Raw genomic sequence first — 72089 nt, 5'->3', positions numbered from 1 at the left:
AAACAAATACATTTACCAGCATAAGAGCTACTTTATAATATGTTGCTGTGAGCCACTGAATTCCAATGTTAAAGAAATGGCTCCAAGGGATTATTATAGAGCAAAGTTTCACAGACTGTGGTTTGAGAACCACTGCTGGCTGTCTGGAAGTCCACGGAGAGCTAGTTGGTGATTTGGTGCTGGCTCTTCTCGTTTCCAGCTGTTTCTACAGATGTCCAGGCTTTCCATTGCAAGAAGGAGCCTGACCACCTATAAAAGCAGCTGGAGGCAGAGACAGCCTAACCTACTATGGGTTACTGCTAAATAACAAGAGGAGAGGAAATAGGAAAATCCTTCAGAGACTGGGTACCATTGGGACTTGAGCTGCCAGACAGCACTTGGAAAGGCGCGTCCAATGGAGCAGGAAAGGAAAGAACAAGGCAATATGTCTAAAGAAGCAGAGAGAGAAGGTAGGCAGTGGGCAGGATTGTGAGCCCTAAGCAATCAAAAATTGTGACTCAGGTCCCCCAAAATCATTAGATCAACTTAAAAATCATGAGATGTTCAAATAACAAATGTGGACTTCTACTTATTTCCTTCCTGGTGTTCAAGCCTTCAGGGCTCATGTTTTCTCTGCGGCCATGAGAGCTAGAAATGTGCTTTCTTTTTTTAAATGAAAGCTGAGATTGTTGTAGAATCAGAGGACTCCAGGAGCTGGGGCTCAAAGAAAAACATCACATCTCAAGAGACTCACAACAAAAATTGAGAGAGCTGGGGTCCCTGAGTACACCCAGAGAGGAAGAGAAGCAGACAGCAGGAAAGCACATCAAGAGACTGCGGAAAGAAAGGACCAGATGGCCCAGAAGCATGAGCAGGACAGCTGGGGGAAGGAGAGGAACAGAACAGGTGGGTGGGAAGAGATGAAATGAACAGCAAAAGTAGACAGTGTGTTTGATTTTTTTTTTCCAAAGATGAGACAACACTGCATTAAAGGCAGTTTAAACTGCATTACTAATGTTACTTTTTCACACAAGCAATTTCTGTAGTTGCCATAGGGATGTTATGCAATTGTGAATGGGAGGGGAGATTCTTACTAGGCAATCTTTCTTTTTTAAGGTGATGGGGAAGGATTAGAGCATAACTTCAATAAACTATAAAATTCAAATAAACAAAAGTCTGGATCAAAAGCAAAAGCTGGGGGTTCTAAGGAGAGGATAGTGGGCTTTCACAAGAAGAGGGGAAGACATCAAATGGTCGGAAGTGATACATGTCAGAGTTCATGGCAGCTGCCCCTGTATTCCCCCTCTGTGGTCCAGCAAGAGCACCCACTCTCAGGCTTTTACGGCTCCCCAGATGTCACCTCTCTTGGCCGGAGACACACATCTCTCTCCCTCTTGACCAGGGTATTTCCAGGCTGCCCAGTTCCCTGCCGGCACTGTGTTATTCCTAAGCCATACAGAGTGCCTAAGCAGGCCAGTGACTCTGCTGTGCTTTGCCTTCTAAGGCTATAAACAGCATAATTACTCACGGTTAAGTTATCACACACTCTTTGTAAGCAAGCACAGTTATCTTAAGGTAAAAGCATTACAAAGAAAATATATTAAAAACAATAAAAGAAGCTACACGCATGCTAAGGTTACCAGAGATCATCCCTGACTCTAACAAGAGTTCTGGCAGGTGAGCAGTCCTTCAAACTCCACCATCAGGTTTTTCTGAGGTCCCAAGTTCATAACCACCTTGGCTCAGAACAAGCACCAACATGAATCTGTCACATTTTTATCCAGTTTAGGCCTCTGCTCTTGTCTCCATGTAAGAAGTGATCAATCAGCTGACAATGGATGCCTCCTCTGGGTGCCGCTTCAAAAAGATGGCTGCAGAGGTGAGAAGTTGCCTTCTTTTCCTTCCAGGTATTTCCCAGGAATCCCACTTAACTTTGTCCAGCACATTGTGTCAGAGTCCTTGGAAGCTCATAACACTTTCCAAGGTTTACATTGGCTACGTCTCCTAGAGAAGTTACTTACAGTCTCACAATAATACATACATATTTGCATTTTTAAAGCAATGGCCTCCTAAATTACAGAAACTGAATTCAATAAAGTTTAACTGAATTGAAGAAGATTTGTCCAGGAAATTGCCATATCTGTCACAATACTAAGAAGGAGAATAATGGTAGCAGAGAGGTGTCTAACAACTACTCACTTCCCCTTGGAAATTCGGGGGAAATCTATATGCAGACTAGATGGAGAAACAATTTCAAATGCATACCCTATTCTTCTTTCTCCTTGACACAATCTGTTTTGCTGTGCTGCCTCTTTGCTATTAATTGGTGCTATACGTGTGTCAGACGCTGGGTTGCAGAGGTGGCTGCATTTTAGGGATGATTGAAATTGTCCCTTCGTCTCTTTTCTGTTTCAGTTTGTAAAGTACTCAGGTGCTGTATATATAATCAGCCTTACCTAATTGCAATTACTATTATCTCGCCAAATCTTCCTGATTCTCTTATGTTATCTTGTTACTCCTACCCCCATTCTCTGCTCCACTATTAGTAGGTCATAGTAGTGTCAACCCCAAGAACCACCCTTGTTGCTTTTGGGCTATACATGGAAAGACAATTAAGAGTGGAATATTTTGTCTATTTCTAACTGATTCCCTCAGTTGACGCGATGCAAAGATATCTCTTCAATCCAACACACGATCGTTTGATTTGTTTGGAAAACCATTCCTTTGAAAGCTACCTGAAGGACTCTCCCTTTTGCCTCTGCTACACTCCCACATTCCAGAGGGGCCTCAGATATAGCCTCCAGCCTGGAGTCATGGTAGCAGATGCTTCAGCCAAACATAAAAAGGAGCTGTGACTTCTGTGTTACAGTGTGTGCGATGGGGCTGCCTCTGGGCTAGCTTCACACACTGAATGTTCTAACAGCTGCCCGGACAGCATAATGATGAGGCAGATTCTAGTGTTGCACTGAATACTTTCTGACAAGGGAAGTGCTATACTTCAACTAGCCAGACAGCAACACGCCTGTAAGCCACAGCAGAGAGCGAATTACAGACACACAAATTCCAGGCATGACTAAGCTGCCTCACAAACCCCATTGCTCTGAGAGCTGAAACAATTAGTATGCTGTTGATTCATCAGCTTAAAGCCACTGAGGTGGAAAATGGCAGCTGGAGTGTCAAGTACAAGGCACTATTGCACCACCATTCAGAGAAAGACAAAATCTTGGGCTCTTGTCTGAGTCTGTGGCAATGCTTTCCTGCCCACATGGAACGGAGGAGCTCTCCACTTCCTTGACTTGGGCTTCAGTTAAGGTGACCAGATAAAAGTGTGGAAAATTGGGACATGGGTTGGGGGTAATAAGGGCCTATATAAGAAAAAGCCCCAAATATCGGGACTGTCCCTATAACATCGGGACTTCTGGTCACCCTAGCTTCAGTGGAGCCTCTGGTGGCCACCCTTGGAGGAAGCTTTCCTTTGTATATGCCCACCAAAAGCCACACTCCTTATGCAACGCAGTGATTAAGGGGCTGGAGGGATTGCTTTATAAGAAAGGATTCTAAGCATTTAATGTGCATTGTCTGTAGCTGGCAGGCTTGTAATACACACCTGATGAAATAGTGGTGATCTATGCTGATCCAATTATTTATAATCATGGCAACCCATTCAGCACCTCCAGTCTAGCAGCTCAGGGTGATATAGTAGCTTCTCCCCGTCTTTGGTTGCTTTTGACATACCACATAACTCTGCCTGTTCAAGTGTGCTTGAGCAGCATAAGCAAAGCACTCCGCTCTGACAGTGATGAGTGCTATAGAAATGCTTGTAGGTAAACCCTGTGTTATGCAGAAAGCCAGACTAGATGATCACAGTGGTCCTTTCTGGCTCAAAGGCTATGAACTTCTTTAAATAACTGCTATTTCTATACCAGGTATAGTCAGGATAACATCATGGCTCAGTGACACGAGCTAGGCTGGGAAAATTGAATGAGGCCATTTTCTGTATAGAGAACGGAGTTTCTGGGAATTCATCCTCCTTTCTTGGAAGTTCTTAGTCTTAAAGCTTTATAATGTTTGCTCTTCCTGGGTATAATGTGAGTTGTTAGTGACCATCTCTATCAGGCTACAAGAAGTTTCCAAATTAGGTGCCTTAATCATTTATGCCGGTTTAAACATACGAATATCTCTACAATATATTAGCGGGTCTGCTCACTCCTACCTGGAATGAAGCAAAGGAAAACTAGGCTATTAGAAAAAAATTCCTACTGGTGAGACATATGAGGCTGTTACAGACTCCCAAGGAAAGTGATGGGAGACCCATTATTCAAATCACCTAAAATAGGACAAAACACTAGAAAATATACTGTGGGGAATAGGACTGGTTGAAATTTTTTCATTGAGGCTGTTTTACAACAGAAAGTTGGATTTTTGATTTAATGAAATATTTTGTGAAAAGTGTCTGCTCTCTATAAAACTTTTGGGTTTTTGCCAAAATAGGTCTGCTGAAAACTGACAGATTTTGGCCAAAGATTAAACGTCTTTCAGCTTTTGAGTTTTCAGGGGAAAACCCAAAAATTTGCATGGACAATTTCAACGAAAATGAAAGCCCTTTTTTTCTTTTTTCTTTTTTCGTTAAAGCTCCAAAGGGGGTAAAAATCAGACCAGTGAACAATAATGCATTGGCAGATGGGGGGCAATATGACCCAGTAAGTCTTATTTCTGTGATCCTATGATGCACCTCTCACTGGTACATACAGCCAAAGCACACGATGCTCTTCTAGGTCTTGGCCTAGAGTTGGAGAATTCTGGACATTAAGTTCTTAAGGTTTCATACAGATGGGATACTGCAGGGTTTCTCAAACAGGGGTCGCCGCTTGTGTAGAGAAAAGCCCTGGCAGACTGGGCCGGTGTGTTTCCCTGCCCGGTCTGCAGGTCCCACCGATCGTGGCTCCCACTGGCCGCGGATCGCTGCTCCAGGCCAATGGGAGCTGCTGGAAGCGGCCCGGGCTGAGGGACTTACTGGCCACCGCTTCCAGCAGCTCCCAATTGTCCTGGAGCAGCGATCCACAGCCAATGGGAGACACGATCAGCCGGACCTGCAGACGGGGCAGGTAAACACACTGGCCCAGCCCGCCAGGGGCTTTCCCTATACAAGCGGCCACCCCTGTTTAAGAAACCCTGGGATACTGACATTTCATACAAGAATCTGGTCCTGAATTTCATAGATTTGTCTACAGGATCCATCTCTATTGTATCTAAGCATAGCCAAATATGCAATCTGCTAGAACCAGATGGCATAATTTGTTCCATATCAGCCTCTGAGAAAAAGGCTATTTTTCTTATGTCACTCAGTGGGAAAAATGAAGCAGCAGGAACTGACTATTTAGATCCCTAAAGATATGGTGCTCCCCTTTCAAACATCTGCCAGGCATTTTAGTAACAGAGGTGCACATCATGCTTTCAGGCTGGTGGGGAGTCCATGCCCCTTTTTAATTCACTGTTAATGAACATTTGCATGAACTAGCTTGTATTTTCAGACAAACAAGGGTATTTATTATTTTGTGTCACTCTCAGTCGTCTGCTCAGGGAGCAGAAGAAAAGCAAGTGAGTTAGGTCATTATAATAGGGTGGCTTCCCCCTTAAGGGCTGGAGGGCTGTGGCCAGCCAACCCTGATTACTGAAGGAAGTGCTCCAGCCCAGCTGAGCCACATTAACAGACTGGATGGGACCTGATGGAGGACAGCTCATTCCCCTATAAAAGGCAGCAGGAGGTTACAAGATTAGGAAGCTGTAAGAATGTAAGAATGGCCATACTGGGTCAGACCAAAGGTCCATCTAGCCCAGTATCCTGTCTTCCAACAGTGGCCAATACCAGGTGCCCCAGAGGGAATGAACAGAACAGGTAATCATCAAGCGATCCATTCCTTGTTGCCCATTCCCAGCTTCTGGCAAACAGAGGCTAGGGACACCATCTTTGCCCATCCTGGCTAATAGCCATTGATGGACCTATCCTCCATGACTTGTCTTATCAAGTTCTTTTTTTAACCCTGTTATAGTCTTGGCCTTCACAACCTTCTCTGGCAGAGTTCCACAGATTTACTGTGTATTTTTTGAAGAACTACTTCCTGTGGTAGAGATTATGGGAAGGATCCTTCAGGGAAGATCCTGAGACCAAGGGGGTTCCCTAGGTAGGAGGACTGGGAGTAGCTTGCTAAAGTAGAAGGAAGTTGAACTGAAAAATGTTGCCATGGGAGTTTTGAAGTCAGAGCCTGAAGGCTAGGATACAGCTAGGTAAAGCTGAGAGATGGTGAACTGAGACCCTGCTGTAGGAAGGAGGCTGGGGCCCCCTGCCGAGGGAAGAGAGTGACACTGACCTGCAAATGGGGCCTGGATGGATGGTAAAGACTAAATAAATTGGATCCCCAAAGGGGAGTGTTTTAACTACCTTTTGGACTGTGGATGTGGTGTTTCTGGGCAACCAAGAGGGGAGACAAAGGCAGGGTGCTGCAGAGTGATCGCTGGTATAAAAGGGTGCTTGGGTGGCAACTGATTCTGTAGGTTGGTGAATGTATAAGTAGTTCTTCAAACAATCAACTACAGATACATTAGTTGGAAGAAAAAAAACAGGCCAGAATGAATCATTTGGCCAGCTCCAATCCCACATGAGAACTTGCACCCTAGATGCTAAATCAAATTCAGCGATAAAAAGGATGGCAAACTGAATTATGAGATGATTTGTGTCACTCCCTAAGTAGTCTGTACTGCATCAGGAGACTGTATGTAAACACTGCTGACTACTTGCTCTTGCATATTTGTCTTCTTGATGGCAGAGGGCCTGAACAAAGGAAAACCCATGGCAGAGAACAATACACAAAGGAAAGTATTGCATTGTTGTTTATGTTCTATCCATGAAGAGACTCAAGTAGAGTTAAAAAATATTGTTGAAATAGTTCAAATGCAAGAGGCTCAGGTGAAAGGCATGGTTTGTTGCTTCCTCTGAAGCAAAGAGGATGGAGCAGCTTTTCCTTGTGCAAGAAAATTGTTGGTTGTTTGTAGCATGAACACCTCTCAGGTGTTCCACCTTGCAAAGAACATTCCATGATATATGTTTGACTGTTCCGGAAGCCCATTTTCAGTGGGGTTTTTTTTCTTTTTCAGAAAGCAAAATCCCTTTGACATGTCAGACCATGATAAGAAGTCAGTTGACTTAGATAAAATGTTATCAACATTTTATCTGTATTTCTCCTGTAAAATCAGCTGTCAAGCTTTGATGTCGCACATTTTATTTTTAAAAAAATGTGATTTAGGAACTTGTCCCCTACAACAGAGAATTAGCATCTTGAGGGATATGGCACTATTTCATTGCCAGAAGAAACCATCTGGCTCCAAGGCATATTCCCAATCTAAACGCAGTCAGAGACTAGTCTGGCTGCAGCACTGAATATATATATGGAGAGGTGTTTGGCCAGATTCTGCTCAATTTACACCAATATACGGCTAGACTTACTCCCCTATGTCAGTGGAGTGACTCTGGCTTTATACCAGAATATTTTTAATCAAGTTGCCAGCAGTTGTCCCTCATTGCTAAGAGGGGCCCCTGCCATGAACATGAGAGCTCCAGCATGGGCTCTGAACAAAAGCAGTAGTCAAGATGAGCTTCACAAAAGTCTCTACTAACTTCCAAAGACTATTTGGAATCTCTGCCCCTAAAGCATGAGGCCCCAGCCTCTGGGATTTCTTGCCTTTTCTGAATGAAGTAAAGTTCAGCCCTTTAATCTGTACTGTATTTGGTTCACAGCCTGTCTTTGGAATTCCTTCCCTCTGTAAGGTTGAACTGAGAAAGTTCTTGGGGGGTGGGAGACCAGGAGAGGGAAATCAAACGCAGTTCCTGATCCCTACTCCCTGAAGGGAAAATGAAAAAGTCTTTACAAATTTCACTGTAAAACCATTTTGGTTAATGTTTCCGAGTCCTTGATGATCAGTGCCACACTTGGCTCCTCAGACATTTCTAGCTCTCCCCTGCTGATGGTTTGTTTCCTTTGCTATGCTCTAGAAAGGCTAATGGACTCCAGCTGTTTCCTTGTCCTGCTTGCTAAACCTTGCCCTTCCTCGTCTGAAGTTCTAGGGCTTCCTGACCTTATCATCCTCCTTGGGATGCAGACAGATGGTGCACCCAGTCACTGTACTGCAACTGAGAGGTGAATTTGGCCCATTGTTTCTTAACTCATGCTATTCCTTTTAAGAAGAAGGGACAGAAGGCTGGAATCAGAAAGTGCTGGGAGGTTGTATGACTGTTGGACTTGGACAGAGGGGAATAGTAACTGAGTTTGGGCAGCCAGGGAGGTACAGGGAAATCTGAAGAAAGTATGGAGGAAACATTAGCAGGAAGCAGGGTAAAGTGTTGGTGTGAAGAACAGTGTCAGGGAAGAAAGGGAGCACAGAGAAAGAATCAGACTCAAGAAACTACCTGAAAACCTGAGTGCCTTCTGGCGTAGGACAAGTTTGAAATGATGCCCGATAAAGTGTAAACAGGATAACTTCTTTTTCTCCAGTGAGCAAATTCTAATCTCTAAGGGCCCCAGGCTTCCCTTCACATGGTTTGCTGGGAAATCTTCCATCAGGGTGCTGGCTGGAGATTCTCTGGAATTGGAGCAAATCTCAGAGGGGCTGCCAGAGACACAGGGTCAGTCATTTGGAGGCTCTGTGCCATCTCTGGGAACTTCTGTCCATTTAGTCCTAGCTCCCAGGAAGTGTTGGCCCATTGAAGCCATGCTATCAGAGACTCATTAACTATAGTAACTGTTGCCAGACTCCTTCCCCACAAAGTGAGGGACTAGAGTGCAGCCAGCAGTAGTTAATATAGCCTCAGGCCATTTGCCCCTTCAGTTCTTGGTGGGGGACCAAGAAGCCAAGCTAGTTCCTTCACAGCTGATCTGGATCCTCATCAAGGGGCATCAGCGGTGCCTGGGGAGAGGAGAACATTCTGCAGTGACATAATTCCCCTTTCCACCAACACAAGCTCCTTCCACATGGATGCAGGGCAGGGGAAGCTTGGAGCCTTAAACAATATCTAGCCAGCTCTGCTGAAAGAGTGAACAGGCTCATGGAGTCACACACTCAAACTGAGGCTTTTATGTCATTCATTATGAGGTTCAAGGTCACAGTGACCAATATCAGAGGACTCTGGTGTCATCCATGCTTAGTCACATCTTGGTGCATATGATGTCTTGCTTAGGATACCGAGAACTGTGAGCCACTATGTTACCCCTTTCACCCTTAGCAAGTGAGAGCTTTGCAGTTGCTAAGCTATGTGTCATCTCCCTGACCCACTAGCTCATCCTCCTTGACAGCAGACTCTTCAGGATGCTGTCATACAAACTTTGCCTTCCAGGTGACAGTGAACCCAATTCACAACTTCCCCAGAGACATCCCTCTGCAGTGTCCAGTCCCTCTAACTCAGTGGTTCTCAACCTGCAGCCCGCAGGCCACTTGTGGCCCAGTCAGCGCAGAGCTATGGCCCATGTGACATCCTTGGGTCATACAGGTATTATTGGATGTGGCCCACATAACACATTGTGGGTCCCACGTGCAGCCCACAATAGTAAATAGGTTGAGAACCACTGCTTTAACTGGACATTCACAGACATTAAGTTCTCTGCCTTCAAAGAGACAAAATGCACACTAGCCTGTTAGTTTAGCTGAAGACTTACAAGTCACTGTAATACAAAGCACAGAGATGGTTTTGTAATAAAACAAGAATAAGTTTATTAACCAGAACAGAAGTTTATGTGATAATAAGAATAAAAGAAACAGGTAAGGTTACAAGTAAAACCAAACCAAACCCACTTTCTAGTGACTAAACCTTAATTTCAGCAAGTTATTTATTATCTTTGTCTGAGTAGGATCTCACCCAGTCAATTTCTAGCTATTCTTGCCTTCCAGGCAAAAAGGATCCATCTTTCATAGGCTCAGAGGGTGCTGAACCTGAAGTGCCCTCAGTGATATATAATCAAAAATTTTTTTGCTTGTCTTTATATTCCCCCAAAGTTCATTATTTGTCTCAAGAGCCAGGTTGGCTTCCTCGGGTACAGATTCCATCCCTCCTCATGATGATTAAATGCTCTTCTCCCCTGCTTGTTAGCTTGATGTCTTTGCTCACCTTATATTATTTAGTTGCTTCCCACTAAATGCCAAATGTCATGCCACCATCATTAGTGCATATGCACCCACTCTAACATGCTCTGACAACTCAAAGGAACAATTCTATGAAGATCTCGACAGACTGATCAAGGCCACACCTGTAACAGACAAACTACTCGTACTTGGAGATTTCAATGCCCAAGTTGGGGCTGACAACGAGAACTGGAAAGAAGTAACCGGGCCACATGGTGTAGGCAAAATGAACAGCAATGGACTACTCCTTTTGAGCCTTTGTTCTGAAAATGACCTGACCATTACCAACACTCTGTTCCAACAAGCGGATAAATACAAAACAACGTGGATGCACCCTAGGTCCAAACAGTGGCATCTGATAGATTATGCCGTTGTCAGAAGGCGAGACATCCGAGACGTACTGATTACCAGAGTGATGTGAGGCGCAGAGTGCTGGACAGACCACAGATTAGTCAGGACGTCTCCCCAACTTTATATCTCTCCCTCTCGGCACAAACACCCTAAGTGTGTGTGACCTGATTTCAACATAGCCAAACTGAAGGATGCTCAATGTTTCAACAACTTCCAGAAGAGTCTTGATGACAAACTGACATCCCACGGACAACTGATCAGTACTGCAACCGAAAAGTGGGACCAGTTCAAGCAGATGGTGACTGACACAGCAATAACATCTCTTGGACCAAAGAAAAGAACACATCAGGATTGGTTTGATGAGAATCAAGAAGAAATATGCTCAGCTCTGGAAGTAAAGAGAAAAGCCTTTATCGAATGGCAGAATGACCCCTCCTCAGTCTCCAGACGGGACCATTGCAAGTACCTTTAGAGCAGAACACAGAAAGGCCTCCATCAGATACAGGACGACTTGTGGGAGAGCAAAGCCAAAGAAATCGAGCACTATGCTGAGACCCATAACTCAAAGATGTTCTTCAGTGCTATTAAGACGGTCTAGGGACCTTCTAAACCAAGGACCACCCCACTGCTCTCATCAGACAACACGACGCTGATTAAAGATAAAGAAGGCATCAACGAAAGATGGCGAGAACACTTTAGCAACCATCTCAATAGACCATCAACCGTGAATAATAACATCCTCAATGAAATTCCACAACAACCTGCTCTGACAGATCTTGATTCTCCACCCACTATAGATGAGATTAAGAAAGCTGCTAGCCAGACGAGTTCAGGAAAAGCTCCTGGAAAAGATGGGATACCAGCAGAGAGAGACAAAGCAGCAGGTCCGCAGCACTAGCAGCGTTCCACAGCATGATCATCAGCATCTGGGAGGATGAAAACATACCACAGGACCTCCAAGACACTACTATTGTCTCTCTTTTCAAGAACAAAGGCAGCAAAGCAGAATGTGGAAATTATAGAGGCATATCCCTCCTCTCCGTTGGAGGGAAAATCATCTCCTGCATCATCTTGAACTGCCTAATAGCCAGTATTTCCGAGGCAAATCTACCTGAAAGTCAATGTGGTTTTCAACCTGGCCGGAGCACAGTCGACATGGTGTTTGCTGTCAGAAAAATACAAGAGAAATGCATTGAACAGAACATGCACCTGTATGCTGTCTTCATAGATCTGACAAAGGCATTTGATACCATTAACAGGGAAGCCCTTTGGACAATTCTAACACGACTTGGCTGCCCAAGAAAATTTGTCCAGATTATATGCCTTTTTCATGACAGCATGACAGGTGAAGTATTGTCTGATGGAGCCACATCTGCTCCCTTCAACATCACCAGTGGCGTGAAACAAGGATATGTTCTCGATCCTGTCTTATTTAACCTGTTCTTTGCATGCATCCTAAACCATGCAATGAAAGATCTGGATCGAGGTATATATTTGAAATACTGGCACGATGGTTCACTTTTTGACCTCCGTTGCCTGAATGCAAAGACTGAGACAGTGCAGAAACTCCTTCTTGAGGCACTCTTTGGCAATGACTGTGCTGTCATGGCTCACACTGAAAATGATCTTCAGCACATTGTCAACAAGTTTGCCGAAGCCTTGCAACTCTTCAGACTAGCTATCAGCCTCAGAAAGACAGAAGTTCTCCATCAACCTGTACCTGGATCAAATGCTTCTGTTCCGAGTATCTCCATTGATGGCACTCAGCTTAAAGTAGTGGAGAACTTTAAATACCTGGGTAGGGTCATATCCAGTGATGGATCACTGGATAATGAGATCAACGCACGAATATCCAAAGCAAGCCAGGCACTTGGCTATCTGCGTGTCAAAGTTTTAAACCACCACAACAGCCGGATGTCAACAAAACTGCTTGTGTACAGAGCTGCTGTTCTTTCATCTCTTTTGTACGAGTGTGAAACATAGACACTATATAGGCGTCACATCAAGCAGCTCGAAGCATTCCGCATGCGTTGCCTCCACAACATCATGAAGATCCACTGGCAAGATAAAGTGCCCAGTCTTGAGGTTCTTGAGAGAGCCCAGATGACAAGCATCGAAATGATGATCATGAAGTCACAGCTACGTTGGACCGGTCATGTCAGCCGCATGGATGCCAACAGAATCCCCCGCCAGCTTCTCTATGGTGAGCTCTCCCAGGGCATCCGGCATATAGGTCGTCCACGAAAACGTTACAAGGACACCATCAAAGTCAATCTGCAGTACAGCAGTGTCAAACCCAGGGACCTTGAGGACGCCGCCAGCGACAGAACACAGTGGGGTGCAACAGTCAGAAATACCTGCATCGCCTTTGAGGAAGACCACTGCCGGCATCTGCAAGAGGCACGTGAACAACGTCACAGAGCACCAGCAGCGCACAACCCACTGACTGCAAACTTCCCATACACCATCTGCAGCAAAATGTGCACCTCTAGAATTGGCTTGTATAGCCATCAGAGGGCACACCATGAGACCAACAATAGATGTTTTGCTCAGATTTGTCATCATCGGATCGATGGACTACCAAGAAGGATTTGGGTGATAGCAAATGTTAAAAATCGGGACGGAGGTGGGGGGTAATAGGTGCCTATATAAGAAAAAGCCCCCCAAACTGGGACTGTCCCTATAAAATCGGGACATCTGGTCACGCTACCTTATGTGTAAATATACTTACATTGTCCTCAGCCTGTGATCAAGCTGGTCAGACAAGAAGATACACATTCTTTTGTTTAGGGCAGGCTGGGCTTATGTGCTGTCCACCAAACACACTTTGAGAACAGATTTCCAGCGTGCACCTATAACTCTGTATACACCCTGCACATACACCACATAATTATTTTTTGGGACCAGTGTGTTACCTGTTTGCATATCATACTTTACATGACACCTTTTAGATACAGATTATGACAACAGCGTATTGAGGCAATGAGTGTGTCAGGCCTGATGTGAGTCACAGTAGGGTATGCCCTCTGCCAGTTGGTATTGAGGGGCTCTCAGGATCACAATGTGACTGGCAGAACACAGCCACGATGGTAGTCACATACTTTAACCATTGTGAATATTTCCTAGCCTGAAATAAAAGAGAATAGTGTATTAAGGATGTAACAGTGTTATTTCCCACCACAATGTTCCTCTTTGGAATTAATATCCCTGGGGTATGAACATTTCCAAGGATTGTTGACACTTCATATAAAGACTAGGAAAATTAATTCCAACAAATTCATAGATTCTAAGGCCAGAAGGGTCCGCTGTGATCATCTAGTCTGACCTCCTGAGTTATACAGGACACAGAACTTCCCAAAGTAATTCCTAGAGAATATCTCTTAGAAAAATATCCAATCTTAATTTAAAAATTGTCAGGGACAGAGAATCCACCCTGACTGCTGGTAAATTGTTCCAATGGTTAAATTAAAATGCATGCCTTATTTCCAGTCTCACTTTGTCTAGCTTCAACTTCCAGCCATTGGATCTTGTTATTTCTTTCTCTGTTAGATTAAAAAGCCCATTATTAATTATTTGTTTCCTGTGTAGGTAAGTATGGGCTGTAATCAGATCACCCCTTAACCTTCTCTTTATTAAGCTAAATAGATGGAGCTCCTTGGGCCTACCATTATACGGCTGGTTTTCTAATCCTTTAATCATTCTCATAGCTCTTCTCTGAACCCCCTCCAATTTATCAATGTCCTTTTTGAATTCTGGCCTCCAAAACTGGACACAGGAGTCCAACAGGGTTTGCAACAGTACCAAATACAGAGATAAAATAACCTTGTTATTCCTACTCAAGATTCCCCTGTTTATGCATCCCAGGATCACATTAGCTCTTTTGTCCACAGTGTCACACTGGGAGCTCATGTTCCACTGATTATCTACCATGACTTCCAATCTTTTCAGAGTCACTGCTTCCCAGGATAGACTCTCCTATAAGAACATAAGAACGGCCATACTGGGTCAGATCAAAGGTCCATCAAGCCTAGTATCCTGTCTTCTGACAGTGGCCAATGGCAGATGCCCTAAAGGGAATGAACAGAGTTATCATCAAGTGATCCATGCCCTGTCACCCAATCCCAGCTTCTGACAAACAGAAGCTAGGGACACTATTTCTGCCCATCCTGGCTAATAGCCAGGATGTAGCAGTGTTATGAATCTATCGAGCTCCCTTTTGAATCCCATTATAGTATTGGCCTTCACAACATGCTCTGGCAAGGAGTTCCAGAAGTTGACAGTGCATTGCATGAAAAAATGCTTTCTTGTGCTTGTTTTAAACCTGCTACCTATTAATTTCATTTGGTGGCCCCTTGTTCTTGTACTCTGAAAAGGAGTAAATAACATTTCCTTATTTACTTTCTCTATATCACTCATGATTTTATAGACCTCTATCATATCCCCCCCTTAGTCACCTCTTTTCCAAGCTGAAAAGTCCCAGTCTTATTAATTTCTCCTCATATGGAGCTGTTCTATACCCCTAATCATTTTTGTTGCTGTTTTCTGAACCTTTTCCAATTCCAATATATCTTTTATGAGATGGGGCGGCCTCCCACGTCTGCATGCATTATTCAAGGCGTACCATGGATTTATATAGAGGCAATATGATATTATTCTGTGTTATTATCTATCCCTTTCTTGATGATTCCCAACATTCTGTTCACTTTTTTGACTGCCGCTGCACATTGGGTGGATGATTTCAGAGAACTATCCACAATGACTCCAAGATCTCTTTCTTGAGTGGTAACAGCTAATTTAGACCCCACCATTGTATATGTATAGTTAGGATTATGTTTTCCAAAGTGCATTACTTTGCATTTATCAACATTAAATTTCATCTGCCATTTTGTTGCTTAGTCACCCAGGATGTGAGATCCTTTTGTAGCTCTTCGCAGTCTGCCTGGGACTTAACTATCTTGAGTAGTTTTGTATCATCTGCAAATGTTGCCACCTCACTGTTTACCCCTCTTTCCAGATCGTTTATGAATATGTTAAATAAGACTCGTCCCAATACAGATCTCTGGGGGACACCACTATTTACCTCTCTCCATTCTGAAAACTGACCATTTATTCCTACCCTTTGTTTCCTATCTTTTAACCAGTTACTAATCCATGAGAGAACATTCCCTCTTATCTCATGACTGCTATCATTTAACTATGAGCTGCATTCATATTTAGCTATATTAAAATGCATATTGTTTGCTTCTGCCCAGCTTATCAAACAATGCAGATCACACTGAATCAGTGACCTGTCTCCTTCATTATTTACCAATTCCCCAGTCTTTGTGTCATCTGTAAACTTTATCAGTGATGATTTTATGTTTTCTTCCAGGTCATTAATAAAAATATTAAATAGCATAGGATCAAGAATCTAACCCCACAGAACCCCTCTTGGAAACACCTACTCAATGACAATTCCCCATTTGCAGTTACATTTTGAGACCTATCAGTTAGCCAGTTTTAATCCATTCAATGCATGCCATGTTAATTTTAGATTGTTCTGTTTTTTAATCTAAATGTCATACAGTACCAAAACAAATTACAGAAGTCTATTACATCAACACTATTACCTTTATCAACCAAACCTGTAATCTCTTTTAAAAAATCAAGTTAATTTGACATGATCTATTTTCCATAAATCCATGTTGATTTGCAGTTCCTTTAGTTCTTTATTAAGTGAGTCCCATATCTGCTGCTTCATTATCCTGCCCAGGATCAAGGTCAGACTTACAGGTCTGTAATTACCCAGGTCATCCCATTTACCCTTTTTAAAAATTGGCACAACATTAACTGTCATCAAGTCTTCTGGAACTTCGTCAGTGTTCCAAGACTTATTGAAAATCAACATTAATGGTCCAGTGAGTTCCTCATCCAGCTCTTTTAAAACTCTGGAATGCGAGATCATCTAGGTCTGAGCTCCTGTATAACACAGGTCATAAAATTTCACCCAGATGCCCCTTTTTTCAGCCCAAAAACTTATATTTGACTAAAAGCATATCTTCAAGAAAGGCACTCAGTCTTGATTTCAAGACTTCAAATATGCAGAATACACCATGTCGCTCAGTAGTTTGATCCAATAGTTAATCACCCTCACCGTTAAACTTTAAAAAAAAAAAAAAGACAAATTTCTCACCAATTTTTGACCAGCTCTCTTTAGGGGATTATGCAGATTATGACCAACTGTTGGAGTCTGTGGAGAGTTGCACTATGATAGTAACTTACTTGACTTGCAAACATGATTGAGAATGAGAAACTTATTTAAATTTACAAAGAAAAAAAATGACTATAATACAATAGCAACACAGGTTTAGTTTCCGCTACAGAGAGATGTGTTTTCCCCAGTGAAAGCTAACAGAGTGCAGCTGGAATTATATTCTTCTCCACTCTGCATGGTATTTAAACAGCAAGCTCGTGTTTTGGATAATATCCCTTTAAACAGGAGATTAGAATATTAGAAATGGATTGTTACATGCCATATGGGAATGGGGCTGTTGGATAGAGCTAAGGAAAGTGTCATGTGATCAGGATGTGGGTGGTCATGCCTAGTGGTTGGAGCAGGAGTCAGGCCTAGTGGTTACAACAGGAATCAGCGCCCAGGTGAGAGTCAGAGGCCAAAGGTCACAGTCGGAGTCAGGAGCCAGAGGCCAGATGCCAAAGCCAAGGCTGCAGCCAAAGTCAGTGACCAGGATCTGAGCCAAAGGTCAAGTCTGGGGCCAGAGCAGGTGCTATCACAGCCCTGGGCAAGTGCTTTGAATGACTGCTGGGCTTAAGAGACAGTCTGCTCACTCTGCCAACCAATCAGGCATCATAGCCAAGCAGGCAGCCTACTTCAGGCCAGCTGCACTCATTAACCCTGCAGGAGAGCCAATCTCTCTGGGCAACCTAGATTCTTGACAGAGCAGTCTCAGAAAGGTTGTCTTCAAGAGGAGATCCCATGTGGAGACGGGGCAAACAGAGTCAGGGAAGATAAATTAACAGGAAGCTGGGTAAACATGTGAGAAGAACGGGGAAAGGGATGTGAACATGACTTGGAGAAAGAAAAAGGGATAGAACTGCAAAACTGGGGAGAAAATGAAAGTAGCCAAGAAAAAAGGTGAGAAACCTGCCTGAACTAGGGTGATCCTATTTCACTAAAGTGAAAATGGGACACTGGGTAAGCAGCGACACCAGGTGGCTTGTGCCAGCCCGAACCATGTGGTGTCACCACTCGCCTGAGCTCCACTGTGAGGGGCTGACAGTTCCAGGCCCCCCGGCTGACAACCCAAGCCACCTGGTGGTGTCACTCGCCCCTGAGCTGACATCATGACTCTTCTGGCAAAACTGGGCATTTGTCCCATTTGCTCTTGCCCGAATATTCCTCCGTGCCCCCCGTAGGGCAAGAGCAAGTAGGACAAATGCCCAGTTTTGCCAAAAAAGTTGTGAGATCCAGGACAGAGCTTAAAAAAAGGACTGTCCTGGCCAAAACAGGACATATGGTCCCCATAGTCTGAATGGAAATGAAACCTGCCTCCTGGTTACTGTCTCTCTGCACTGATGAAAGCCTTTGAAATGTTTGTATAATGCCTGGTCTGTCTTTTGCTTAAATTAAAGTGTCTCGGGCTCCTTTGGTAGCTGCTTAGGCTTCTCTCCCTCCAAAACTCACAGGGGAAACAGCACAATACAACCTGAAGTTGAAAGAAAGCAGAACTGCCAGCTTCTTCCATTCATGTGTGTCTGAAACCACTCAACCCTTCTATTCTCTCACATAGGAAACATCACAAGTTTCATCTCCTAAAGTCTTCCCTCCTTACATGTTTTCCCTCCCAAAGGAGAGAATGGAGTCAACAGATAAGTTTCTTATTTCTCCAGTTCACAAATGACTATCTGTAAGACCACAGTGAATCAATCCTGAGTAAGTTAAATGGTCTAAGGGTGATTATACTAATTCTGGTGATTTTAAGTGACATAGTGCATGGATTCCAGCTTACAGTGGCAACTATCTGAACAGGACTCCAGGTCATCCTAGGTGAGGGACATTTGCAAATCTCATAATTCTCTGCTTGTAAATACATATGATCAGGCTAAGGCAGGTATATAATAGGATATCAAGTGTTCCCCACTAAGCAAGATCAGTTTCAGCTTCTGAAAAACCCAAACATACTCTGTTTTATGAATATGATATCATCAGTTGGGCCGCTGTCCTTATGTGACCACGGGTTAGGGTGACCAGATGTCCTGATTTTTTAGAGACAGTCCCGATTTTTGGGTCTTTTTCTTATATAGGCTCCTATTACCCCCCTACCCCGACCCGATTTTTCACACTTGCTGTCTGGTCACCCTGTCACAGGTAAAGGTACAGCATCAAGCTCTGTGGAGGTAACCAACTGTGGCCCAAGCCCTGAAATGTTGTTCTACGGGGCCAGGGTTGTGTATTTTTTGTTGTTGAATTAGGACTCACCTCCATGAATACCCAGATAGAAGAGCCCTCATAAAGCAGTGCTCTAGCTTTGAAAATACACACCTGTGGTTCCATATACATAAAATATATACCACAGACGCCAAATGAAGCATACATAAAATATTCGAAGGAGAATCTTCAATTTAGGTGAGAGTCATTAATATATTAGAAGAAATGTTATACTGGTGTGAGCAGGTGCCGTTCTCAACCGACTCTACTAATCCAGTCCCTGCAGAATGTAATGTTTAAATTCATCCCTTTCCTGCAATTTAATTTTATTAACAAAGACTGATAGCAACAATAAGATAAAGATCAGTTCCAGCCTTCTACCCAGGCTGGACTGTCCCCAGGGTTGCTCCCTGTAATTGCTGAGCCCACACCTTAGAACATCTCTCTCCCAGAGTGCCATACTGAAATAGAGTAATGAGCCAAGAAGTCAAAATAACTTTTTAAATACCCTTTCCCAGTAGGATCAACACCCTGTTCAAAGGGCAGAGAGCTTCAAGCAAATACTGTTGCGTTACAATTGGTTTTATAATTCTGTAATTCTAATACTACTAACTTATATCTATAAACAAGGAGATTTCAGGAGGGATCTGTGTTCAAGAGGAATTTTTTTTAAAAATGAGTGATGGCCTTGCTAATCAGGTACACTTGAAAAGTAACCTGAAGAACTCTAAAGTTTGTGTTGAAATGGTTCTTGCTGACATGTATTCAAGGGTGGAGGGAGGAGATTTGAGTGGGAAGAGTAAGGAAAGTTATCTATTGTAGTACACGTTTTTAATAAATTTATTTCTGTTATAAGTAATGACATTATTTTTCTACATGGCTAAAAAAGTGTTTGTAGTAAAAGAATTATTTTTCAAGTAGTTATGCTGGTAGCCCTTAAACTTGACAATGGACTTAAATGCAAAATAATAGCAGCTAGATAGCTTTGGCATTGGAAGTGTTTCCTATAGTGAGAATATGGATGCACAAGGGAATGTGAAATGATCATTATTTTAATATTATTTGTATTATTGGAGTGCTTAGGAGTCCCGTTCATAGACAAGGACCCCATTCTGCTAGGTGCTGTACAAACACAGATCAAAAAGACAGTCCCTGCCCCCGAAGAACTTGCAATCTGTGTTTATAAGACAAGAAACAATAGATGGAGACAACAAACAGACCAACTGGGGAGTACAAAGAAACAATAAGACAATACTGGTCACTGTGATAGTATGGTCTCAGCACACCATTAGCCTAATCATTGTCAAAATGTTTGCAGGTTTCAGTTTTAAGGATTGATTAGAATGAGTTGGTTTTGAGGATGTTTCTGGGGAGCTCCTCCCAAGTGTCTGGGTCAGCACAGGAGGAAGCACAAAGGTGGTTGTTTAAAAATTTAACAACTGCATGATGGAGGCTGACATCATGGGCCAATCAGAGGTGGCAGTCAACTCTTTGATACTGAACGAGATGACAGGTAGAGTGGGAATAGGTCCTGAAGGGCCTTGAAAGTGAGAACAAGTAACCAGAGTCATGCAAAGGAGGGTTCATACAGTCCCTGTGGAACAAGGCCTGGACCCACAGAGGGCCCTGTTTTTATACTACTTGCTCTTTTCTTCAGTCATGGGTTGCTAGCCTTCTCTGTAACTGCTCCCTTCACTTGACCTCAATTGACCTAATCTGTATTCCTGAACTCTGGGTCATTATTTTCACTTGATATAAGTCTGAGTTTCATAGTGATATTATGACCTTTCACCTGATTTCTCTCAGAATTTTGGTTACACCTTCTGCTTACTACCACAGTCATTCCAAACCTAGTAATTCATTTTTTGGAGAATTCTTATAATCAACCATAATTTCCTCCATGAATACCTACAAACACAAGAGTGGTGTTCAAAAGCACAAGCTGCAGCAGGCCTATGAAAAAGAAGATCAGAAAAGTGGGCTTGGTCTGCAAAGTTTCTTGAAATGTGTGAAGTTTGGCCATGTACACGGCGAACAGTCTGACGATGGTTCTGCTACTTGCACTTCTGAGATGTCCTTAGCTAGTGAGGATGTTGAGTTGGGTTTGTCAGGCTTGTTGGGTGCTGGAGTCTGATTCCAACACAGAACTTGGCACTGAATTGTTGGTCCTGGAGTCTATGATTCTGGGACAGAAAGTTGCCTGTTGGTTGCTAATGCAATTGGTATGGTTGGGGGCACTGAAACTGGTTTGATTATTGAAAGTGTAGGGTGGAATTTTTGCCACATTTCGGGGGCAGGGGGTAGAAAATGGTCCTGTTGTTAATTTAGAACAAGGCTTTTCACCTAGCAAACACAAAGAAAGGCAAGTATTAAAGCATGGTTCTTTGTCAAAACTCCCAGTGGAGAGTTACTCCAGAAGTCATGGTAGAAGCACAGTTTGACTCATGCTTCCCTGTTCTGTTTCACTTATTTGTTTTTCCAGTCAAATTCCTCATCTTCCTCTGCAAGCCATAAAACTGGGTTTAGAAACTTTTTCCACTTTAGCACATGAGTATGCCAATGTGAACATTCAAAAGAACATGTGGAGGCAAACACTCGCTGCTGCAATGGTTCTTCACATATTGTTCTATTTTTTGGAATTGTTCAAAGATGGTAAATCCTGTTTTTGGCTTTCTGCTAGTTTTGGGGATGTATAGAGAAAGCATTGTAAGGTAAATGTGAACTTAAAGAATTAGAGTTAGTTACCTTAAGATTGTTTAATGAAATATGTGTAGTAAAGACAGCCCCTGACTAGAAAGTAAAAGGAAGGCCTTGAAAATAATAACTTATAAAGCCAAAAGAAATAAAGTAGAGAGAATATCTGGTTGAAAGAATAACTAAATGAGAAGGGAAATTTCTAAAAAGAAGGCCTCTGACCACTACAGATGACTACAGATTGTTTAAATTACAACAGAGAGAATATGTCTTAAAATAAGCCAACATGGCCCTTACCAAACCACGCATGAGTCTTAAAGTCTATGTGAAGCCAGGTGAGATGGAAAAACTAGGGGGAGCAAAAAGGGAGGAAAGGCTTTGGGAACAAAGGAGGTTGTAAATCTTATCTGAATTAAGAGATGGTTTTTAGCTAAAGTCAGTACTTGGCAATGACATCACTTGTTTGTTAAGGGGTATAAAAAAAGTAAACTCTTAAAGGGTTCATTGATAATACTTGTCTGACCATACTGTAAGTATCTTGATCAAATGCCTACAAATGTTCTGTTAATCTATTGGGTGTTGTAAATTGCTTATTATTTACGTTTTTAGGAATGTTTAGAGCAATTGAACAAATGCCATTTGGCCTTTGGATTTAATAAAATAATTTATATTAAATTAGTGTTTGGTGGTTTCCCATATCAATATTAATAATTTCAAAAATTAATAATTCCAACAAGCATATTAGCATTATATTAAAATGCCAAATCATGACAAGATGGTTAGCAAGGTTTGTTCCACTTCAAAATCAGGTTGAGTGTGTTCTTGATGCTTTAGACAAGATCAATGCTTCACACGGAAGTTGATAGCTTGCCAACAAACATTTCAGAGTTTTCATTCCTTGTTTTGGCTGAGACACGGTATACTCTCTGTCCAAAAGTTAACGTTGTGAGCAAAAAATTGCCGAGTCCAGACCGTGATATTAAAACATTTACTGCAGTTTACTTGGTGGCCTTTGAGATGCTTTATTGGAATTATGGTCCTCTGGGTTCATTTCATGTAAGAAAACTGCTACTTCACAGAATGAGATTCATAGATTCCAAAGCCAGAAGTGACCGTTGTGGTCATCTGACCTCCTGTACAACACAGGCCACAAAACTTCCCCGAAATGATTCCTACAGCATGTTAGTGAAACACCCCATTTTTACTCCTGAGAGAATTCTGTGCCAAAAAATAAAAATTCTGCACAGTATTTTAAAATTCCGCAAAATTCATTTGTCAATAAATAAATGTGGAGGTTTCAGCATGGCAGTGGGGCGCACGGGCCACTTGCTGCATGGAGGTGGGAGATCATCCTGCAGCCACCATCCCCTCCCCACAAGGATATGGACTCTGTAGTGAGGCTGTCCCAGAAACACCCCAGGGCCCAGCCCTCTGCGCCAGGTGCACCAGGTGTTGGCAGGTTCAGCCCAACAGGATCGAAGTGTGGAGGGGCTTAATGTGGGGGATCCAGGTGTGGGGTAAGAGGGTTTTGTGTAGGGCAATATGGGTGTGGGCAGCTCCATGGGGGATCCGGATACCCAGTGGCTCGTTGCAGGGTTCCAGGTGCAGGGGTAACAGGACTCTGCAGGGGAGTCCAGGTGAAGGTGGTTGGGGCTCAGCAGCAGGGGTCTGGGTGCTGGGGTGTGGGCCTTGGTGGAGTGGTGCCAATTGCAGCTGGTTGGGACTCAGTGGAGTGATGGGTCTGGGGGCAGGGGGAGAGCTCCTTGAAGTGGTCCAGGTTCAGGGGGGTGGGGCTCATCAGGGTGGGGGTTTGATGGGCCTGCTTAATGGGGCAGCCCCAGCTGCTGCTGCTGCTGCTGCTGCGGGGATGCCACATGCTGGGTTTCTGAGCCCCCTGCCCACCATCTCCTTCTCTTTCCTATCCCCTCACCCTTTCTCTCCCCATTGGGATCCTGTCCCATTCTCTTCCCCTTCCTCTCCCCACTGTCCCCTGCCTTTCTCTAAAAATCACAAAATATTCAGGTGGCTTCCAGTCTCAAGAGATCAGTCACTTATCCCAGGTCAATTTGTAACTTAGATCTCACACCAAAGACAACATGTGTAGACAATCCTGCAATAAACTGACTAAAGGTTTATTAACCAGGAAAAAGAAATGAGTTATTTACACATTCAAGCAAGCATATACATATAAATGAATTACTATCTATGGTTCCTACCGATGACAGAGATGTCGTAGTCAGTCATTTCAAAATATCTTTCAGGGCGGACCCTGGAGATCTCTGCCTTAGTTTAGTGTCTCTGGCCCTATGAGATAACCATTTCTTCTTACGAGCATCTTTATATCATCTTCTCCCCAAGTTTAACTGAGGGAAAGAGGGCTCCTGCATGCAACTTCTTCATGGGTGGATGCGGCAATCAACAAAGCTTTTTGTGATAGATGGCCCATTAAGTCTTGATAGTCCTTCTTGATGAGTGGGGGGAACCACTTTCCTGTCTGAGTTCACAAGTGCAGAGCAAGCACCTTTACTATTATAAAACAAACTTATGTTACCTTGCAGCATGGAATACAGACATTACAGGTGAAATTAACGCATGCAGTAACTTATAACTATTTTATAGACTCTAATCACTAACTGCGTTCTCTATTCCCTATTTTGAACAAAACTAATATACAGGTGAGCTGGTTTGGTTGCCAGCTATGATTTTATCATAGCTAACGCCTAAAGCCTTGGCCAGAGCTCACACTTGGTTTACCAGCATCACACTGTGATCAAGTCACCCCTTAACTGTCTCCCCAAGCTTTGTTAAGCTAAATACATTGACCTCCTTGAGTCTCTAATTATCCGGCACCTTTTCTAATCCTTTAATCATTCTCGTGATTCTTTGTCCTATTTTTCAACATCCTTTTTGAATTTTGGACACCAAAACTGGACATGGTATTCCAGCAGCTGTTGCACCAGTGCCAAATGCCAAGGTAAAATAACCTCTCTACTCCTACACAAGATTCCCATATTTATGCATCCACGGATTGCTTTAGACCTTTTGGCCACAGAGTTGTACCGAGAGCTCAGGTTCAGCTGATTACCTACCACAACCCCCAAATCTTTTTCAGAGTCACTGCTTCCTAGGATAGAGTTCACCATCCCGTAAGTATAGTCTACATTCTTTGTTTCCAGTGGTATACATTTGCATTTAGCCATATTAAGATGTACACTGTTTGCTTGCACTCAACTTACTAGGCAGGTCATTTTATAACAGTGACCTGATCTCTTCATTATTTACCACTACCCCAATATTTGTGTCATCTGAAAACTTTATCAGTGATGATTTTACATGTTCTTCCAGGTCATTAATAAAAATGCTACATAGTATAGAGCCAAGAACACATCCTTGCAGGACCCTACTAGAAACACACCTGTTTGATGATTCCCCATTTACAATTACATTTTGAGACCTACCAGTTAGCCGTCTTTAAATCCATTTAATATATGCCTGGTTAATTTTATATCTTACTAGGTTTTTTTTTTTAAATCAAAATGTCATGCAGTACCAAGTCAAATGCTGTACAGAAGTCTAAGTATATGGCATCAAATTTGTGATCTCATAAAAAAAGATATCAGGTTACTTTGAGCTATTTTCCATAAACTCACATTGACTGGCATTAATTATATTACCCTCCTTTTCATTAATCAAGTCTCATAGCAGCTGCTCTATTATTTTGCCCAGGATCAATGTCAGACTAACAGGCCTATAATTGCCCAGGTCATCCCATTTACCCTTTTTAAATATTGGCACAACATTATCTTTCTTCTAGTCTACTGGAACTTTTCTGGTGTTCCAAGACTTATTGAAAATCAAGATTAGTGGTCCAGTGAACTCCTCAGACACCTCTTTTAAAGTTGTTGGATGCACGTTATCCAAAGCTGCTGATTTTAAAATGTTTAACTTTAGTAGCTGCTATTTAGCATCCTCCTGCAACACTAGTGGAATTGAAAGAGTATTATGATATGGCTACATCTGTTTTTTCCCCAAATATAGAACAGAAATATTTATTAAACATTTCTGTCTATTCTGCATTATTATTGATAATTCTACCATTTCCATCTAGTAATGGACCAATACCATCGTCAGGATGCTTTTTGTTCCTAATATACTTTAAAAACTTTTTCGTATTGTCCTTAAATCTGTTAGCCATAGGTTTCTCATTGTAACCCTTTGCTTCCTTTATCAATTTTCTACAATTCAATGAATTATATTTAATTACTGTCAACTTCCCCTTTCTTCCATTTGTTGCATTTTTTTTTTATAGCTGCCTTCACTTCCTTCTAAACCGGATTGATTTTAAAAAAATGGCCTTCCTCAATTGTGGGATTGTGTTTTTGGGCAGCTAGTAAAGTTTTCTTAAACAATTACCATTCACATTTTTCTGATTAAATTCTTCCTCTCAGTTGGTTTGGCTGATAACTTGTTTTCAAACATTTAGCAATATCCATGCAGTTCAAAGAGAAATTATCTCAAAGGAGGAGAGTAATGCTATGTAAACTTGCAAAAGATGGAAGGTCATCCGATCTTGAAAAAGCTTGTGAATGCAAGGTTTTCAACTCTGTAATAGACACAATATTAACACAGTTGGAGAACAGGATTCATAAGTACGATAGAGTCAGAGGAAGATTTGCTTTTTTTCATGGGCAAGAAACTTAAAAGTATCAGGAGTGAAGATTAAACAAGCACACACAAAATTCACCAAGCAGCTATCCTGTGGATGTAAACTCTGGAGTATTGAGAACAAGATTGAGCTTTTCACCAGTTTTTGCAAGTGAATTGTTAAGGATGACTTGAAAATGAAGGCACCTGTTGATCTCCTTAGCTACATTCACAAAAGGTCTTTAGATGCAAGAAGCAACACTGTATAATTTTGTGGTCTTCCTGTAACTGTAGCTGCTAATGAAAGGAGAGTCAGCAAGCTAAAACTAAGCAAGAGCATCCATGGAGCAGAAAAAGGTTAAATGATCTGGCAGTTACTTCAATAGAACTCGGAAGCAAGGCAGATTGACTGGGATGAGTAATTAATGAGATTACTTCAGAGAAGGCTAGGAAGGTCCCTTCGTAAAAGTTTTTAGTGGTGATTGCATTTCTTGGGTTTTTTTGAGAGTGGGGGCAGATTTGGGTTCTGGGAACCCTTGCCTGGAGTCAAGCACTTAAGTTATTTTTTGCAAGAAATGCTGGAGAAGAAACCTCCTTTATAACTTTAGCCCTGTGGCTGAAGCACTCACCCAGAATACGGGAGACCCCAGTTCAATTCCTCACTTATACCTAATGAGAGAAGGGATTTGAACAAAGATCTCCTATCTCTTGGGATGGTGCACTAGCCACTAGGCTATTCAGATGTGGGACTCTCACCTGTTGAAGGTGTTTCACTCTTGATTGTGTGTTCAGTTCTCCAGCTCCGACTTGCATTGCATGGTTACTTTTAATGGCTGACAACCACTTGAATTGTTTGGACAAATGTGACAGACAAATAAACGGTACACCCACCAACACTTGTATGCCAACTGTCTATTATTGCATTAGAAACTATAATGAAAGCAAATGTAATAATAAACTTTACTTTTTTTCTTTTTTGCAGTATTCAATAATATACCTCTAAATAGGGTGGATTTACCAAGGCTCACATACTGGGAATGAACAAAAAAACACTGTTTGTGCTAAGAAAAACCTGAAGGGGTGCATATACTAGCCCAACAAAAGTGCAGGAAAACTGCTTGTTCTTTCCATCCATGCGGAAAGAACAATTGGTCCTCCTATGGTTCTATACTGAGTCAACATCCCAATGCGGGTCAAAGGCCCAGAATGAGGAAGAAAAAAAAAATAATGCAAGAATTTTTTTTATATGAGATTAATTTCCTATCATAGCCCTCATCCTGCAACCATTCATACACATTAGGCTTTGTCTACACTAGGACTTCTGTCAACAAAATGTTTGTCAGTCAGGAATGTCAAAAAAAAAAAAACACCCCTGACCAATGTAAGTTTCACTGAGAAAAGCACCAGTGTGGACAGTGCTATGTTGGCAGAAGACTTCTCCCACTGCTCATTGGGGGTGGTTAATAGAGCAGCTACACGGGAGTTGCCCTTTGGGAGGAATGCCACTGGAAAAATACCAGAATATTAACCAGGGCCTTTCATTTACTTTTGAGAGAGGACTGTGTGAGAGTTATCAGAGGGGTAGCCGTGTTAGTCTGGATCTGTAAAAGCAGCAAAGAATCCTGTGGCACCTTATAGACTAACAGACATTTTGGAGCATGAGCTTTCGTGGGTGAATACCCACTTCTTCAGATGTGTGAAAGTTGTGAAACTTGTCGGAGGGCTCAAGGAAAATGGCCACAACTATGTTTAGAATGAAAGTTGGTGCACAGCTTACGTGAACGGCTGAAAATACTGTTATGAGCTGGGTGAAGCCTTGTTATAGACTGAGTTAAAAACTTGTTCAAACTGACCTGTGAATGTGCTCTTCATTTAAGATAGTAAGCGAAGGTTAAGGGCCCATACCTCAAACATGTGGGCATGGGGGGGAGGGAAAGAGAACACACAGCCAGACACCAGTGACAGACAAGAACAGAGCAAGATGCAGAAGTAAACAGCAAGAAAGTCAAACAGTAACTGGTGAGTAGTGTGACACTGGGAAAAGCAAGACAAAGACAGCTTCGGAGTCTGTTGGCTAAAGAGGCTTGAGTCTGTATAAGCTACAAAACTGCTCCTTTTGTTCTTAGTTCCTCCTGTGTGTGAGAAGCAGGACTTTATAGTTCCTTGTAAATAAATACAGATGCATCTAAGTGAATATCAGACTTCATCAATTTCTGCTTTGAAGTGGAGCATCCCTGGGGTCCTGAAATTTTACTAGTCGCTCAGGTAAAAAAGGGGCAACACCGCTCTCCAAGTGTACACTTATTGTTGTTACTGTTGGATTGAGCACGGTTGAGCACAAAAGCAATCAAATGATACCCAGATCCCAATGCAGCATCTCAGCAGCCAGACCGCACGGGCAGAGACACAGCCTGGAAAGGCTTGTTATAGTTATTCCACATTTGAAATAGAAAGGGGCTGGGATACTCGCAGCTACTCCGGATGCCCCAGGTAGACGCACCACAGACACACACCCCGCCGGGCTCCCAGGACACACGAGTCCGAGCACAGACAGGCACCCAGCGCCGCGCTCTAAGGACACGCGGACGCCAGGCACAGGCAGCGCCCCCGGGCCGCTCTCCAGCCAGCCACGCACATGCTCAGGCGGTCGAACCTCTTCTGGGGCCGCTCCCCGCGCACGTGTTCGCAGCCGGCTCCGGAGCCCTTTCTCTGTGCCAGCCCCGATGCCTCCTCCCCTAGCAGCAGAGCCGCCGCCGCCGCCCGCGCGGCCGCCCTGACCTGACCCAGGCCGGGGGAGGAGGCGGAGAAAGGGAGCTCCAGCCCGCCCTCTCGCCGTCACAATAAGCGCTGGGCCTCCCCAACAATCAGCGCCTGCTCATGCTCAGGGGCCGGGGGAGGGGGGGGCCTTGCTCCTCTCCCAGTCCTGCCCCGGCACCGGCTCCACCATCCAATCGCTCGGCGGGGAGAGCGGGGCGGGGCTGCAGCTGCCTTCGCCGCCGCCTGCGGCTCTTTCTGGAGTGGGAAGCGATGGAACAAAAGAAGCGCTGAGCGCGGCGGCGGCAGCAGCGCCCAGGCCGCGCCCGGTGCCCCCTGCCCCGCCTCACTCGGTGTCCCCGGCAGCGGCATGGAGGGGACGCTGCCCCTCTAGGCTCCGCGGCGGCGGCAGTAGGACCCGGACCTAGCCGAGCCCCCCGCCCCCGGCCATGCCGAGCGGCAGTGCCGCCGCCGCCTGCCCCCAGGAGGAGCCCCCCGAGGCCCAGCGTCTGCCCCCGTCGCCGCTGCTGCTGCTCCAGCAGCCGGACACTCTGCTCCTGCGGGAGTGCCTGGCCGGGCTGGGCCTCCACGATCACGGCCTAGCGGGCAGCGGGGAGGCGGCCGCCCGGCAGCAGGCCCGGGAGCGGCTGGCGGGGCTGCCCCCGCTGCCTGATCCGGCGCGGGAGCCGGGGCCCGGCGGGGCGGAGGAGGTCGAGGACGAAGGGGACCTGGAGCTGGAGGAGGAGCTGCTGGCGGCGGAGGAGGAGGAGGAAGAGGACCGGGCCTCGCTGCTGCTCTCCTCGTCCTCCTCTTCCTCGCCCTCGCAGCTGCCGCCGGGGGGGCCGCCGCCGCTTCACCCGCTGCTGCCCGGGCTCGGCTCCGTGCTGCTCTCCCCCGCCGCCGCCTTCGATGCCCAGGAGCCGGCGGTGGCCGCGGTGCTGTACGGGGCGGACGATCCCCAGGGCATGATGGCGGCGATGCTGTCCCACGCCTACGGTGGCGGCCTAGGCGGGGGGCCGGCGGCGGCGGCAGCCCCGGCTCTGAACGGGGAGCAGGCGGCGCTGCTGCGGAGGAAGAGCGTCAACACCACCGAGTGTGTCCCGGTGCCCAGCTCCGAGCATGTGGCCGAGATCGTCGGCCGTCAGGGTGAGTCCCGCCCGGGCGAAGGGGAGTCGGGACCTGGGGCGAGTCGTGCCCGAGGAGAGAGGGACGGGGCCTGGGCGAGGCCAGCAGGAGATGCGGGGCTGAGGCCTTCCCGGTTGGTAGGATTGGGGGGCCGGGGAGGCCTTGAGCCTGGCAGGTGGGGCTCTGGCTCGGCAGGGGCAGGGAGGCCCCGGGGAGGTGCCTGGGACTGAGAAGTTGGGGCGGGCTCGGGCCGGCTCCCTGGGGTGGGGTGATCCCGGGGGAGCCCCCTGAGGGTGTTAGCCATGGGTAGAGGTGTGGCCAGCCTGGCAGGTGACCGTGGGAGGATGTTACAAGGGGGGCTGGGGACTCTGGGCCTCTGGGAGTGGACACCCTAGCGAGGTGAATGCCCATATGAGGATCTGTTAAGGGGTGGGGGGCATTCCACGGAAGGTGGCTGGCGACCAGCCCCTGAAGAGGAGACCTGTGTTGGTGTGAACCTGGGCCAGGGGACTTGGTTTGCCCAGAGGCGAAGCAGGGTGAGGGTTGAGGAGAATAGGCAATGGCATGCCAGATGGGTGAGCTGAGCTCTGCGGGGACTGGGCCACAATTCCTGCCAGGAGTTGGGTGAGATGAGCTCCCTGAGGGGTGAGCAGTAGATTAGTAGGGCAAGTTCTGCCAGGGTGATGGGCAGTAGTGCCTGGGGTGGGGAAACTTGCCGAATGCCAGAGCCACAACAATCTCTGGCTGAGGCAAGGTGGTGGTGAGTATTTATACTAAAAAGGGTAGGGCTCTGGGAAGATGAAATTTACCAGTCAAGTGGCCTGAAGCCTGGGTGCACCAATGGGGCAGGATGGCAGAACTGAGCTGGCACAGGACAGCTCTGGTAAAATGGGAAACTGGAGTCTGCTTAACAGACTGATGTTACTAACTAGACATGGAGGGGTATAGTATAGCTTATCTCCAGAGAAAGGGAATGCTGGACAACTGCTGGAGCATAAATCAGCACAAGCCACTGTAGGGAGGCAGAGGTACGGTTGTGAAGGGGTAGCACTGTAATCTCTTCTGGGCAGGCTGTTAGAATCAAAGACTGCTTGGTTAAACTTGATAAGGTTTTTTTCAGTTTTAGTAGCTGCAACTATTGAGGTTTGCATAATGGCATGAAAGAGCTGAATGAATGCCTCTCTTCATTCTCAGTCAGTGGAGTAAATTCTCCAACCAGTCCCTTAAACTGACTCTCCCAGTCTTTGATTTAGTTGGGAATTGGTCCTGCTTTGAGCAGGGGGGTGGACTAGATGACCTCCTGAGGTCCCTTCCAATCCTGATATTCTATGAGTCTATCTTTTTGTTTGGGGATACAATAACTGGGGCTCAGGATTGGTGGGAACAGGCCTTTGCATGTAATAAAATGTGAGACTGGAATGGCCTGGGAAGCCTGCATAAAGAGCTGAGTGCAAGAATAGTTCAGACTCATACATTTAGTGATGATTACTTGTTTGTGTGTGTGAAACTTTTGAAGCCATAAATTTCAATGTAATCTACTTGAGGTCAAATAGTTTGTTTTACTTTCAGTGTGGTGGTTTTTAAAAAAAAAAAAAATTTACAATTTGTGGTAAAATTGAGTTTGAAATTTACTAACTTTAGGCCAGTTTCTGCAAACACATGCATGTGAGTAGTCCCATTGGCTTCTTTGGGTATGTGAATGAAGATTGTCACTTGCCTGAATGTTTCCAGAATTGCAGGTTTAGTCCTTTATTATGACAAACTTCCATTCATGCTCATTCAGACAAGTAAGATGATGAGACTTCCACCTGAGCAAACTTAAGGGGGAATAAATGTGTATTATTTCCCTTGTTGCTATTTTTAACTGTCGCTTGTTTGACTAAGTGTTCTTGCCCTCACACTCCAGTTTTTGCTTCCTGTTGATCTTACTGCAAAGTCACATGTTTGTTTTTCAAATCATGCTTTCATGATAAGGTCATGCTTGTGATGTCATAGATTCAGTATTGTCACTTTCTTGTGGTATCAAGGTGGGAGAGAGAGATGGGGGTGTTTAAGATCATTTCATGCACAAGTGTTTCTGGTAAGAAAATTAAAAGCATTTTTCTTAACTTGTAAAGGGGGAGGGCCTAAATGATCAAACATGGTTGCCTAAAGTTAGGTGCCTAGACAAAACACTCTGTTCCCTTTCTCTTTTTGTATTACGTTGTTTACATTTTCTAGTTGAGTCAAATGGTGAGTTAAACTACACAGTCCATGGTGTTTCCTCAAAACAAAGTTAACTAAATAGTAAAAATAATTGATACGAAATAAGTGGAGCTAACAAGATGCATTCTAAACACAGTTCATTCACTTGGTGTACTTCCCCCATCCTTTGTCCGTTATCTGTTTGGACTGTAAGCTCCTCAGGTCAAGGATTTTCTCTTTATTTGTTTGTGAAAAGCCTATACACAAATATCTTTTTTATTTAATCATTTCTGTGGTATAGGCAGTTGAAGCATTCATTTAACAAACTTGAAAATCAAATGTTTACAGATGATTAGAGTAGGAATATGCCCCTGGATTCCCCATGCAACAAGGTTGACTACACAGATCTGAGACTTTCTTTAAAAGCGTGTCCATGAAAGCAACAGATAATTTCAGTATTCAGAAGTGAAAATGATTTTCCAGGAAATAAACACAAGTGACTAAAGACTTGGTCACATGTAATGGAAAACAGAATTGAAAAATGTTGTTTTCTGTATTTCTCTTCCTCTTTCAGAGAATCATAGAAATGAGATGTGAAAGACTCATTAGGTATCCAGTTTATTCTTCACCAGTTTAGAATTGTTCCTTATAGTATATTCTTCAGTACTTTTTCTTGTTTTAAATGACCCACACAATGGAGTTTGCATGAAAACAGGATCTTTGTTCCTGAAGTGTTCATCTGCTCTACCTCCTTTTATTCCTCAGCTGACATCATACTTTTTAGTTTGTGATAAAACACTTAGTTGCTGTGGTGAAGACCATGCCAAAAACAGAATGATGGCTTCAGAAGAGGACAAGTATTAGAAAAGAGAACTCAGGATTTTCATTACTATCTTTTGTTACCAAAAACACTGGCATAAAAGCATTGCTTTTCTTAAAGATGTATTGGCAACTCATTAAAGGAAGTCTGTACTTCCGATAACTAAACAAGCAGCTGGTATAAAAGTGGTATACTTATCAAAGGAATTTTCAGAGTTGTATTTAGAAATACCTGTTACTCTTCTAGTATCTCTGTTTATTGAATAGAACTTTTCTCATACGCAGACAGTCTACCCATGTATTGATGGAGCAGTGATCCCAAACTTGACTAATTCATGTACCACCTTCTTAAAAAAGTGTGTTGAGGTGAATGGATAGGACATCAAGCTCACACCCAACAGTTTGGGAACTGCTGCTTTTGATTTTGATGCTAAATTCTGCCTTCCTTGTGTCCATTCCAGTATTAGTAAGGACACTGCAACTGCACTGTTGAATGTGATTATCCCATCATATCTCCTGAATCTGGTTGCTTTCTGCTTTTGAACTAATGCAGCTTCTATAGCATTGCATGGGTCTCCTGTTTTTGTAATATTTTTGTTTAATAAAAAGAATATTTGTGTGCAGTGCTGATGCAATTTAAAGGTGACCCATGAATGCTCTTACAGTTGGATTTGTGTCCTTTTGTATTTTTTGTTGTTGCTCTATTATGTACAAAGAGAACCTGGAAGGTGTTCTCTTAATATGTGTTTCCTGATTGTTTAATCACGGAAATATCAGGAATGTCAAATCTGGTGTGGGTTTTCCTGGAGGATTCATTTAAAAGGAAGAGCTAGGGTGATTGGAACTTAACAAAATATTCTTTAGCCAAGCTGAATTTTTAATGGGGGGCGTGGGAATGGACTGCCAGTATTCCTCATATACCATAGCAAAGCAAAAAAGGTGTAAGCTGACTTCTATTTGCCAGTTATATTTAAACTTACAAAATACTTGTATTTATATATTAAAAATGCTAATTTATGTAATACTTTAAAATATTGATACAGCACTTACCCTTCTGGATTGCTATTTCCACAACCCTCCCACTTTCAGGACTTGTGCTGGGAACTGACAGATATCCTTAATGCCTAGATACTGGAGCAATTGGAGGCCATGTCTACATTACGAACAGTATAACAGCATCGGTATGGCTCCATAGCTATGCTACTGTAACTCGGTCGCGCTGATAAATAACTGCAGTGATGAGAAGGATTTTTTCACCACTGTAAGAACTCCACTTCCCTGAGCAACGGGAGTCAACTTCACTGATTTCAGAGTCGTAGCTGTGTTAGTCTGTATCAGCAAAAACAACAAGGAGGCCGTGTGGCACCTTAGAGACTAACAAATTTTTGGGGGCATAAGCTTTCATGGGCTGGAACCCACTTCATCAGATGCATGGAGTGAAAAATACTGGAGCAGGTATAAATACGTGAAAGGATGGAAGTTGCCTTACCAAGTGTGAGGTCTGTCTAGTGAGACAGTTCAATTAACAGCAGGATACCAAGGGAGGAGAAATAACTTATAAAACTTCAAAAGTTAATTGAAGCATTCTTCTGTCAACCTAGCTTGGTCTACACCAGGGGTTAGGTTGGCATAGAAGTGGCACTCAAGGGTGTGCATTCACACCCCTGAGTGCTGTAGCTATGTTGACCTAATTTTAAAGTGTAGTCCAAGCTGAAGGAGCTGTGTTGTGTAAACCTGCTGAATATATCCACACTAGTGAGGATGCATAGTGTGGACACCCTGCACTAGTGCAAAATACAGAGGTTCTGTTGATGCGTAAGTTGCAAATGTGCACTTCTCTGTGTAGATGATGCTTCATTGAGGGCTGCTGCTTCAGGCCCGGTTTATACTCAAAACAGGTCAAGATGGCTACTGCTCATGGGATGTGAAAAATCAACACTCCTGAGCACCACAGTTAAACCAATCTAATCCCTGTTCTGGATGCAGTCAGTGGTCCCAAACCTTTTTGTCTGGCAGGCGCCAGATGAAGGACTGTGGCGGTGGTCAAGCATCTGCCAAAATGCCGCCGAATTTCGGTGGCTTTTCAGTGGCGACGCCTCTCGATGACACCGCTTATTGGTGGCAAGCGGCATCATCGAGAGGCGTTGACGCCAAATTTCAGTGGCATTTCAGCGGATGCTCGATTGCTGGCCGGGATGCGGGCGCCATGGCCCTCCTGGGCACCACGTTGGGGACCCCTGATTTAAGTCGACCTAGCTACCATAACTCAGGGAGCTGGAGTTTGTACAGTGACAGAAAAACTCCTCCAGTTGTTCTAATTTGTATCTGCACTACTGGGTTATGGTAGCATAGCTTGGTGCCATACTATGTCTCTATAGTACCCGTAGTTTAGACGTGGCCTTAGTGACATAGTCGTATATGTTTCAGTCCTAGTCTTCCTACTGTGAGCATTCATGTCCCATTAGAAAACACATGGAGGAAGGTATAACCCATTTGTTCCAATGAATTCATGCATTTTTCCCAAAACAATACATTTTCTTTATAAATTCTGAAACCACTAAGTTTTCCACAATGTAGCGAGGCATTTTGAACACTGGCAGAAAGGAGGGGAAGATAGAGACCTGCTGGCTGGCATGATAAAGGATGGGTTAAATAACTTGCACAAGGTCACATAAGTCTGTAGCCAAACTCAGATAACTGTTGACTTGGGCTGCCCACTTGGGCCCCCAACATTGCTAATAGAAATGGGAATTTAAAAATCAATAACAGGACAAAAATGTGGTTGGCAGTGGTGGAAGGAGATTGGGTGAAGCCTTCCAGATGTTCCAGACATACAAGATTTTGAGGCGGAAAAATAAACCAAAGAAGTTTTGTCCACAGTAGACTTATTTACCTCCTAAAGCTTCCTACTGTTGCTACCATGGATAGCCTTCCCCTGATAGAAAGCTCTAGTGTAGGCAGTAAATAACACATATAACTGCTAGTGCTTTAAAAACAAACAAACAGTTGTCACTGTCATTTTACCTCCTGAAGTAGTTAACATATAATGTTTTTTTCACCTCTAGCCCTTCCCATCCATCTCACACCTGAAGTTTACAGATTTTTCCATTTATATCGCTTGTGGATTTTCATGTGTGAAATCTACATCTACAGAAGTCCAGACTAATGTACTTTCTAAACCACACTGGACTAACTGGACCTGGGGGAAGCTATTTCACAAGCTGCGTCAGCAAAGCTACCAGATCTTGAACGTTTCCCCACATGATACATATGGACTTAACAATCTGAGCAAGACCCTGACCCTAGTGTACCACTAGATGCAGTGCTCCAGCAGGATCAGCAAGGTGCCTCTTTTTAAAACCTATTTTGTAAGAATTGAGCTGAGAGGTCAAGGGCCGCTTCTCAGGTGCAATGAAAAAGATGATGATACGTGGGAGGACTCAAACCTTTTAAACTGACATTGGATTGTAAACTTATCAGCAACTTTTTTAAAAAAATCTTGTTGGGTCTTGGAAGCTTAAGGTGGTTTTTTTTTTTTGTTTTTAAAAACAAGGGTAAAAAGTCCAGGAAATTCATATTCTACTTCAAGTTTCAGATACTTCTTTAAAAGAAAGCTCTCCCCAGATATCCTCTGTCTGTCGAGGTATTTAACTATCCATATTTTTCCACACACACACTTTTCCTGAATTCATAATACATTACACCTGCATACTTTAAATCTCCTAGGTTGATGGTACAAACCATATGGTACTGCTGTTTCATATGAGACTATGTCCTAGGCAGCAAATTGCCAGGAAACTCTACTGCCCTCAAATGTAAGAGGGCAGTATCCCTTTTTTGGCATCGACGACTTGGAAGTTATGCATTATAAATGTTTGAATTGAAAACACATCAGTAATAGTAAAGGCTGTTGGGAGGGCAGCTGACAGTTTTGACAGTTGGGCCTTCTGACCTAAAGGGTTACCTGGGAGGTGTCTCCGTTTGCTTGCTTGGGCAATCAGGGTGCATATTGAGACTGCCTTCTTCCCACAGTTGGCCTCCAAAAACTGAACGACTTCATTAGGCAGTTCAGGCTCGCTTCCATTGTTTCCTACCCTTTCCCTCCAGACCGAATTAAGACTCTTGGCTTAAAGGTGACTACTTTCGTATAGTTATTGGAGTGAATCTCAGAAAATACCTCAGTTTTTATGTGGAAAATGACCTTTATAGATAGATATCAAGTTCTTTGGGGCAGGGACTGTCTTCGTTCTGTTGGTGTGAGGCGCTCTACAGTGGGGTCCTGGTCTGTGAGTAGGGCTCCTTGGTGCTACAGTAATACAAATAATAATAAAAGGTGTTGCTCTCTGGTTTTTCTGTTGAGCCAAAGGTGTTTTCAGAGTGTCTGGCACTGGTTGCCACTCATCTCTGGTATTAGCATATTTTTCTCATGAGACTTGCAGACTGTTGCAGTCTGCAGATTTATAACACATTGATATTTGAATGGGGCTTTGTACCTACCCAAATAACTTTTCAGAAGGGCTAGAGCAGGCCTGCACAACATGCAGCCCGTGGAGGCTCACTGTGCAGCCCGCGGCAGGGATTCAAAAGGCTCTGAGCTGCCCACAGCGGCGGAGAGCCCAGAGCCCTTTAAATCTCAAGCCGCGGCCGGGATTCATAGGGCTCTGGGCTGCCCGCAGCGGCGGGGAGCCCAGAGCCCTTTAAATCCCAGCCGCGGCCAGCATGCAAAGGGCTCTGAGCTGCCCGCAGCGGCGGGCTGCCCAGAGCCCTATGAATCCCAACCGTGGCTGGGAGCCCTTTAAATCCCAGCAGTGGCCGGGATTCATAGGGCAGCCCAGAGCTCTTTAAATCCCAGCCGCGGCTGGGAATCAAAGGGCACTGGGCTGCCCGCAGAGATTCCCAGCTGCGGCTGAGATTTAAAGGGCTCAGGGCTCCCCACAGCCACAGGCAGCCCAGAGCCCTTTGAATCCCGGCGGCGGCTGAGATTTAAAGGGCTCAGGGCTCCCAGTGGCTGCAGGCAGCCCAGAGCCATTTGAATCCCAGCCGCAGCTCCAGCGGATGGGCTGGGGCTGGGATTTAAAGGGCTCGGGCTCCCCTCAGCAGGAGCTCTGGGCCCTTTACATCCCTGCCCCAGTCCTGCAAAGCTCTGGGTTCCCCCAGCCGCTGGAGCCCCGGGCCCTTTAATTTGCCCCTGACAGCTCCCAGCCACCTCTTCAGCTGGGAGGCCCTGGTTGATTTAAAATCAAGTATCACCTCCCCACCTCCAGCCTTCCTTTTTGGCCCACAGCTGTTTTGGTGGGGCGGCACTGGGGAAGGAGGGTTTGTTTCTGCAGGGCTGGGCGGCGCTGGGGTGGGTATTTCCACGGGGCCGGGAGGTCCTGGGGGGGGTGTTTCCGCGGGGCCGGGGGGTTTCAGCCCTCAACTGTTTTCTTTGGAGTAATGTGGCCCTCGCCGCTTTACAAGTTGTGCAGGCCTGGGCTAGAGCATGGACTGCCCGAGGGCCATTTCTTCCAGAATAAAGCTTAAGTGTCACTGAATCAATCTTCCTCTGAGAGCTTAATCTAAAATCAGTAAGCTCTTACCTCAGGCTAATGGAGTAGATGGCCACTTCTCATGTGAGACACCTTTATAAAAACTTATTTCAAGTTAGCAAGGTTAGTTAGCAAGAAATTTCACTCTAAATATGGATGACATTGGAGCTCTGGTGATTATTCTTCAGTTTGTCTGCAAGCTGTCACCGTGTGTTGAAATATTCCATCCCCAACTACTGTATTTGTAACTGATGTTTCTTGGTGGAGGATCCCATCACCGGAGGCTGACCAGTTAGGGTAGGTGGAATGTGTGAGAGAGTAAGTTCCGTATAAGTGTTCAGGAGCTGAAAATTATAAAGTGAGCTGTAAAATCTCTGTTGCCACTGATCAATGTCTGCATTGTTAAAATGCTAACAAATAGACAGAACTACAGCTGTATATTACATCAACAAAAAAGGAGGTGCAACTCTGGCAGGAGACATGGGCAGTCATCAATCCCACAAAGCCAAAGTGTATCCACTGTTTCTCAGTCTGGAAGCAAAGAGAACACAGTATCAGTTCATAGGCTTCAGGAACATCACAGTTGATGGATTAAACAGATGGGTCCACTGTTCAAGAAGTAGGGCCGTGCATCCATAGCCCTCTTTGTGACGAGCCTCAGTGCATGTCCTTAGTTGATTGTCTATTTATTCCACCACTGGTCATGAAGTTAGACAGAGCCTGAGTTATACTGGTTGCTGAAACGTGGGCCAAATGTAGTTATTACACTCAATTTTTGTGTAGCCTCAGTATTTCTTACCATTATCTTCAGATCTGCTATCTTGCCTTCCATCCCAATCTGGAATTGCTTTGTCTTGCTGTTTGAATCATGGGACATTTAATTACGTTTGACCTGACGTCTTGTAAAAGTGCAGAAAATTCTGCTGCAGTTTAGAAAATAATCTTTGAAATCTTACTCTCAGAAATGGAAAAGGTTTTTTCTAAATAGCCTATATCTACATTCTACCTCCATATCCTGTACAGTAACTCCTCACTTAATGTTGTTACGTTGCTGATCAATTAGGGAACACACTCATTTAAAGTTGTGCATTGTTCCACTCTTACGTTGTTTGGCTGCCAGCTTTCTCCACAGCTGGCAGCCTCCCTACACGCGCCTGCCGGCAGACCCTGTGGATCAGCACCTTCTCATGTTATCAGGGAGGATGAGGCCCTGTTCTAGCAGTTGAGGTGTGAAAACCAAGGGAGGAGAAACTGGTTTTGTAATTGGCAAGCCATTCACAGTCTTTGTTTAATCCTGACCTGATGGTGTCAAATTTGCAGATGAACTGAAGCTCAGCAGTTTCTCTTTGAAGTCTGGTCCTGAAGTTTTTTTGCTGCAGGATGGCCACCTTAAGGTCTGTTATAGTGTGGCCAGGGAGATTGAAGTGTTCTCCTACAGGTTTTTGTATATTGCCATTCCTAATATCTGATTTGTGTCCGTTTATCCTTTTCCGTAGCGACTGTCCAGTTTGGCCGATGTACATAGCAGAGGGGCATTGCTGGCATATGATGGCGTATATTACATTGGTGGACGTGCAGGTGAATGAACCGGTGATGGTGTGGCTGATCTGGTTAGGTCCTGTGATGGTGTCGCTGGTGTAGATATGTGGGCAGAGTTGGCATCGAGGTTTCTTGCATGGATTAGTTCCTGAGCTAGAGTTCCTATGGTGCAGTGTGCAGTTACTGCTGAGAATGTTTCAGGTTGGCAGGTTGCCTGCGGGCGAGGACTGGCCTGCCACCCAAGGCCTGTGAAAGTGTGGGATTCAAAGACTGTGAATGGCTTGCCAATTACAAAACCAGTTTCTCCTCCCTTGGTTTTCACACCTCAACTGCTAGAACAGGACCTCATCCTCCCTGATTGAATTACCTCATTATCTCTAGCTTGCCTGCATATATATACCTGCCCCTGGAAATTTCCACTACATGCATCTGAGGAAGTGGGTATTCACTCACGAAAGCTCATGCTCCAAAACGTCTGTTAGTCTATAAGGTGCCACAGGATTCTTTGCTGCTTTTACAGATCCAGACTAACACGGCCACCCCTCTGATACTTGACATCATGTCTTTTGTATTCTTTAGTCTTGCTAGAGTGGTTGGTGCAATATAACCATTACATAGTCTTACACTAGCTGCTCAGTGCTATGAGAGGACACTTGTGCAGACACCACAGGCTTGACAGGAGTGGAGTTGGGGCCATATCCCACCACTGTGAACCCACAGAAGCAAAATTCTTTAACCACAGTTGCCATGGTAAATAACAGGTGATTTCTCCATTGTCCCCCTCAAAATTTTTTACTTGGATGTTTTGCAAGTCGCCTTCGTAAGTCCATCTTGAGAGTTGGAGGATCCCTGATCCTACAAGAAGCTGAGTGCTTTCAGATGTCATCAGTAGGGAGTTCAGCACTCTAGATCCTCATTTATTTGTAGCACCTGTAGGCCCCAAATAAGGCCTGGACTCCTGGCAGTAGGCGCTATATACACATAAGGAAAAGCCCTGTCCCAAAGAGCTTACAGTCTAAAATCTTGGATAAAACCCTTTGACCCAATGCATTTTTGGCTCATACTGAAAGTACTCAAATATAAAGCCAAAGTCCAAAAGAGCGGACATTGATGCATTATAAAAAGGAAACAACTATGCATGACTAAATTATAATGAGAGTTGTAAATAGCTATGTAAAGAATGAATCGGTATAGAAATGTTCCACTGGTCTGTAAAAAGACTCCAGATAATGGAGTGTAATTAAACACTTAATTCTGATTGCAGTGGTAACTTAATGAGCAGAGGGACCAGAATGTCATCTTTATCAAGTTGTTTTCATTTTTTTAACATGCGAGACCCACACATTGTCTTTCTCCCACTTGGAAAGGCCCCTCCAGAGCTCCACTTACTCTTTTTTTTTTTTTGTACCATTCAATAACTTATTTTCCTCTAGTATTGTTTGCCTTTATGGTAGAGCCCTGCAATGGGACTGGGGTACCGCAGAACCCGCTGCCATGGGGAGCAGGATAAAAATTCAAGAAACAATGTGGGAGTGGATATTGCAGGGCAGGATGAAAGCGGGATTAAAAAATTCCCCACAGGGCTCTGCTTTGTGGTACTATTGTATTTGCAACTAGAAGTAAAAGAGGCAGCATCTCCTGTTTCTATAGCCACCTCTCTCAAAAACAGGCTGAACCTAATTTCACCTCAAACTTGGATTCATGTGTCTACCTTAACATCACACATTTTGAAAATAAATTACTCAAGAACTGGTTTCAGGAGTCATAGACTCATAGACTTTAAGCTAAGAAGGGACCATTATGATCATCTAGTCTGACCTCCTGCACGACGCAGGCTACAGACTCACCCACCTACTCCTGTAACAAACCCCTAACCTATGTCTGAGTTATTGAAGTCCTCAAATAATGGTTTAAAGACCTCAAGGTGCAGGGAATCCTCCAGCAAGTGACCTGTGCCCCTTGCTGCATTAGAGATGCATTAAAGGAGTCTGTTTAGAAAGTACTGAGCACCACCCTCTGAAAACCAAACCGCTTTAAAAGCGTTAAGATGTGCACCCAAAAATTGAGACGTGAATACCCCCATTGCAACAATCTTGGAACCGTCTAGAAGAGCACTGCCGGTTCTGGCTGTGTGGCTCCAACATGCAGAGGAAAGTTATGAAAGAGACTGCTGACATGGGTGATGGTGTGAAGCTGACAAATGTAAAAGGACTGGCCATTTGTCTGCAGCGTCATCGTCTTCATTCACTACCTTCCAGGAATCAACAGGGTAGATGACAGCATAAAGGAAAACAAGATAGGCAGCTATCTGATCCTTCAAAATTGTTAACATCTGCATCATCTTTAAAGCATCACATGAGAGGAGTCCTGAGAGTGTCTGTTTTTTCCCTCTTCTTTTGAGTACTGTCTGATTCATATGGAATGAAGTGCAATTGCTGTGGATCATTGAGGTTTAGAATTTAGAGGCTGGCAATGCAGTCCAGTCAGGGGGCAGCATGGTACAGAAAGAGGTCACTGCCTGGGATTTGTTCTCAATTCTGAGACAAACTGTTGTGAACTTGAGCACATCACTTCACCTCTCTGTGCCTCTCTCCCTTCCTGCCTTTTGTCTGCTCTGATTAGATTGTGAGATTTTCTGTAACCTTGCTGTGCTATTGTACAGTCCTAGTACAATGGAAGCCCCAGTTTTTGAGGTCTGTAGGTGCTACTGCAGGAGTGGACAAACTTTTTGGCCGGAGGACTGCATCGAGTTTTGGAAATTGTATGGAGGGCTGGTTAGGGGAAGGGGGTATAGCCCACCCCCTCTCCCCCGCTTCTCGCCCCTTGATGGCCCATCCTCGGGGCCGTTGCCCCATCCACCCTCCACTCCCTGTCCCCTAACCACCCCCAGAACCCCCGCTCCATACTGCCCCCCGTTACCCCATCCAACCAGCCTCCTTCCTGATTCCCCCCCGGTCTCCTGCCCCATCCAACCACCCCTTTTCCCTGTCCCCTGACTGCTCCGACCCCTATCCACACCCCTGCCCTCTGACTACCACCCTGAACTCCCCTGCCCTCTATCCAACACACACGCCCCCCACTCCCTGCCCCCTTACCACACTGCCTGGAGCACCAACCGGTGGCTGAGGGCGCTACAGCTACGCACCGTGCAGCACAGAGCACCAGATCAGGCCGGGCTCTGCAGCAGTGCTGCCCCAGGAGCTCGCAGCCCAGCCACCCAGAGCATTGCTCCGGTGGCAGGGCAAGCTGAGGCTGCAGGGGAGGGGCCAGGAGCTCAGGCTGGGCAGCAGGGTCCTGTGGGCCATAGTTTGCCCACCTCTGTGCTACTGTAATCTAAACAAAGTTCGCTCCATGCTGCTTATCCTTACTTGGACAGTTGTTTAAAAGTAGCTGCTACAACCAGTGCCAAGCCTGCTCTCTGTGTGCTTCTAAGTTTTTCTGAGACTTGAAGCGACTGATCACTTTTCCACCTCAGGGTGTCTCAAGGTCACTCCCTGTCAGAGTCTCATTGCCATACAAAGGAATCAAAGTCCAGCTGCCTAGATCCTGGAACAAATGCATCTGCCATCCTGACTCCTGTCTTCTCCTAGCTGCTTAGATGTGTTCTCCTCCAGAGTCCATCTGGCTGTAGGAGCTCTAGTTATACATACAAACCCTTTAAGAGTAAAGAGTATGGGAAAAACAACATCACTCCTAAATGCAGTCCTTTGTGACTTTACTGCCTCCATGAATCCTTTAGACCTTGCTACTCTTCCAGCCTTCTTGCCCTGTCCATGGCCTTCTGGCAGTGAAATGGCCTGCTTTGCATAGAGAACATTCCAACCTCTGATTCCTTTCTGTGCCTCTGTTTGGGGAATTTCCAGGCTGCAACCCTCTCAGATTCTGGGCAGCGTTCTTCAGCATCCATGGCCCTGCTGTCATACTCGCTGTTCCACTGAGGTAGAGCCATTCAAGGTTGATGCCCCTTGATTGCGCTGTAACAGTTCCCCAGATACATTGGGTAGGAAGTTCCTGCAGCACAATGAATGCTCACAGACACCATACAGCTACACTGAAAATGGAAGTTGTAATACAACATAGCTTTCACAAAGCAAAAATGGAATTTCAGTTGACACAGATCCATCCACCAAACTGTCACATTTAGCTGTTTCTTTAAATGGGAAATGTAGAAGAACCTCAGTAGTCTGGGGAGAGAGAAAGAAGGAAGAGGTTGTAATTCTATTTTTCTCTCCAAAAAAAAAAATAAAAAAATTGAGACTTAAGCTATGTCTACACTACAGACATTACAGCAGCACAACTGTACCGCTCTAGCTGTGCATCTGTAAGGTCTCATGTGTAGCTTCTCTATGCCGCTGGGCAGGAGAGAGCTCTCCCACTGGCATAATTAAACCACCCCAATGAGCGGCAGTAACTATGTCAGTGGGAAACGCTCTCCCACCAGCATAGCGCTGTCCACACTAGCACTTTTGTTGGTTGGGGTGGTTTGTTTGGTTTTCATAACCCTGACCAACAAAAGGTTTGCTAACAAAAGTGCTACTATAGAGACATAACTGTAGGTTGCGCTGATCTCGAGACCTCTAGACAGACTTATGTGACGTTCTGGGGAAGAGCCAGTGGTTCCGGTACATGCAGATACCAATAATATAGGGAAAGGTATGAGAGTGGTCCTGGAGGCCAAAATTAGGCTGCTACATAAGAGATTAAAGTCCAGAATCCCCATGGTAGCGTTCTTTGAAATGCTTCCAGTTCCACACATAGGGCCAGTTAGGCAGAACTTCAGGGTCTCAGTGCATGGAAGAGATAATGGTATAGGCAAGGAGGGTTTTAGGTTTATTAGGAACTGGAGAACCTTTTGGGGGGGAAAGGGAATCTCTGCAGGAAGGATGGGCTCCACCTAAGCCAAAATGGAACCAGATTGCTGGTGTGTAAAATTTAAAAAGTTGTAGAGGATGGATTTATTTATTTATTTATTTAAGCTAAGGGAACGCTAGCAGGTGCAGAGGAGCACACTGTTCGGGCAGAGACATCTCTGAGGATAGATCTTGATAAAGTACAGGTAGGAATTGAGGGGAAACAGTCAAATGAAAGAGTCCCATTCAATTAAATCACATGAAGGCACACAACTTAATGGTGACAAATTGTATAAATGCTTGTATACAAACACTAGACGTCTAAGTACTAAAATGGGTGAATTGTAGTAAGTGCCTGGTGTTAAATGCAAATATTGATATAGGCATCACAGAAACTTGGTGGAATGATGATGATCAGTGGGGCTTGGCAGTACCAGCGTCAGGGCCGGCTCCAGGGTCTTTGCTGCCCCAAGGGTGGGGCGGTGGGAGCTGCGATCGCGATCGGTGCCTGCTCCACCACACCACTGTCAAATTCAGCGGCTGGTCCTTCCCTCCTGGATGGACTGAGGGACCTGCCACCAAAGAGCCCGACATGCCGCCCCAAGCACCTACTTGCTGAGCTGGTGCCTGGAGCTGGCCCTGACCAGGGTACAAAATATATAGGAATGACAGAGTAGGTTGTACGGGGGAAAGTGCAATGGAGTGGCACTATATATGTGAAAGCGTAGAATTAAATACATTAAAAAAAATCTTGACTCAAACTGCTATAGAATATCTCTGGATAAAGATTCTGAGCATGAATAATAAGAGTCTAGCAGTAGGAATAAACTGCCCACCACTTTACCAGGTTGGTGGTGGTGATTGTGAAATGGTCAAGGAGATCAGAGAGGCTATAAAAATAGAAAATTCAATAATGAGGGATTTCAGCTGTCCCTTTGACTGGGTGCATGTCACCTAAGGATGAGATGCTGAGATAAAATTTCTAGATACCATTAATGACTGCTTCTTGGAGCAGATAGTCCTGCAACCTACAAGGAGAGAGACAAATTCTTGACTTGGATCAGATCTTATGTGCCACGTTGACCTAAGAGGTGAATATATAGCTGAACTTCTCGATGATAGCAACTGTAACATAATTAAATGTAACATACTTTTTCGGGGCGGGGGGGAATGGGCACGGTGGAGGAGAAATACTAAAGGCCACCACCAGTGTTCCTTCTAATTTTTCCCACCCATGTGCAGAATGAATTTTGTTATGTGCACCAGTGTGGGAATTTAGGCCACCACAGTAGCATTTAACTTCAAAAGGAGAACTACACAAAGATGAGGAAGCAAGACAAACAAATTAAAAGGAACAGGCACGAGTGAAATGCCTGCAAGCTGCATGAAAACATTTTTAAAAACACAATAATAGAGGCTCAAATGCATACCCCAATTTAAAAAAAAAAGAGAGAGAGAGAAAGAGGACCAAAAAAACTAAACAGAGTAAAGTCATGTCTATGCATACAGCACGTCTCTGGTGAAGATGCTCCGTGTTGGCATGAGAACCTTTCCCGAAGTGTAAAAGTATAATTAAGCAGGACAAAAAATAATTTGAAGATCAACTAGTAAAAGCCACAAAAGCTGAAAGCCTGCCAAACAATTGCTGGATGGTTGAAGTGCTGATGGAGCACTCCAGGAAGACGCAGCCGTTGCAGAAGAGCTAAGTGAATTCTTTGTGTTGGTCGTCATTGCACAGGATGTGAGGGAGATTCTCACACCTGAGACATTCTTTTGAGGTGACAGATCTGAGGAACTGTCCCAGATTGAGGTGTCAGTAGAGGAGTCTTGGGGACAAATTGATAAATTCAACAGTACTGAGTCACCAGGACCAGATGGTATTCACCCAAGAGTTCTGAATGAACTCAAATATAAAATTGCAGACCTACAAACTGTACCAAATGACTGGTGGATAGCTAACATAACACTGATTTAGAAAAAAAAAAAAAAAAAAGACTCCAGAAGCGATCCTGGAAATTACAGGACTGACTACAGTTACAGGCAAATTGACTGAAACTATAGTAAAGAACAGAATTATCAGAGAGAGAGCAGCACGCTGTTTGGAGAAGAGTCAACACTGCTTTTGTAGACAGAAGTCATGCCTCACTAATCTATTAGAATTTTTTGAGGGAGTCAACAAGCATGTGGACAAGGGTGATCCCTTGTCAGTGTACTTGGGTTTGAATAATAAGAGTGTTTTGGATTTTTAGAAAGTCTTTCACAAGGTCATCACCAAAGTCTTTTATGCACAGTAAGCAGTCATGGGATAAGAGGGGAGATCCACTCACTGATCAGTAGCTGGTTAAAAGACAGGAAACAATAGGTAGGAATAAATGTTCAGTTTTCATAATGGAGAGAGTTAGATAGCAGGGTCCCCTAGGGATGTGTAGTGAGGCCAGTGCTGCTCAGCATATTCAACAGTGATTTGGTTAAAGGTTTAAACGGGTGGCAGAATTTGCAGGGGATACAAAATTACTCAAGAAAGCTAAAGCCAAAGCAGATTCTGAGGAGTTACGGAGGAATTTCACGCAACCGGGTGACTGGGCAACGAAGTGACATAGTTTCATAGACTCTAGGACTGGAAGGAACCTCGAGAGGTCATCGAGTCCAGTCCCCTGCCCTCATGGCAGGACCAAATACTGTCTAGACCATCCCTGATAGACATTTATCTAACCTACTCTTAAATATCTCCAGAGATGGAGATTCCACAACCTCCCTAGGCAATTTATTCCAGTGTTTAACTACCCTGACAGTTAGGAACTTTTTCCTAATATCCAACCTAAATCTCCCTTGCTGCAGTTTAAGCCCATTGCTTCTTGTTCTATCATTAGAGGCTAAGGTGAACAAGTTTTCTCCCTCCTCCTGATGACACCCTTTTAGATACCTGAAAACTGCTATCATGTCCCCTCTCAGTCTTCTCTTTTCCAAACTAAATAAACCCAATTCTTTCAGCCTTCCTTCATAGGTCATGTTCTCAAGACCTTTAGTCATTCTTGTTGCTCTTCTCTGGACCCTCTCCAGTTTCTCCACCTCTTTCTTGAAATGCGGTGCCCACAACTGGACACAATACTCCAATTGAGGCCTAACCAGCGCAGAGTAAAGCGGAAGAATGACTTCTCGTGTCTTGTTTACAACACACCTGTTAATGCATCCCAGAATCATGTTTGCTTTTTTTTTTTTTGCGCAACAGTATCACACTGTTGACTCATATTAAGCTTGTGGTCCACTACGACCCCTAGATCTCTTTCTGCCATACTCCTTCCTAGACAGTCTCTTCCCATTCTGTATGTGTGAAACTGATTGTTCCTTCCTAAGTGGAGCACTTTGCATTTGTCTTTATTGAACTTCATCTGGTTTACCTGAGACCATTTCTCCAATTTGTCCAGATCATTTTGAATTTTGACCCTGTCCTCCAAAGCAGTTGCAATACCTCCCAGTTTGGTATCGTCTGCAAACTTAATAAGCGTACTTTCATTGATGAAGATATTGACAGAGCCGGTCCCAAAACAGACCCCTGCGGAACTCTACTTGTTGTACCTTTCCAGCAGGATTGGGAACCATTAATAACTACTCTGAGTACGGTTATCCAGCCAGTTATGCACCCACCTTATAGTAGCCCCATCTAAATTGTATTTGCCTAGTTTATCTATAAGGATATCATGCGAGACCATATCAAATGCCTTACTAAAGTCTAGGTATATCACATCCACCGCTTCTTCCTTATCCGCAAGACTCGTTATCCTATCAAAGAAAGCTATCAGATTGGTTTGACATGATTTGTTCTTTATAAATCCATGCTGGCTATTCCCTATCACCTTACCACCTTCCAAGTGTTTGCAGATGATTTCTTTAATTACTTGCTCCATTATCTTCCCTGGCACAGAAGTTAAACTAACTGGTCTGTAGTTTCCTGGGTTGTTTTTATTTCCCTTTTTATAGATGGGCACTATATTTGTCCTTTTCCAGTCTTCTGGAATCTCTCCCATCTCCCATGATTTCCCAAAGATAATAGCTAGAGGCTCAGATACCTCTTCTATTAGCTCCTTGAGTATTCTAGGATGCATTTCATCAGGCCCTGGTGACTTGCAGGCATCTAACTTTTCTAAGTGATTTTTAACTTGCTCTTTTATTTTATCTTCTAAACCTACCCCCTTCCCATAAGCATTCACTATGTTCGACATTCCTTCAGACTTCTCAGTGAAGACCGAAACAAAGAAGTCATTAAGCATCTCTGCCATTTCCAAGTTTCCTGTTACTGTTTCTCCCTCCTCACTGAGCAGTAGGCCTACCCTGTCTTTGGTCTTCCTCTTGCTTCTAATGTATTGATAAAAAGTCTTCTTGTTTCCCTTTATTCCCATAGCTAGTTTGAGCTCATTTTATGACTTTGCCTTTCTAATCTTGCCCCTGCATTCCTGTGTTATTTGCCTATATTCATCCTTTGTAATCTGACCTAGTTTCCATTTTTTATGACTCCTTTTTAATTTGTAGGTCATGCAAGATCTCGTGGTTAAGCCAAGGTGGTCTTTTGCCACATTTTTTATCTTTCCTACCCATCGGAATAGCTTGCTTTTGGGCCCTCAATAGTGTCCCTTGGAAAAACTGCCAACTCTCCTCAGTTGTTTTTCCCCTCAGTCTTGATTCCCATGGGAACTTACCTATCAGCTCTCTGAGCTTACCAAAATCCGCCTTCCTGAAATCCATTGTCTCTATTTTGCTGTACTCCCTTCTACCCTTCCTTAGAATTGCAAACTCTATGATTTCATGATCACTTTCACCCAAGCTTCCTTCTGCGTTCAAATTCTCAACGAGTTCCTCCCTATTTGTTAAAATCAAGTCTAGAACAGCTTTCCCCCTAGTAGCTTTTTCAACCTTCTGAAATAAAAAGTTGTCTGCAATGCAGTCCAGGAACTTATTGGATAGTCTGTGCCCCGCGGTGTTATTTTCCCAACATATATCTGGATAGTTGAAGTCCCCCATCACCACCAAATCTTGGGCTTTGGATGATTTTGTTAGTTATTTTAAAAAAGCCTCATCCACCTCTTCCACCTGGTTAGGTGGCCTGTAGTAGACTCCTAGCACGACATCACCCTTGTTTTTTACCCCTTTTATCCTAACCCAGAGACTCTCAACACTTCCGTCTCCTGTGTCCATCTCCACTTCAGTCCAAGTGTATACATTTTTAATATATAAGGCAACACCACCTCCCTTTTCCCCCTGTCTGTCCTTCCTGAGCAAACTATACCCATCCACACCAACATTCCAATCATGTATATTATCCCACCAAGTTTCAGTGATGCCAACGTCATAGTTGTATTTATTTATCAGCAGTTCCAGTTCTTCCTGCTTATTACCCATACTTCTCCTATTTGTATATACGCATCTAAGATACTGGTTTGATCTTGCCTCCCAGTTTTGCCCTGACCCTCCTTTCTCTCTGCCATTATAGCCCACGCTCCCTCTTGTTTCCAACCCATCTCCCAGGTCTTCATGTTCCCCATTTCCTGTGGGCTTTGCTCACCTGTCCCCGTCGAACCTAGTTTAAAGCCCTCCTCACTAGGTTAGCCAGTCTGTGTGCATTAAATAGGGTCTTCTCCTCCTCGAAAGGTGAACGCCATCTCTGCCTAGCAGTCCTTCCTCAAATAGCATCCCGTGATCGAGGAAGCCAAAGCCCTCCTGACGACACCATCTTCACAGCCAGGCATTCACCTCCATGATGCATCTGAAATTCATTGTTGATAAATGCAAAGTAATGCACACTTGAAAAATGCCAACTGTACAGATACAATGACAGCTTCTAAATTAGCTTTTACAACTACAGAAAGATCTTTGAATCACCGTGGATAGGTGTTTTTTGAAAAAATCCACTCAATGTGCAGTATCGGTCAAAAAAGGATGACAATATTGGGAACCATTAGGAAAGGGGGATAGACAGAAAATATCATAAAGATGCTATATAAAACCATGATATGCCCACACCTTGGATACTGTTTGCATTTCTGGTTGCTCCATCTCAGAAAAGATGTATTAAAATTGGGAAAGTTAGAAGAAGGGCAACAAGAATGATTAGGGGTATGGAACAGCTTCCATATGAGAATAAATTTAAAAATACTAGGACTGTTCAGCTTTATAGACATCTGTCAGATCCCCCATGGAAGAGGGCTCCTATAAAATCATGAATGGTCTGGAGAAAGTGAATAAAGTGTGTTTTACCCCTTCACATAACACAAGAACCAGGGATCACCCAATTAAATTAATAGGCATCAGGTTTAAACAAACCTACGGAAGTACTTCTTCACACAACGCAGGGTCAACCCGTGAAACTCATTGCTAGAGGATGTTGTGAAGGCCAAAAGTATAACTGGGTTCAGAAAAGAATTTGATCTGTCCTCCATGAAATTATCTATCAGTGACTATTAGCCAGGATGGGCAGAGATGTAACCCATGTTCGGGTGTCCCTAAGCTTCTGACTGGCGGATACTGGGATTGAACAACAGGGGATAGATCATTTAACTGCCCTGTTCTGTTCATTCCCTCTGAAGCAGCTGGCATTATCTGGACAGGATATTGACCTAGATGGACCATTGGTCTGGCCCAGTATGGCCATTTTTATGTTCACCCCACAACTGGGTAGTGACTGCTTGTTAACCACCTATCTCTGGGGATGTTCTGTGACCATTTGGAAGGAGAGGAGGATTACTTAACAGTAAGTGTTCTTTGACTATATTGCCTCTGCAGATCCATGCCCAATTTCCCCCTTCTGAAGAATCGCTTTGGAGGAGTCACTTCAATTTTAGTGCAAGGAAATAATTGAGGGCGATTGGGACTTGAGTTCCTTCCTTAATGTTTACGGGTGTGTCTGCACTATAGCAGCATAGGAATGGCACTGCTGTGCTATAGTGTAGACCTGTGGTCACCAACTGGTCGATCGCAATTAACTGGTCGATCCTGGAGACTCTCCCAGTCGATCGTGATTTCTGTCTGCTAAAAGTCTGGTGGTGCAGCGGGTCTGTCACTAAGGGAGGCTCTCTGCCTGCCCCAACCCCATGCTGTTCCCAGATGCAGCCATCACGCTCCCGGGGGAGGGGGTCTCCATGCACTGCTTCTGCCTGCAAGCACTGTCCATGCAGCTCCCATTGGCCGGGAACGGGGAATTCTGGCCAATGGGAGCTGCAGGGGTGGTGCCTGCAAAGAGGGGCAGCGTCTGGAGCCATGTCTGTGTCCCATCCCCTCTCCCCAAGGGCCTCAAGGGAGCATTAGCCTCTTCTGTGAGCGGTGTAGGGCCGGGGCAGGCAGGGAGTCTGCTTTAGCCCCACTGCACCACCAAATGGGAGCCATCTCAAGTAACTGCAGCCTGGTGGGACGCCAGCACCCTGATCCCCCTCCTGCACGCACCCAAGCCTCAGCCTCCTCCTGGAGCTTGCACCTCAAACCCCCTCCTGCACCCTAGCTCTGAGGACCTCCCAAGCCTACACCCTGAACCCCTGTCCCAGCCCTGAGCCCCCTCCCAGAGCCAGTACCCCATACTTCCTCCTGCACCAAGCCCCTGCTCCAGCCCTGAGCCCCCTCCAGTCGTCATTGCTTTTCTAGATGGTTCTTTTATCAAGTCATTTGGAGGTTTCCCTTTCCAAAGCTTGGCGCATGAAACTTGTTATCTTAACAGTTTGTCTCATCTGGTTTATTATGTCGAAGTCCATAAGAACATGATGATTATTATTGCCTATTAACAAAAGATTAGAACTGTCTAGAGCAGTGGTGCCCAAGCTTTTCCTCCCCCCACCCCCTTACCAGTAATAGAATGTGTCCACATGCGCACACTCCATTGTCACACAATTAGCAGCAGAGGCGCTGGGGCTAGAGGTGGAGAGGGCAGAACTGGGCTAGGTGGTGCTCCCTCCCTGCCCCCTGTGATGAAGTGGGACTGTTCTTAATGTTTCCTCTGAATACTGTGTGGGGGCCTCAGTTTCTGGCTGACACTCTGTCTCCTGGGCAACTAATGGCCCGGGCCCTTCCCCCCTGCAAGGGAATGCTGACAGTGTGGGAGAACAAAGAGGTCAGGTGACCTACTGGCCCAGGAAAGAGACAAAGGCTAGAAAGGAGGGACTGGAGGGGGTCAGGCTGGGGATGAGGAGTGAGTGCAAACAGGGTGGTCTGGCTCGCTGGGCCCCAGGATGTACTCAGCTGAGAGGTCCTGTTCTCTGTACCTATAAGCTCTGTTTTAGCTCATGTTCCTGTCATCTAATAAACCTCTGTTTTACTGGCTGGCGAAGAGTCACGTCTGACTGTGAAGTGGGGGTGTGTGCAGGACCCTCTGGCTTCCCCAGGATCCCACCTGGGCAGACTCGCTGTGGGAAGCGCACAGAGGGACATATGCTGAATGCTCCAAGGTCAGACCCAGGAAGGTGAAGCCATGTGAGCTTCTTGCCCTGAAGACAGTCTGCTCCAAGGGAGAGGAGGCTCCCCAAAGTCCTGACTGGCTTTGTGGGGAGCAGTTCCAGAGCATCATCCGGGGACTCTGTAACACCCCCCCATGGGGCTGGCCTGGCCCTGCTGTGTGCACACCCTCAAATGTTCCTCCGCACCCACTTACAAGGGGCACACCCCATAGTTTGGGAGCCACTGGTATACGGCATTAGTATTACCATTTCAGCTGCTACATTTAGGAACATCAGTGTTTTCTCCTCAACTATTTAGTGTTGGGGGTTTTTTGTTTTTTTTTATTTTGTTTGGTTTTTAAATACTTGAAGTCAAAAGTTGAAATTTAATGTATCTATTAAAATTTCTTTGGCTGTCCTGCAGGGCTTTGGAGTGGAGCATGGAGCAGTGGAGCTGCAGGTTTTTGCCTGGAGCTGGAGCACTGCTCCAAAGCCCTGCTGTCCTGTGCTCCTCATAGGCATTACTCTAGCTATAGTACAGTTGAGACATCTCCACTCCACACCCGTATTTTGAGATTCTGATTTGAACGAACAAAAGCTCAGTAAAATTGCTAGGTACATACATCAGTTCTGAATCTGGAGTTGCCCTATCTGCAGTGGCAGAACCTGGTAGAAACTAACACAGAACATCTTGAAAGGAGCTATTACTGTAAAATAATTCTTGCCCTTTAAAAAGACTTAATTGATTGCATGGGGTAAATAAGGACATTCTTAGTGTAATCCTGACAGGCTTATTTATCACAAATCATCTTCCCTACCCCTTATGAACTGAACCCTCTTCCTAAACGCCCAGGGTTGTAGTTTGGAAATACATGTACATTTTAAATACAAAAAAACATGGAAAAACTAACTAGATCAGGCAGCTAGCTAAGGCCTTTTACCTGGGCAATATTGTCTTAAAATATTACCCCTCCAGTGCCTCAGTGTATTGAATAAGGCTGAGCATGCCATAAGCACTTGTATGATAAATAATATTTGTCTAATGCAGTATGCTACCTCACTTGAAGCCATTAGGGTTAGCCATGTTTCCAACACTATTTTTTTTCTTCTTAAACTCATGATTTGTAATAGCCACCCTGCCCTAGCTGATAGACGAACACATGTGCCAAATCTGTTTTTAGGCTTTAAGACTGTTGCCAAAGACCTATTTTGTCCTTCAGATATTTATTTGAGCCTAAACATGTATTTATTTGAGAGATAAGACCTGCTCTAAAGGAGGAAATTGTGTTTCCTGGGGAAGTATATTTATAGCTTATAACATTCATGGTCAGACAAGTCTATCTTTTAAGAAAAAGGGGAGCAGGTTTGAGAAAGATGAGCCAAACCAAGTCTTCTCATTTTCCTTGGAGTATCAACTTCAGGCTTAACATACTACTTCGTGTATGACCAGCACAAACCAACTGGCAAATAGTTAAGGCCCTAATCCTTCAAAGATTTAGGTATTGTCTACACTTGTTAAATATGACAGCATAAAGGAGGGGGGGAAATCTCAGCGCTTCTCAATGCTTTATAACAATGCACATACTGGGGTGTGATTTCTAAAGTGCATCAATATGTTGCCCATTAATTGGTCTGTGTTGACCATGCTAGTGCACGCTAAAAGTGTTCTAGGGCAGTTTAACGTAGCGTAACAGCACTATGTTGAAGTGCACTACAGAGCATTTAGTGTACACCAGCAGGTCTACATGCACCAATTAATGTGCAGCATGTTCATGCACTTCAGAAATCATGCCCTTATAATGTGAATTATCCCACCATGTAGACAAGCCTTCAATTACACACACAAAAGGTCTTGTACAGTAACGCCTCACTTAGTGGAATTTTATGCAAAACGATGTCAGGTGAATCCAGTTTCCCCATAAGAATTAATGTAAATGGGGGAAGGTTAGGTTCCAGGGAAACTCTTTTTTTGCCAGACAAAAAAATGCATATACAGTATAAGTTTTAAACAGCTTAATATTGTACACAGCAATGAATGATTGTGAAGCTTGGTTGAGGTGGTGGAGTCAGAGGGTGGGATATTTCCCAGGGAATGCCTTGCTGCTAAATGATGATCTGGCACTCCATTGAGCCCTCAAGGGTAACTACACTGTTGTTAGTGTAGCCTCACTCTCTACAAGGCAGCATGGACTGAGGCAGGAGGGAGGAAACACAATAGACGCAGACCAGTAGCTGCAAACACTTCCCTGCAAAACTGAACATGATGATGAACCCACGCTATCCAGCTGGAGCACACCACTCCCTCCTCCTGACAGCACATGCACAGCTGCACAAGTGCTGACTTTCCAAAGTGCTGGGAGGTGTGTGCATGAGTGAGAGAGACAGACATGCATTGCCCCTTTAAGTACTCTGACCCCACTTCAAGTATGTTGCCCTTTTAAGCAGATCAAGCAGGAAGCAACAGCTTCCAGCAAGCTCCCTCCTTCCCTCCTTTCTGGGAGCTTTGTGGAGGCGGGGGCAGGAGCAGATGGACATCCTGATATCAGCATCCCTCTTCCCCCCGCCCCCCAGCAAGCAGAAAGCTCCCAGAAGCAGCTCCAAGGCAGAGGGCAGGAGCAGCATGGCAGTGGGGGGAGGACCACCTGAACTGCTGCTGGGCAGCTATCGAGCCACATATCTTACAGGGAATTTGGGGCAGAAGCGCCCCCCCAATCAGCTCCCCCCTCATTTCTAATCTCCGCAAAGAGAGGCTGCTCTTCCAGAGAATCCTCCAAACAGTGGACAAAGCAGGCAGCTGCCAAACGAGGTTATAAGGGAACATTGCGCAACTTAAACAAGCTTGTTCCCTAATAGATCAGCCACATAACAACGTTAAGGGAGGAGTTACTGTACTGGTATAACTTTATTCATGTTCAGCAAAGCAAAATAAACTATACCAGTATAAAACCTCCTTATCTGGTGTAACTGCCTCTGCAAGAGGCTTTTAGTGGCGTAACTATGTCAGTTTAAACAAAACAAAATCTCGCCCTTTGCCAACAGCTATGCCAGTCTACACTTAGTTTTATCGTGCTTTACTCAGTGGTAAAGTTAAGCACAGTTGTAGGCCCATTTAAAATCAGTAGAACTACTCAAGTTATGGATATATTTACACTACAGTAACAATACAGGGGGGCGGGGAGGGGAGGAGTTGATGGATATAGGTAGTCCACCTCTCCAAGAGGTGGTAGCTAGGTCAGTGGAAGAAATCTTCCATCAACCTAACTGTGTCTACAACATGGGTTAGGTCAACCTTTCTACAGTGCTCAGGATGAGAAATTTTTCATGGCCCTGGTGATGCAACTAAGTTAATCTAATTAAGTGTAGACCTCAGTCTACAGTATTCCTTGGCTGTCAGACTTCACTGTCCGTGTCTGTTTACATTTGTTACTGGGATATTCTACATTTTCTTATGTCAGAATAGCTATTCAATTCAATAATTAGGAGACACAAGGGGAGGGGGGAGGGTTGGGGGATTTTTCTTCATATGCGTTTTTGTCCTTGACTCAAAAGGCTGAGAAACCTCTTGATTTGTACAGTGGCCATATGACTCTTAATAGCTTAATGATTCCATGTCAGACTGAAGGCAACTTGCTCAGATGCAGCATATTGTACAAGGAAATGGAATCAGCCAAGCTGTGCATCGTCACCTCTGCAGTGACTAATAGAGGAGGGTAGGGAACCAGAACGGCCAAGTAAAAACAAATAGAAAAATCGTTCTAATAGAACTATATAATGAGGTTTAATGACCTTGTTATGACACGGTTGCCTTTTACAATAGTCTATTATGGGTGTCTTCCAGCTTTCCTAGCAAACTAAACTGAGTTGGTATTGATTGGTGCATTCATAGGTCTCTGGTGTTGTACTTGATGATTAGGGCCATACCAAATTCACAGCCATGAACACATCACAGACCATGAAATCTGATCTCCCCCGTGAAATCTGGTTATTGTAGCAGAGGGACAAGGTGGAGGGTGGTCCTGGCCAGGGCTGGGGAATGACAGGACTTCCTCTGCCTCTGCAGGGGCCGCTCAAGGAGCCAGGTCAGACCCACCTCTGGGAACCTAGAACTAGATAAATTCATGGAGGATAGGTCCATCAATGGCTATTAGCCAGGATGGGCAGGGGTGGTGTCCCTAGCCTCTGTTTGCCAGAAGCTGGGAACAGGCGACGGGATGGATCACTTACTTGATGATTACCTGGTCTGTTCATTCCCTCTGGGGCACCTGGTATTGGATGCTGTTGGAAGACAGGATATTGGGCTAGATGGACCTTTGGTCTGACCCAGTATGGCCGTTCTTATGTTCTAACTTTACCTGGCCGCAAGAAGCTCTGCGGCTGCTGGCTGGGACAGCCTCTGATCCAGACGGGAGGCTTCTGGGAAAACTCAGGCATATGGTAACCCACCCCACCCATACTCTGTGAGCCTCACTTCTGTGCTGCTGCTGATGGTGGCACTGACTTTAGAGTTTGATTCACTGAGGGGTGAAGCACTGGAAAGTGTTACGTAGGGAGTTGGTGGAATCTTCATCCTTAGAGGTTTTTAAGGCCCGGCTTGAGAGAGCCCTGGCTGGGATGATTTAGTTGGTCCTGCTTTAAGCAGGGGGTTGGACTAGATGACCCCCTGAGGTCCCTTCCAACCCTAATCTTGTATGTATGTACCTGTGATACCCAGCCAGCAACCAGTGCTCTCCAGCTGCCCAGCTGTGAAGGCAGTGCCCGTGCCAGCAGCAGTACAGAAGTGAGGGTGACAATCCCATGATCCCTCTACAATAACCTTGGAACCCCTGTGACCCTCTTTTGGGTCAGGACCACCGCCCCCCAGTTACACCACCATGAAATCATAAATTGATTACTTTTAAAATCCTGTGACTGTGAAATTGACCAAAATGGACTATGAATTTGGTGGGGCCCTAATGATTTCCTTTAACGGCAGTTCTTTCTATCCTTTAGATAAAGGTTGAGAGTATACCTTGGATTTGGTGGAAACTGCTTTCTTGCGAAGCCAGTTTTAAAATGTCTGAGGTATTGTTCTGCCATCTTTTTGGCAAGAGGCAGATCTGGGGCTTCGCTTTTTCGAGGCTGAGGAGTCCTATCTTAAAAAAAAAAGAGCCATGCTGCTCTTGGTCAGTGCACCATTCCGAATGCTGACATATTATGAAACCTTATCAATGTGAGTTGTACTGGGACTGAAGTTTATTAAAAGCAACATTTTTATGAGTTGTCACCTGACATGACAAGTCCCTGCAGGTTGTGGGGATTGGGTGTTAGAGACAGAAGACTAGCTACCAGGGAAACTTGTTTTGAATGTGTAACTTATTCAGATTGGTAAAGCACCATGGAAACTAGTGTTCAGTAGGCTCAGATCTACCATTTTAAATCACATTTTGTGCCAGATCTACTCTAAAGTGTTGAAGGTTTTCTTTAAATGTTCATGTTTCATACCCTCTATGAAATAAAGACACAGTATCAGTTATCCAAGTGGAATGAAGGAAATTAAAGTAATTCTTGCATGTGTGTGTTGAGGGGGCGGGGGGGGGGGGAATAGTTGGTGCACATGAGGAGGATATGACTTCAATTTGGGGGCATTCGGATAAACAAGACTTTTTACTGCATTGAGAAGCTTAGCAGCCGCATATTGAGCTCACAGTGGGTTAGTTTATCCCCCGAGGCAAATTTTTTGTTAAATTTCTTGTTGATTTGTCAACTTAATGTTTGTGATGGCATCCAAAACCAAGGGCAGGCTGGGCACTTACTCAGAGTGGGAAGCCCACAACACAATCTAGGGTGTACAGAGAGAATAGGAAATTACTTAAATTAGGAGCTATATTGTACATTAATGTTGTTTGCAGAGAAATTGAACCCTTCTCCAAAAGCTGATCCCTACAACCTCCCACAATGCTTGTGACATCTGACTTTTTCTTAGTCCTCCCATTCAATTGCTGGTGTGGCAGTTGTCCTGCTCAATGGATTTGACTATTAGCAGACTCCACTCCCAAAGCACTTGCATAAAATCTTTCTTTACAAAGTAAATGAAAGGGACACATTGTCACTTTTGGGGGGGTTGGGTTTTTTTCCTAAATTCATTAAAGATTCCCCTTTCTGCAAGCATCCTTGTACATAGTATAGCCTGGAATATTTGATAGAAAATCCTTAATTTTTTTAAAGAGCCTTTTCAAAGGTTTTCTGGCTTCTGGTTGACACTAAGGGCCCTGCTCAGCAAAGGAGAGTAGTTGGGCACAGGCACAGTGCCACCCACACCATCTGTACCTGTTTCTTCTTCTCACCTGCCTGCTTTCTGGCCTTGACAGCAGCATTGCAGTGTAGGGCGTCTTAGGGCACTTTCACGTGAGGATAAAAGCCCCAGGGAGTGAGCTGCTGTCTCGGGATTCGAGGTTAAACATTGCTGGGTAGATATTCTGGCTTGGGCTGGGACGCTCCACCCTTGTAGGCAGCCTGAGCCCAAACATCTGCTCACCAATTTTTTGGCCCAAGGCCCACAAGCCCAAGTCAGCTGACCTAACATTCCCAGGGCTTCTCAAAAGGATCTGCAGAGGAGCCCCAAGAGGTTATGATCCCCTCCCTTTCCCCTCCACCCCTGATTCTAATCATCAGAAGTGTTACTTGAAACAGTCATAGGTAATGTTTTGAGACGGAAATGTTTGGGGAGCTTAAATTGATCATTTCCCTTGCCGAAGTGCCGTTGAAATTGTTTTTCCCCCCTATGGCTATTAAGCGGCTAATGTTAAAGTTGGCCCCCTTTGCATATGTTTACACTGCAGCTGAAAGCAAGCTTCCCAGCCAAGGTAGACAGACTTACGCTAGTGGGGCTGAAACTAACGCAGTGTGACCATTGTGACTTGGGCTTTCAAGCCTAGGGAGTCGGAGCTGCAGCCTCTGTAGCAGTATCCATGCTGCTGGGTTTTTTTATCTGTTAGCTCGAGTCTATCTACCTGGGCTAGGAGACTTGCTTCCAGCTGCAGTGTAGATATACCTTGGGTCCTAAAGAACTGTTACAGATCACTGACAGAGTCTATTGGCTGCTTCTGGGTCCTGACGATGTGCAGCAGGAGTTCAAGCTGCTTGTGTGTACAACATGCTAAAAATCCTCACATATTTTAGGAAGAGACCTGCCTGCCATTTTGTCCTCAAACTTTTTTGAAGTATACAAGTGTAAAGCTTCTTTAACTATTCATTTCTACTCCTTCAGCATTCATTATGCAAATACAACTTGAAAATCCCAGCAAGCACCTAATGTACAAAGATTATACCAAATTACGTAAAAGGAGAAAACTGGCAGACTGTTACTCAACAGGCTGGGAGGGAAGTCTCACTTATCAAATGAGGCAAGAGTAAAGCATAAATTATACCAGTACTCACTGGTAACAACCCTTCTTGGTAAATGTCATGTTTTGGGGATGTTGATTAAAGTACCTAGTATGTGTGTGCATTGTCTGCTCCCTAACTCCTGTCAGGGTTTGACTTCTTTGTACTGAACACTTCTGATGGGGGTGGGGGAGGAAGGAGGCAGGAGAAGTCAGTGGACTGTGTTAGTGGATGCTGATGTGCCTTGTTTGTTTGTGTGTTTGTCGAGGGTTTAGCTTGATCCTGCAGGTGTTCAGCATGCATCTTGACATGATTGAGGAAATACACCCCACAAAGCCAGAAACACAGAATTCTAGTTAATTTCCACAGTGCCTGTAAATGTAGTAAGTGCCATGTGGAGGTGGTGGAGCCATGTATACCTGACTTTTTTGCTCTGTAATGTAAGGGCATTTATCCAAAGTGTGTGTGTGTGTATGTATATATTTTTTTTTAACTCCTCATGAAGCACGAGTGTAGACAAGGCTACAGGTACGCAGGCCTAATTGACACAGTGTTCAAAGGCTGCCAGCACCTTGCCTGGTGTTGCCACTGTTACTACAACTCCTGGAGGTCTACCAGTGCTAAAGTTACAGATTCATAACAAAGTAACTGATGTAGAGGGGGCTGAAAAGAACTGAATTGAACAGCTGAGTAGCAAAATTTCTACCACCATCCCCTCCCCCGCCCCCACACACACACAGTTGTCACAGGTAAACCCTTAGCATGCACCTAAGCAGCTGAATTTCTTTTTTAATCTTAAACATTGACACCTATTAGAACTGACATTCCATAAAATTCAGGATGGTGCGATAAACGCCATGCTCGAGCAGATGAAAACTTTTATTGCATCACTTACAACTCTGATATCTCAGTGAGTTTAATTTAACTTTCTTGTCTGGGAAACATTGGAAAGGTGCTATCTTTAATGCGTTTTAAAAAAAAAAAAACCTATAGAAATGGCACAGCCTCATCGGATAGGCCAAGCACTAGGGGAGTTGCCTTCAGAATAGATTGTAGTATTAAGGAATAATGTAAAAACACTTTCAAAAGTGATTAAGAAAAATCAGTTGAATAATGTTACTGCACAGTGTCAGATTTCAGAGTAGCAGCCGTGTTAGTCTGTATCCGCAAAAAGAACAGGAGTACTTGAGGCACCTTAGAGACTAATAAATTTATTTCTGCATGAGCTTGCGTGAGCTGCAACTCACTTCTTCTGTGCATCTGAAGAAGTGAGCTGTAGCTCACGCAAGCTCATGCAAAAATAAATTTGTTAGTCTGTAAGGTGCCACAAGTACTCCTGTTCTTACTGCACAGTGTGTTAGTCTCACCTTTGTGGTCACCACAGATCAGCGTGGAAATAATTGAGAGAGAAGTTTTTGCTGCTTTCACTGACATGACTTGTGAGAAGACCAGATGGCTTCAGGTTTCACCCTTGCAGTTCCTTGAAGCTTGCAAGCAGTTTAAAACAGGAGATTGTTTGTTTGTTTGTTTGTTTTGTTTTCTCTTTTAAAAAAAAAAATCATTTGTTGCTAAATATGCGTTTCTTTCTTTTCTCTAAACAGGTTGCAAAATAAAAGCATTAAGGGCCAAGACGAATACTTACATTAAGACCCCTGTTCGTGGAGAAGAACCCATTTTTGTCGTCACTGGACGAAAAGAGGATGTAGCCATGGCCAAAAGGGAAATTCTCTCAGCAGCTGAACACTTCTCCATGATCAGAGCATCACGCAACAAAAATGGTCCTGCTCTGGGCGGGCTGCCATGTACTCCCAACCTGCCAGGTCAGACTACAGTCCAAGTCAGGGTGCCTTACCGTGTAGTTGGGCTAGTGGTTGGACCCAAAGGAGCTACAATCAAAAGAATTCAGCAGCAGACACACACATACATTGTTACTCCCAGCAGAGACAAGGAGCCAGTCTTTGAGGTTACAGGGATGCCTGAAAATGTAGACCGTGCACGTGAAGAAATAGAAATGCATATTGCCATGCGCACTGGAAACTACATTGAGCTGAATGAAGAAAATGATTTCCATTACAATGGTACAGATGTGAGCTTTGAAGGCGGGACTCTTGCATCTGCTTGGCTTACTTCCAATCCTGTCCCTCCTAGCCGCACCAGAATGATTTCTAACTATAGAAATGACAGCTCCAGCTCCTTAGGAAGTGGCTCCACTGATTCCTATTTTGGAAGCAATAGATTGGCTGACTTCAGCCCAACAAGTCCATTCAGCACAGGAAACTTCTGGTTTGGAGAAACGTTGCCCTCTGTAGGCACAGAAGACCTTGCAGTTGACTCTCCTGCATATGACTCCTTACCAACACCTTCCCAAACTATCTGGACCCCTTTTGAACCAGTAAACCCGCTATCTGGCTTTGGTAGTGACCCTTCTGGTAACATGAAGACTCAGCGTCGAGGGAGTCAGCCATCCACTCCTCGTCTGTCACCTACGTTTCCTGAAACTTTGGAACATGCACTTGCTAGGAGAGTGAGAAGTGACCCACCCAGTACATGCAACCAGGTTGGCCTTCCAATATACATCCCTGCTTTTTCTAATGGTACCAACAGCTACTCCTCTTCCAATGGTGGTTCCACATCCAGTTCGCCACCCGAGTCTAGACGAAAGCATGACTGTGTGATATGCTTTGAGAATGAAGTTATTGCTGCCCTAGTTCCTTGTGGCCACAATCTCTTCTGTATGGAATGTGCCAACAAGATCTGTGAAAAAGAAACTCCATCATGTCCAGTTTGCCAGACAGCTGTTACTCAGGCAATCCAAATTCACTCTTAAATATATATAGATATTATATATGGACTTTTTAAACTCTTAAAGGCATGGGTGTAATGGTACCCCCTCCTCCCCAAGTAAACTTCCTAATTAATTCTGACTGTTATTGGGCTTTCTTGGGAATAGGCTAAAGTTGTTAGTAAACTTTTATCCTTTCTAAAAGGCTGCTACGGTAACACTAAACCTAGATCGTCTCTGTCCGGTGTGGTTTAAACAGATGGCATGTTTATCAGAGATACATCTGGTATAAGGAGGGGAGAAACTTTAGATCAATTTCAAAACCAAGAAAACAAATTAATTTTACAGGTTTTCTTAGTGATCTGTATTCGTGTTGGTAACGTCTGTGTTCTGGAGGCAATGAACCCTATAGCCTAAACAGAGAATTAGTCTGCGCTAGAGGGTTCGTGGTATTATTGATGTATCAAAAAAACACTTCCAATGCTGCCTTCTTTACACTGCCAGTTTTGAAATACGTTTTGGGTTTTGTTTAGTTTTATTTTACAACAACTTATGCCTAATTCTTCAGTATTGCAAATAACTTTTTAATGCACAGTTTGATTTTTTTTTTTTTTGAATGGATAAGGTTGTTGGCAGTTTTAAATAGATCACTGTTAATTGTAGGTGGGGCGAAGAAATGGGACGGACTGCCAAACTGACCTTCATCTCACCCAGTTTGTAAACAATGGTATGTTCAGAGGATCAGGAACGATTTGGTCTCCTTCATTGTGAATTCCTACCCACTGTTTTTCTTAATGGATTGTGGAGTAGCCTGATGGTGGCTTGATCCCATTTCAGTAAGGGCTTTAGGGTGCACATACTTTGGCTAATAGTGAGGATGCTAACATTCCATTCACTAGTCTGATCATGGTGTTCTTAAATTACATTTTAGAGATTATATAGTTCAAAAATGTGAAGCATTTTTATGTTCAATCCATACTTGTCTTGCACATTATATATATATATATATATATATATATATATATATATATATATATATATATATATATATATATATATATATTTTATTTTAGTAATGTAAAGGAAAAAGGGGGAGGTGTGTATGTGCTCATGTATAATTCCTGAAAGCAGCTGCGACCATGGCCCTTCAATCATTTTACGTCATTTCAAAACTGTTTCCAATCACAACAAAAGATGGCTTTCGAATGTGCTGCGTACATTTCAACCTGTGGATGTCTCTAGCTTCTTCATCCTCAGTATATTCCAAAATCTGTGCTGGCATATGAAAAAATGAAAACCCCTCCACACACACAGTGGAATTTTCTATTTTTTTAAGCGTTATTTTCCCAAGACACACACAAGCTTTTTTCCTCAGTATAACAAAACAAATTCTATATATTGAACTAGTAAATATACAAAAATTTTATTTTTTATTTCCACTTGAAGAGTTACATTTCGTATAAAAGTTTACAAATAATGGTTTTTATTTTACGATTTTTTCAGTATAAGAGTTGCCTTGATGGCATATTATGTAATGCATAACTTTAATGCTGATTGCTTGTAGAATAGTTAAATGTCAGTATTGAAACCTAATCTTTAGCTGCAGTCTTGTAGATATGAACAAATGTTCACCAAGCATGTATTTTGTATTTTATTGCATTGTACACTGCAACTAATAAGCCAAGGAATCGACAGATATTAGGTGCGTGTACCATTTCTATAAACCACAAACTAACAATGACAAACTATCAATATAGTTTAGTATTTGCTAATTTTACTACACTCTTCTTTTTGTTATGTATATGTAGGGAGGTCATAGGGATTATAAATTCAATTTGAGTAAAGTTTAAAAACCATATATTTTATGATAAAGGGCCTTTAACTTATGATGGCCAAAGCACTGATATTATATATTTGCTGTAAAGAGAATATAAGAGTTTTATTTTTCTGATATTAAAAGTTACTTAATAAAGACTTGTTTCCATTAACTTGAATGTTTTCTGATTTTTGCTGTTTTCATGGTTCTCATTTCAAGCCACTTTTGGGAAACTATAATCTGACTTAGCTCCCTTTCCCCCCCTTAAAACTTGGGATTTATATTCCTTAAGTGCTTTGCAAGTGAATAGTTTTTTTATTTTACATGTAATCTTAAAAAAAAAAAAAAAAAAAAAAATAGCAATGACTGACCAAATTTCAGAAAAGTTAGTCGTAGGATTGGTAATATCTGAGAGCAAATAGTCAAAATAATTTAGAAATTTTCTGTTCCAAGCCCATCTAAGATAAATTTATTTCCCTTCTTAGATACACACAAATGCAGCAGAAGAGAATTATCACATATTTGTTTGAAGTAGTGTTTTACTTTCATTATTTCAGCAGTGTCAGTTTCTTGCTGATTTCAAGTTCCAGGTATAATTTTTTTTTTTTGCCTTTCCCATTTAATTGAAATTTTTAAACAATATCAGGTGCATTGCATTTGGTGTTTAAACTGAATGTGAACACAGATGCGTTGAGGTCTCAAGCATGTTCTTATTACTAAGGGTCAGATTCTGTTGTTCACCCCCATTTTGATCCATAACTCGCTCTGCAAGCCGCCCAGTTCTGATCCATTTTAGGAGTTTATAGCTCCCATTATTGTAGTGTTTGCGCATCTCAAACTTTAAACTTCAACGCCCCTGAGAGGTAGGGAAGTGCTATGATCCTGGTTTGACACATGGGGAACTGAGGCACAGAGCAGTTCAACTATTTGTCCAGGGTCTCACACGAATCCTGAGGCAGTGTGAGTCATTGGATCCAGGCCTCCTGAAACACAGGCTGCTGCTCTAACCCCTGGACTTCCCATCCTCTGATTTCAGTGAGCTATAACTCAGCATGAGTAAGAGTGCAGAACTTGGCCATAAATTGCCTTCAGAAACTGTCCAGAACTAGAAGGCATGTGAATGTGTGTTAAAAATATGTCTAATCTAACTGTGGCCAGTAAAGAGATTTCTACCACTCGGCCAGATTCTGATGCCTCTGGTGCAGGCTGCTACTGCTCATGGTATCAATCTGCTGCATTAGGATTAAAAGGGAAGAATGAAGACAAATGTCCCTGTAAAGAAAAGGAGTTCTCTGTTGGCCTCTCCATTTGAAGGGACTGGAATCTGCAGCGCTTGGTTGTTTGATGTACTTCAGTCCAAGCTATTATGAAATGATGATGTAGCTCTTACAGTAATCAATATCCGGTAGGCTTTGTTGAAGTGATTGCTCTCTGCCAGCAGCAATAACAGGTGTATTGAATAAAAGTCATGCTATTTACCTTCAAGCCTCTAAACATGCTGGGCCCTGATTATTTTAGAGAATCATCGCCTACCCTGACTTCTGTATTCCTTGGCGTCTCTAGAGATTCTCAAGCCTCCTGTGCAGCAGGCCCCGTGCTGTGAAACGCCCAGAAGATGTTGCTGTCCACCTTCAGATTGGAATGAAATGTTCCTCTTCGTAAATTTTTTTTCTTGATAGAACCCTGAAGAGGACAAATAAAAACGTGAATTCACCCCATGCTCTCTTTTGGTGTGTCATATGGCAAGGGAATAATTTACCTTTCAGGCTTTGAGAAGATGCCACAATTAGGCATGTTTTTATAATATCCAAATACACAGCTGATTTTCCAATAAAATCTGTTTCTTAACCAGTTAGTGTTCCAGCTTTGTTAGATTGCGCAAGGCTGGAGTTAGCTTAAAAGACTAATTTTGATTTTCTTATAATTATTGTATTACATGTTATTTTCCCTGCATCAGAAACACTTCTGATCAGTGACTAAAGTCCAGAATTTTAGCTTCTGTTTAGATAGAGGTGAAACAATTTTCATCAATCTATAATTCATTGGCAAGTCAGTGTTTTGACAGTTTTTTTTTTTAATCCCATAGTTTTTGTTTACCGACGTAATAAAATAATTTTTAAAACTGAACACTTCTTTTTTTAATCTACTTGTTTCAGTTCAGCTTCAGCAACTGACAGTCAAATCCATTTTACTTTCAGATTTTGGTGTTAAATTATTAAAATTGTGAACACTATAAGGGAGTGTCAGTTTAAAAAAAATAGATTTTAAATGTCCTAAGTTTTGTAGAAGTTTGTTTTAAGGTCATGTAAATTTTAAGCCAAATTTGAGTTGGTCATGTCATTTGGGTGCCACAAATGTGCCCAGCTGCAACATATGTGTGTGTAACTTGAGTAAACATGCGAGTGTGTTACTTCCATTTCTCTGTGTGGGGGAGGTAGAGGGGGCACAAAAGGATAGTTTTGTCCTAAGTTTTGATTAAAATTTTGAACACTGCAGCTACCAATGAGAATTAACCTTTCAAAAATCTGCTGGCCTGAAAATCATTTGAGGCACAAAAAATGAATCCCGTACCACGGAACTCAGAGCCAGACATTCCAGAGTTCAAACCCTGGCACAGATGCCTCTTCCTTTTAACCTCTGGTCTCGTTTTCCCATCTGCATAATGGATCTAATACTTGCTTCACAGGGGTGCTGAGGATTAATTTAGTGTTTTTTAAAGTGATCTAAGGACTAACACAGCTACTGTCTGATACATGTATTTCAGCATTGTCAGCAAACTTCTTTTATAAATCGTCAGTGAAAGACCTGAATGAGCTTCTATACTTACATAAAAGTGATTTATAGTCACAACTTTTGTGACTGACACTTTTATTTTCCCTTCTGAAAATAGCAAAGGGACATTTGGGGAGGAGGGGCAAGGGATAGTGACTCTGATATGTCTTCATTTAGCTTTCATGAAACCATAATGTAAGCTGCTCCCTAAACATGAAGAATTAGGTCGGGCTGCTCAGTGTTTATGGCAGAGGTAAGCAAAAGTGATAGTGAAGATTATAATTCACTTACACAAAGAACCAGGACTTGATATGCAAGAACACTTAGTCTGCCTGGTAGTGGGATGATCTTAAATATGATTTCAGTTAGAACATGGTCTGGTGGAGGCTTAGCAAATACGAGCACTCGATGAACAGAGCATTCCATCGTGGGCTATGGGGGGGCAGCGGGGCTGCTCTCAATACATCTAGATTCTTAAAGCATGTCTATCCCCCATCTCAGCACCTTGCTCCTATGTAGCTTTGATCAAGATTTTTTAAAAAGTCTGAAATTAGGCTTCTAAATAAGTGGGCTGATTTTCTCAAAACTGCTAAGCACTCAGCAGCTCTTAATGAAGTCAAGAGGGAGCTGCTTGTGCACTGAACTTCTGAAAATCAGGCTGCTTAGGCAGGAGTCTGTCCTTTAGGAACTTGTGCTTGTGGTACCCTGTTGTGGCTTGTAGATAAGCTGCTGCACTCCCCACCTGTCAGCATTACCTACGGTTGAAGACAGTCACTCTGAGATCGGTTGCAATGTTCAGCCCAAAGTCTCATGAAGATTTGGCTCACGACGGCCAGGTTTGAATCCAATAGGCCAAGGCATGGTATTCTTGCCAGATGCAGGTGGAAATGAGCATTTGTCATGGCCATCCTGTCATCCAATAGTAAGAAGTCCAATTGAGCCCCAAAACAGCAAGCAGCTACTGTCTCCTTCCCTAACATCCCCCTGTGCTGACAAGTTCTTTAATATGTTTCCACCTTCCTTGGATTCTGCTTTGTCCAGGTGTTGACCTTGACTGGGCCCCAAGGAAGCTCTGTGGGTGTAATATAGAGCTAAGTGTCATGTAAATACTGATGGCTCTGCCATTGGTGTTCTCTCACCTGATCCCCTTTATACGGATGCTGACTAATACAGAGGAGATGATAGAGCTTGGTGGCTTATTATGACAATCCAAAGATGAATATGGAAATATGGCCATTGTCTATGGACAGGAAGAGGTCATCCACCAGTGCTATATACTGGGTCCTGGGTATTGATAGGTAGCATTGGAGATGTTTGGGCTAAGCTTCATTTAGCTCGGGAGGGGGAGGGGGATGGCAGGATAAGAGGCTGCAGTTTGCCCATTACTGTGGTATTTATGCACTGTAGACCTTGGGTGGTAGCTTGAGGTTGCTAGTATTGAGAGAAAGCATCAATACTAGCTGGACTCCAGGATGTTTGAGTGGTTAGTACATTTCATGTTTCCCAGGTGCTTCCAATCATTGCTTAGTTGCAATTCCAAATATTCTCTCTCAACACCCAGGGAGCAGATTTGGGGAGGGGCATGGGAGGCAAAATGCCAGTTCATTACCCTGAGCTAGGCTGCTGGATCGCCTCTCTCAGACACAGTGTTTGGGACCAAATAAACCACTGGCTGATCTTCTTTGGCAAAGAAAAGGAGCAACACCAAAGAGAGAGTTTTTTAAAGTTTCAGAAGCCAACTCTGAGCTAATATCCTACTAGCTTAATTTTCTGATGCATCTACTTCCACAAGGGCAGCAATTCCTTTTTTTTTTAAATCAGGTACGTGGCAAAATTCTCCGCTGTTCAAAGCATTCAGCTATCGTGTCTGTAAGCAGCAAGTAGAGTTGGCCTAAAACAAGCATATTTTTCACACAAAAAACTGCAAAGAATTTCAGAACTTTTCAACCAGTTCCTTGCCTCAGTAGGTTAAGAATTAAAATCTGCATGAACAAAGAGGGAGGGAGGGCATGGTGTGGATGGAAAATAAAGCAGCTTATTGGGCTCTGAAGTGTCAGGGCAAGGTGTAAAAGTATTACATTTGCCTTTTTCATTCCAAAGTGCTACACGAACAGGATAGAGCAAGTGCTGCTGAAATGCATCTGGCAACCAACCAGTCCACAGCACACGATTGTGTTAACCCTGCGTGGAAATGAATCTGTGGGTCCAGAATCTTTACGTAGGTTCAGCCTGATGTCTTTTATATTCCGTTATTTAAAAAAAACAAAGCTGCTCACATTCTGAAAAACAAAAAATGGGTTTGTTCCAATGATGCACTGAAAATGTTTGGTTGTTGTGTACGCTACCAGCTCTCATATAATGTACTAACTGCCTGTTCTGGGTTCCATTCCACATCCCCTGTGAAGGGAAGAACACACGACCCCGAAGCTTTCCTGTTTTGAATATGTAGGAGCCCAAAGCAGTATTATGCTGGGATTGAATGTGGCTGAATTAGAACCACCTAATTGTATTTCCCAGGGAATGGCTTCAGAAGAACTCTACACAGCATCAGCCATCTAACAGTCACTCTAGTCAGGTAGGTGGAGGGAGGATTTCTTGGACTGAGCTTCCATTCAGTAGATGCTTGCAGAGGCTAAATAAACAGCCTTAAATATGCTACACATAATAGGTCAGAACTTTGACTTCTACCAACTGTCCCAGCTCAATTGAAGGGCAAAGGAGCTCTGAAGAATTGACACTAGGTAAGGAGCTGGTCAGTTGTGTAGTGTATTTCACACTGTTTGTATTTTGTGGATTATTCATGCACAAAGGGAAGCAGTCAGTCTCTGAGCGGAGCTCGCTTTACCAGCTAGCCAACAGAAACCATTTGCTCCAACGGTAGCAGGTGTAAAAAGACTCCATAAACTGCCTTTGCACTCAAGAAAGGAGGGGCTAGGGCAGAGATGAATAAGTAATTTGGAGGCGGTGGGTCAATACACATCAGAGGTTTTTACCCAACAACCTGAGTAAAGAACCTTACTGGTGAGTGTGAGCACCAACCGGGGTAGAGCTGACACAGGCCACATGGTAGCTGCAGGGTTCATATTGCATACATACTTCAAGGCATTCAAGAGCGACTGGTGGTTTGTGAGTGGAAAAAATGAGTGAGTTGAGCCTTGGCCTTCAGCCAGAGAGAACAGCAGGGAAATAAGAGTGATCTATGACTCCTGTGTTAGATTTGAGACCTATTGGCTCAGTAATCTCAAGGCAAAGGGTCCACGTTTCTGATGACGCTCGCCGTCCCGCTACAATGAGGAGACCCCTTTGAGCCTTTCGAGTAGGGGTAAGCAGGTGGTTTAATGTAGATTTCATCTTCAAGGTTTTATTGTAGGGTAGTTCTAGTTCCTCATTTAGTGTTTGAATAAACTGGAATAAATTAGTTTACTTTATGGTACCCGGAGGGGTGTTGCCTCTAATGTGGAGATAATAAAGAGACTATGAACTAATTTTCTTTGCTTTCAAGACAAACTAAGCAATAAACTGAGTACAGACAGGCAGTAGGGTGAGGGGAATAATCTTCCCTAATGAGGCGATACAAATAGCTGCATAGACCGTTAAACCTCAAGCAGCCACCATGCGCTAAACCAATGCTCGTGTGTGAGAGACGTCCAGCAGAGTAAATTAGAAAGGGAGCTGGTAGTTAGTGACGCCTTGTGCGTGTCCATGAGTTATTTGCTGAAGGATTGCTGCCCACTGGGTGCAAAATGGTTAAAAAAACTGCTCTCCGGTAGAGCCGGAGGCATGAGGGGTTTGTTTCATGTAACTGTCTGGGGCAGTCTGAATGGGTTGTTAATCAACTGGCTGAAGCCACTCGCATCAATAGAGGATCCAGAAAGACAACGGGAACC

At 44.0% G+C, this 72089-nt stretch overlaps 1 protein-coding gene across 1 annotated transcript; it reads left to right on the top strand.

Moving 5' to 3' along the window:
• The first annotated feature begins 29130 nt into the window (after positions 1 to 29130).
• Positions 29131 to 65602, top strand: MEX3C (mex-3 RNA binding family member C). Its single transcript, XM_050944710.1, has 2 exons — positions 29131 to 30160; positions 62434 to 65602. Exons 1-2 carry the CDS (start codon positions 29464 to 29466, stop codon positions 63657 to 63659), a joined length of 1923 nt encoding a protein of 640 aa, XP_050800667.1. The 5' UTR covers positions 29131 to 29463; the 3' UTR covers positions 63660 to 65602.
• The last annotated feature ends 6487 nt before the right edge of the window (positions 65603 to 72089 follow it).

This window comes from Gopherus flavomarginatus, chromosome 3 (genome assembly GCF_025201925.1).
Source record: "Gopherus flavomarginatus isolate rGopFla2 chromosome 3, rGopFla2.mat.asm, whole genome shotgun sequence".
Taxonomy (NCBI): domain Eukaryota; kingdom Metazoa; phylum Chordata; order Testudines; family Testudinidae; genus Gopherus; species Gopherus flavomarginatus.
This window is presented reverse-complemented; position numbering and strand designations above follow the sequence as displayed.

Bases quoted from the DNA above. Each gene is read 5' to 3' on its own strand.
- MEX3C (XM_050944710.1), top strand. From the start codon at position 29,464: ATGCCGAGCGGCAGTGCCGCCGCCGCCTGCCCCCAGGAGGAGCCCCCC. The intron at 30,161-62,433 runs GTGAGTCCCGCC...TTCTCTAAACAG, and splicing joins CGAGATCGTCGGCCGTCAGG to GTTGCAAAATAAAAGCATTA.